The sequence below is a fragment of the Neopelma chrysocephalum genome, unplaced genomic scaffold, assembly GCF_003984885.1.
Source record: "Neopelma chrysocephalum unplaced genomic scaffold, ASM398488v2 Primary Assembly neopelma1_25, whole genome shotgun sequence".
Taxonomy (NCBI): Eukaryota; Metazoa; Chordata; class Aves; order Passeriformes; family Pipridae; genus Neopelma; species Neopelma chrysocephalum.
Window position 1 is genome coordinate 39677055 of NW_020897694.1, and position 62120 is coordinate 39739174.

General features: G+C 38.7%; 2 protein-coding genes across 2 annotated transcripts in view; both read right to left on the minus strand.

Annotated features, from left to right (window-relative positions):
* Nucleotides 1–24283, minus strand: part of UPF3A (UPF3A, regulator of nonsense mediated mRNA decay) — a 26181-nt gene extending 1898 nt beyond the window's left edge. Inside the window, exons 1-9 of the mRNA XM_027675024.1 lie at nucleotides 24015–24283; nucleotides 21703–21809; nucleotides 14312–14418; nucleotides 10975–11073; nucleotides 10769–10879; nucleotides 7345–7400; nucleotides 7095–7253; nucleotides 5054–5214; nucleotides 1307–1601 (exon numbers count right to left, since the gene is read on the minus strand). Coding sequence (XP_027530825.1) covers nucleotides 1307–1601; nucleotides 5054–5214; nucleotides 7095–7253; nucleotides 7345–7400; nucleotides 10769–10879; nucleotides 10975–11073; nucleotides 14312–14418; nucleotides 21703–21809; nucleotides 24015–24248 — 1329 coding nt within the window. The 5' untranslated portion in view covers nucleotides 24249–24283. The remainder of the gene's footprint in view (nucleotides 1–1306; nucleotides 1602–5053; nucleotides 5215–7094; nucleotides 7254–7344; nucleotides 7401–10768; nucleotides 10880–10974; nucleotides 11074–14311; nucleotides 14419–21702; nucleotides 21810–24014) is intronic.
* Nucleotides 24284–28043: 3760 nt separating this feature from the next.
* Nucleotides 28044–48270, minus strand: CDC16 (cell division cycle 16). Its single transcript, XM_027675023.1, has 18 exons — nucleotides 48134–48270; nucleotides 47176–47230; nucleotides 46164–46261; nucleotides 45600–45638; nucleotides 44649–44789; nucleotides 42662–42821; nucleotides 41916–42010; nucleotides 41175–41308; nucleotides 40057–40136; nucleotides 38415–38464; nucleotides 37681–37754; nucleotides 35643–35768; nucleotides 34741–34893; nucleotides 34079–34142; nucleotides 32334–32395; nucleotides 30143–30278; nucleotides 29464–29554; nucleotides 28044–28333 (listed from the first exon to the last, which is right to left on the minus strand). Exons 1-18 carry the CDS (start codon nucleotides 48179–48181, stop codon nucleotides 28068–28070), a joined length of 1872 nt encoding a protein of 623 aa, XP_027530824.1. The 5' UTR covers nucleotides 48182–48270; the 3' UTR covers nucleotides 28044–28067.
* Between the last annotated feature and the right edge of the window lie 13850 nt (nucleotides 48271–62120).

Consider the following 62120-nt stretch of genomic DNA (forward strand, 5'->3'; position numbering starts at 1 on the left):
AAGTGTGGACTAATCCAGAGACTCAGCGAGCTACCAGAAGTGTGATGCAAAGAAATAAAAAGCAGGCAGCTTCTTAACTCTTGCCAAAAGGCCCCCAAGACCCACCACTCAGTTCCAAGGTTGCAGATTAATTTGCTAGATTTCAAGAACACCATGGCAAGCATGAGGAAGACTGTTTTTCCCATCTCCCTGTTTCTGAATTAGCCATTTTTCTGATTGTTCTGCAGTTTGAGCCACTGATGTATGTGGAAAGTGGCTAATGTGGATATGGAGATAAAGTTCACCCATCCTGCCCAGCTGACCTTTGCATAAACAAAGAGCAGGGTGCACCAGGTTGTCTGTGTTTGCACCAGGTGACTTCCTCACACATACAGCGAGTCCACTTGGACTTGCTCTGTGCACACTCCATACAGACTCATTCTGCACATGACCAGTCTAATCTTGTCAGCCTTAGCCCACATCACACATCGGTCACCTGGTTTGAAAGAAGAGTTTCACATGCAGAATAAATTTCTACCTGAAACAGTGTTTCAGTCATCTTTTGTGGAAAATCCAGGATCACAAGGGAGAGCGAATGAGGGTGACAAGGAGAGCCACACCCTGAAAAGACTCTGGCACATCCATGAAATCGCACAGCCTGAGAAAAACGATGCCCATATGTCTGGGAGACAATAAGGGACAGCTGTACTACAAACCCTGCTACAGGTTCTGCTGGCACTGTTTTTGCATCTACTCTTTCCCTGACAGCAGCTATGAGGATAAATTTATCCAAATGAAATGACAGCCTTTTCCTACTGGCAGGTATGCAATACTGAAGAATTCACTCATTTACACCCTCTAAATACAATGGTCTCTGAATTAGCTATTTAAGTCCTTATAGTTGCTCTACCAAGCAATGCCTGGCAAATCCATAATATAATTACTTTATGAGCTGGGTAATGGAAGTACATTTTTAAAAGACTAATATGCCACAGTTTTTAAATTTCATTACAGATCAGAAGTGCAACAATTTTTAATACATTTATAAAATGCAAGGCTCCAAGAATAGTGTTCTAAAAATGACAGGGTTGAAAGGAAGACAGAAAGTCGTCTATATATTGTGAATATGAACGAGCACAGACCTGTAACCTTAACTTATTGTGTTGTCCTCTGACAACAACCCAGAAAGAAGTCTGGGTTTTACTGAAAATGAGATAAAGGATTTCTTCCTGAAAAAGCATTATCATGCTGAGTTTGCACAAGTTAAAACCTGTGATCTTGAAGCATATTTAACTAATGAAAGATTATCCTAAATGAATAAAAGAACCTTATTTCTTATGCGCTCCTTTTTGGATGCCATGTCATCACACTTGTCCTCTTTACCCAGTTTGTCTACTGCCTCCACAGTGAAGCTGTAGTTGTAGTTCCCTTTCTTTCCTCTGTCTTGGTTGTATCCTTTCCCCCATTTCAGATCTTCTTCATTCCTTCTCATAAACTTGTCAAACTCATAGTGAGTTCTATGCTTTCTGCCATCATCCAATCGATACCTTTGTCTTTCAGGTTCTTTTTCTCGAAATCTTCTTTCCAAATCTCTCTGCTCTTTGTCACTATCATTTTGTGACCTAAGAGTATGTATAAAAAGAAAGAAAATCCAAGCAATTAAGAGTAAAAAGGAGCTGCTGAAGGAGACAAACAAAGCCTTCCTTTGACTTTAACAGTAAGGAGACAAGTTATATGGCAAGGTTGCTTTCTTCTCAATAGAGAGGGGTTATATGCAATTTTGCTGAATGTCTCAACCATGGATGTCCAGCCCTTGACCATGCATTCAGTTCAGAATAGCAGACAAAGCTTTGCAAGCAAAATCAGACTTTTGTGCAACTGTTGTGGAAGGCCCATTCTTCACTTTCTATCCCTCTTTAAAATCCTATCAATAGTTCCATGCTGCATTATTAGCTCTTGTGGCCTGGTCTTAAGGTGAGTCATGCATATAAGTAATCCCCTGAACAGGAACATTCAAGGCCGGAAGGAATTGTTCAGGTATCATGTATCAATTTGTAAAGTTTTATGACTCTTAACAAAAATTATTCACTGACATTGCAACTTGCAGAAGAAATTTGTGAAAATGAATACTTATGTTCTAGGCTTTTGTTTATTGTGTCTCCAAGTAATCTAGCCTGCCTTTGCATATTTTATTTAGGCAAAAGACCATTACATTACCACAACATAATACTCGATTTCTGCTATGCTGCAATGGGTTTATATTATAAAGACTATCTGTAACATTCATCCTGTCTGATAAAATTCCCAGCTTTCTTATTCACTTCATTGTTCCAGTTCAGCAAGCAGGTGCTTCTCTCATACAGCCAAACTGTAAATAATTAAGAAAGATTACAGAATAGGTTGAACTTTAAAAGGAATAAATACAGGCAGTTCTTTTTATATATTACATATGTATAAATACTTAAAATAAACTGAAAGAACTGAAAAAGTAAGTTACTTGAGGATGGAGATTTTCTGATGGTGTAGTGATCAAATAGTGATATGCTTCTTATTTAGAATTATTTAATATCAATAAAAATGTATATTTCTTTTTTTTTAAGTAACAGAACTGTGAAAATTGTTAGCATCTGCCATGAACTTAGGCATTGGTGGGACTGCTAAGACAGGGGCCCCATCTCAGGAAGTGCTGGAGGTCACAACAAAACCTGAATGAGAGATAAGTTATTCAGTATTTCACCAGACTGAGTTCGTGTCAGCATAACACAGTCACCAAGTGGAAGCAATGTCCCAGCTGTCACAGACACCTGAATCAATCAGAATTACAGAAATACTGTATCTGTAGCCTAGATACATATATATATAATACTATGTTAGTTTTCAAGGGGTATGTGGTTGTGAGTTGCTTTGTTTCATGTTTAGTATGCTATTCTAGACAGTAACTCTTAGTCCTAGCAAGGGTCAGGGCATGACCTTCCAAAAAGTCAAAAAGACCCCCTCGATTTGTTGCTGTAGCATTGCTTGGTACTTGTCTCTTCCCTTGCCTGTTACTATGGGTGAGGAAGGAATGGATGCACTTGGAGGTAGGCAAGTGATAGGGACACAAACTCCAGTTCAAGAGTGGTTAAAGTAGCTTCCTAAAATTCAGTCATAGTGAACAGGCAAGCAAGAGTGGAAATGGTGGGATAAGCAAATACAAAGTATAGGTAGAAGAGAAAGTTGCATAGCCAGAGAAAGCAGAAATTAATGGAAGTAAAGGGAATGGAAGCATACTTCTTTTTGGTATAGTTTCAAATCTGTATGTGATCATGTACACTTATGCAAATACTGAGATTTCGTTTTGTGGTAGAAAGCTATTGCTACTGAGCCTTAAACATTGTTTCAAACATACAATTCAGGCTCCTGCAGGTAGAGTTGGAAGTTACAGTTTATTGCTGATTTCTGAGTCAGTGACAAAGTAGTTTCAACTTTAAACCTTGATCCAGCTGAAATAGTTCATAGCTTGCTACCTACTCACTAATAATCACAATGAAATGAGCACTTGGAAACACAAGGTAACACTGTACCTGTGCAGCCAAAGGGATTCTGTTTAATGCCTGGAAAATCTACATTAATGCCTTATTAAACTCATAGGATCAATCGTAAACAATGTTATATGGCACCACCAAAAAGCTTACTGCATAAAAAGCCAGGGCAGTGGTGGAGTCACTATCCTCAGAGGTATTTAAAAGACCTGTGGATGTGGCCTTTAGGGACATGGTTTAGTGGTGGACTTGGCAGTTCCAGGTTAACAGTTGGACTCAATGATCTTAAGGGTCTTTTCCAACCTAAACAATTCTATGATTAGTAAACAACCAACTTGCCCTTGCAATTGTTTCTGTTGAGCCTGTTCTGTTTCCTTTGTTGAAGAACATCAACAAAGGATTTGCTGAATATTTTCAACTTCCGTTAAAGAATAGGACATGGAAATTTTCAGGAACTTCCAGGACATACTCAACATATGGAAACACTGAGCCTATGCTTGAAGTCCTTAGTCAGAAACAAAAAAAAGGATGAATAATGCATGTAGGATATTATTTGTGACCCATTTATTCAATTAGTAAATTCAGTTATTTTATTTTCCAGTGTTCAAAGTTTCTTTATTGTTCTATTTGTCATTAGGAGAACATTTGCAGCTCCTACATACATCTCATAAAACCTGAGAACCTATGTGGACAAAAGTAATATTTAAACTACTTAGAATAAGCAGGTGACCTGCAAGGCTCCCAGAGCATAATCCCAAACTTCCTGTCAGATTTTATATGTAATACCTTAGGTAACTTATTAAAATGCTAAAGCTTGTCCTTCTGTACTGCAAAGCACTTTTGAGAGCTTAGCTGGAAAACTCAACTGAGTTTTATTCTGAGGTTTTTTAATCTTTGTTATGTATCTTACATATCTTATGGGTGAATCCTGCCTGTGATGAGACACACGTACCAAGGGACAAGAGAGAGAACCAACTGCTGAAAACACTTGTAAGATGATACATTCCCAGGCTACACCAGTAACAGAGCTGAGCTATGCCCCTTGTTCCTACCAGCACAAATGTAATACAAAAGGCAGAGGAGACAGAGACAGCCTTCTGCATGTACCTATCATAAGGCTGTCATTGACACCACAACTATTCTGCCATTCGCTCATTTATCAAACACAGTTCTGTGTTTATTGCAGCAAACCCAAGTGTGAAGGAAGAGCGTGGCACCTTAGCCAGCTTAGTCTTTGACATCAGTAATGGAAGGAGGGCCTTACCTGAGATTTTGATGGGGAACAGGTAAAATAACAATGAAACACCGAACAACTTTTCATGCAGAAATCCTTCCAATCTGGGATTTTATAGCATTTCACAAATATCAAATTGCATCCACTAATACTGCCATCAGGTCAGGAAATTGTTATGAAACACCTTTTACTGAAAGGACAGTAAGAGATTTGTTCACAGACAGAATAAAATTGGTTCTCCGGGGATAGAATATCTTTAAGCCTTGAGATCAAAGCATTTATGATCTAAATTCAATTATAAAATACAAATATTACTTACTTTTCCTTAAGTTCTTTTAGTGAACTCTCCAAAGTCTTGGATTTTATACTCCCAGATCCAGGTGATTTATCCCATTTGTTTTCCTCAATGTCAGCTTCTTCACCTTTTTCTTGGTGCTTTTCACTGGCCAGCTCATCTCCTTTTTCAGGTTTCTTGAGAAGCTGAGAGATATTTGTTTATATTATGATGTAAAATTATTCTCCTCTGTTGTAATAGACATTTTAATAAGTATTAAATATATCAGTAACCTGCTAAGATTGGAGATATTTAAATGCAAGGAATGTATTCTACAAAGTATAAAATGTAAAGTTATTTTGAAAGGGCAGTTTACTTTTGCTAAGGAGTGACAGTCATTGACAGGCATTCAACTGCACACATAAATATGCTGAGAATACTGAAGAGAGCACTTACCTACTGTTCTCTCCTGAGTTTTATATAAAGACATTATTATGGTGTAAGGTTTCTTAGAAATCACGTAACAGAGCTCAGTGTCATTGCCGACAAAATAAGAAGCAGAACCTCTACAATACTACAAAGAGTAGGATTAATACTTCACTCCTTGAAATATTCCATATAAAATGTATGTCACATGAATTACTTGGGATAGACTGGCACGTAGAAGTAGGTGCTTAGTACACCCTGACACAATTACAGACCGAGTAAAAAATTAGGATACTAGCAGAAAAGATCTCACTACATTTTCACCTTGAAGATTAGGATTTTCAAGAAGTCTTTTCCTTTCAAAATAACCCATACAGGGCTTGAGCAGTGTCTAGCTTTACAGGAACAATCTTTACAGAAGGACCAACTGTCTCAAACTATTACCCTAATATATCAGGACTAAGCAGAACATCTCCTTAGTCTTTTCAAGCCACCAGATTTTCTGAAACAAGCACTGGTTATTCTTCTCTAATATTTAAAACTTCTATAATGTTTGTCTCAGGAAATATTTTCCTTTTCTTTCAGAGACAGAACTAGCTTTCGAGATCATATGACATATCACCCCTGATATGTCATAAATACAGGGTTTTTTTGGACAACCAATTTTGGGTAATATATTTTAAGGATTAAGTCCCTTTTCTTCTGAACTTCTAGTGTGTTTTTCTTTATGCCCAAATATGAAAAATATGTAATTCATCTTCAGAATTTACTGGTTTTATACTTTCAGGTGAAGGAAATTGTTTGCCATGAAGAAAAGAGGAAACAAGTCCACAGTTTTGTGGTTTCTCAGCACCACAAGATCTGGAGTCAGTCTGTGCATCCTTGCGTTACGCTACAGACTCTTATACAATTTCCTTTTCAAAATTGTCTATAAGGCTCTTCCAATACTACAAAATTTAGTTCAGATGAATACCTTTTATCTATGTCATCTTATACAAATAAAGTTTTATCAGTTCCAACTTCATAGCACAAGATACATCCTCCTAAGTGATGTTGCGAAAATCCATTCATATTCTTGCAAGGCAGCGCAGCCTGAAGTTAGCATGACTTTGTTATAACTTGGTTAAAGCTTTAACACTATTAAATACTTTAACATTATTAAAATACATCAGTTCTTGGCATAAATACAAAGAACTCTCTGCACACGTGGCCAGATAGAGATTTACATGACAGAAAGTGTTTAAAGCCATATTTCACAGAAACACAGAATCACAGGATATTCTGAGCTGGAAGGGACCCACAAGGATCATCAAGTCCAACTCTCAAATGAATGGCCCGTTCAGGGATAAAACCTGCGATAATCTTCCAACATGTTAGCACAGAAGAACTCGGTTCTGTCAGGTAATGCTGGCACAGAACGCAGCAGTATAAAGGTATCTGAATTACCTGCTGTACCTGCACCAGCACATCACTGTACCTAGGGCCATTAGTCACACTTCCAAACAACACTACTTAGTCAAAGCCCTACATCACTTTCCCTTGCAGACAAAACTGGTTTGGTGTCTCCACACTGTGCTGTCATACGCTAAATAAACATTGACATACCAAAGAACTTCTGGATAACTTCAAAGGAAGAATGATCTTTTTTTCATTATGATACCTTGATCCTTATTTCTTTTTCAGAAATTTTCTTTTGCTTCTCCACTTCTTTCCTTTTACGTCTTTCTTCTTCTCTGCGCTTCCTTTTCTCTTCCTCCCGCAGACGTTTCTTCTCCAATTCTCTCCGCCTTCGTTCTTCTCTTTTCTCTTCTCGTATTCTCTGAAAAGTTCAAAATGATTAATTGTAAATTGTCCAACGGAAAAACACGTGAAACATAAATGTTGAACTTCAGGCAAAAGTCTGAACGTACCTGCTTTTCTAATTTTCTATTTTTAATATATTCCAAAAGGGGTGTTGTTCTTCTAGCTAAAACACAAAAAATTTGTGATATAGTGTTCAACTCCTAGAATATGTACTCATTTCTTTACTTTAGTACTAACCCCCTTTTTTCTAGCTTTATCTGAAAGGGAGCTAAATCACGGATAAACCTATTTGTTTAATGTATTTTTGAAAGCATTACCATCATTCTGCTTTAGAAACACCTTGTTGCTTTTTTGGTTGTTAGCGTTAGAAGCAACAGAAATACACTGCATGATTATTTAATGTTTAATTAAAGATCCTATCTTTATACCATATCTTTTCAGTTCAAGAGAATGGCTTTTCTCACTTAGAATGGTTATTTCACCAAAAAGGAAAGAAATGTGTTCAGAATCTTTTCCTACTTTTTACTTTTGTACATCGAAATCTAGCTATATTGTTGTTCACAAACAGCCCATATTACTGTAATCTCATATAGCATTTTTCAATCACAGATGTCAAAGTACATGATGAAGGAAGCATTTTCAGTCTCATATAACATTTCCATTTACCTGACTTTAGCATTCCCTCTCCTTGCAAAAACAGGAGGAATAAGAGAAAAGTAGTTTGTCCCAGGTTACATAACGAATATCAGCAGATTCAATAAAACTCTGGCTTCCCAAATAACAAATAAAACGTCTCAACTACTGGATCACACCGCCATTCTTATGTTAAAGAGCTGTCTCCACACTCTAAAATCAAGTCACCTGCCTGAACCAACCCCCAATTCTACAAAATCTTGGAGAACATCATCAAATTTTTCATCATATACAGCATTTATGACTGTCAGTATTGAATTCAGACTTGAATTCACGTACTTAGAGCTGTGAATAGTAACAACAAATTTTGGCAGTCTTAGGTGTCCCAGAATAGAAAATGTTTGCTACTTGAAATTGCTCTACAGTTACATATAGGATTCTCCCTCAAACCAGAAAAAAAATTGCACTACTGGAATGCATGACAGGATTTGGAAGAAAAAGGAAAAAGAAAAAAAAGAAAAAAAAGAAAGAAATTAAAATAAAGTTTTCAACAAATTTGAAACGGCATAACCAAAGTCTGGACGCAATTCATATCCCAAAAACATTTAAATCTTTTTGCCTTGAAAGTCGGAATATGCTGGAGGCAACCCATTCATTGATAAGGAAACTTTTTACGCGGTTATGAATAGACTGATAGGAAGGCTGATAGGATTCAGTATTTGTTTTTACCAAATATCAATGTTTCAAAGCAGCAACCAAAAAAGATTGTTGATTTGCCATTTTCCTCTCTCTATCCCTAGACTTTCCATGCTGCCCCACCCTCCTCACATGCCCATAATTTCTGACAAGTGTTAGGTCCCCAGAACCCTCCCTTCCAGTCCCTCAGATCCACAGCTTTGCCTCCTCTCTCCTGCCCCTGTCTGAGCAGTGTCTACCTGTGGGCACTTCTACATGCTGAAAGAGATCACAGATTTTAACTGGAAGGTCTGGGCAAAGGATAAGCTGCACTGAGAGCCCAGAACTTGACCCTAGTCATGACTAAGGCTGTGGTGGAAGAGGTTTATTGAGAAAGTATAACTTCAAGTTCAAGGGAGAGAGGCAGTGTGATGAGTATTATCAATACGGGAGGAAAAAAAAGAATGTTTATCAAACCTGAATCTTACCCATCTTATTTATGGTCCTTAATACAAATAAAAATATGAGCGGTTTTTTCTTAAAATGTTTAAGGAATTTTAAAAGAAAATAAATTGCTAAATGAAGTTTTGTGTCAGCAAAACTTTTTACATTTTATATTGCTCTCTTCAAACAAGCCAGAAAAAGGAGCTTATCTTTATCTCGTTACTGAGAAAATCTCTTTTATATCTCTCTGTCACACTGAAACTGATCAGCTAACCCATCTGACATAATGCATAAAATATGTTGCTTCACAGTAACTCTACATGGAGAAATGCTGAGCATGTGAGGCCCAATTTTGCCAACAAAGTCCTGGGCATGTCGTTCATTGACATCAGTATGAGTAGCACCTTTGCAACTGGACACACAACTAAGCCCTTACATAATTTTGCTATAAACATGTTACAGTTTTGAATGGCAGAAAAAATAAAGCAACTAATTTGATTCCCTGGGATTTAACAGAAACAAAACACTAAAATTCTTAATGTAAATCTGCCTTCAGCCAATATTGTTATTCTGAAATCTGCAAGTCTCAAGACTAGTAATTTTCACTGATAGAATATTTTAAAGTTAAAAAATCTTTCTTGAAATTGTAAACTTTTTGGAAATCATAAATTTCTAAGAAGATTTTGACTGCTTTTACTTTTCTGTCAAATACTAGGGAAGATTTGGGGTAAACAAATATTGTTGCATAACTTCCCTATCTAGAACAGCAATAAACAAGTTTTATTATCTAAATGTCCATACTACTAACATTTCCATTTCCTCTAAATTGTTTTAAGTTCCAAATGTCTCCAGTCAACTCTCAAACAGCAGTAACAAGTGACAGGACAAAAGGAAATGGCCTCAAGTTGCACCAGAGCAGGTTTATACGGGGTATTAGGAAAAACTTATTCACAAAAAGATTGTCAAGCACTCAAACAGGCTGCCCAGGGAAATAGTGGAGTCACTGTTCCTGGTGGTATTTAGAAGACGTGTAGATGTGGCACCTGAGGACATGGTTTAGGACTTGGCAGTGCTGGGTTAATGGCTGCACTTGATGTTCTCAAAGGTCTTTTCCAACCTAAATGATTCTATAATTCTAATCAAAAGAGGTGTCTACTTTTACACAAAAGAAATAACAGCAAAGGTCGTTTTTTTTCCCCTACTCAATTGTCACACCTAGGGAAAGACTAAGTGTTCTGCATGTTGTCACTTGAAGATACAGGACATCAATATTCCATGTCATCATGAAAGCTGCATACCAGCACTGAAGATTTCAATGTTGACCTTACTTAAAATTCCCCACAGGACTGTGAAAGTCATGCTGCATGCATACAAAAAACAAGGTGTTGCCTTACTTTCAGAGCTTTGCCAGAATCTTGACCGTGAGAACAAAAAGAGATCATTTCATGTTTCTTAATATAAGCAGCTAATATCAGGGATAAATTTTTAAGTATCCAGCTATTTTATATTTTAAAAATAAATCTTTTATCTATTAATACATTTGTAAGTATTCAGAATTATTAAGGAACTATTTCTGAAGCAACCGTACATGCAAAAGCTCAGGTGAAGCCAAGTGATTCCAGGCATAGAGACTTAAGAGAATAGACAAAAACCCCTACTACTTGGCTGGGTAACAAAAATTTAACTATGATAATCTAAATCTGTCAGACTGAACAACTCTATCAGGTAATATAAAGATATTTAATACTCTCAATAATAAGAAAAATCAAGAAAACAGACCAATAAGTTCTTTTGTTTTGGCCTCAATCTCTCCCAATAGAATCTCAGGATTGGCACAGATTTTCTCTTCATCAGCACAATAACTCTCTAAAAATTTCTTATATTCTGGATCTGTGAAGAAAAATTTTTGAATTATATTAACATTTTGCAATGCATAACAGAAATGAAATACATTTTCTACTGTGATGCCAAGAAAATATGTTTACCATCTTCAATGCTCCCGGCTTTGGCATCTTTCTTCTTCAGCTTCTTTTTTGAAATCTTCTGGAATGGAGCAAATTCAACCACTGCAGGATACTCCAAACCTTAAAAGAGATCAAACCTTAATTTTCTGATGGGGAGAAACATTCCCTAAATTCATGTAAGATTTTCAAAACTCTTCAAATATGTGTTGAGCAGTCTTACTTGAAATCAAAGGTGACTGTTGCTACAACTACTAAACTTCTAATGAAAAGTTACACACAGAGGTATTTTACATTGAAACCAAAATAAATTTATATTTTAATTATATATAAAACATTAAATATTTTTGGATATGCTAATAAGACTGTAAAAATTAAGATTATTGTTATACAATAAAATTCTTGTCATCACGGCTAGGCTTCACAAACGAAGATTTGGGAAGGGCTCTACCCACGTTTCTTGCAAGCGCGTTGGTGGCTAAAAAGACCAATACGAGAAAGGCAAGTCCGGTTGCAAAAGGCACAGCAGAAAGACTCCTTAGATGGTATATTCTGCAAGGCTCAATTCTTTCTGCGTTGTCTTTTCTCCTCAAGGGTGATCCTGCGTGCTTTCTCAAAAGCATCAGCAGCATTATAGATGGTGTGTCTCCAGGCCTCCCGATTGGAGGCCAGAGTAGACCAGTTATGGTGATCAATATGCCCGAGGCTGAGATGTTGTTTCAGGGAGTCCTTGTATCTTTTCTTCGGGAAAATTCTTGTATCATCATTTTTAATTCCCTTTTAATTGTTCACAGATATTGATTAGAAAAATTTACCTCAAAATCTCAGTCTGACAAGTAATTAAGTCCTACTGGGAAATTAATCTGAAACTGCTGAGTGGTTTCCTAAAGCTTCGTTGCCTAAAAGCTTAAAACATAAATAAATGCTGGGTAATATGCAATAAAACAATATATCATCTCCTTTCAGAACAGTAAAACTCATCATGTAGAATTGTGTGAAACTTCTTTTTTTCTGTTTATGATGGACTATGCAACTTTCTGCCTGTGTTTATTGGCAAGGATTCTTTGCTTTGAATTCTGCCTTAAGTACTAGATTCTTCTTTGGACCGGAGTCAGAACTGTGTGTAGTTTTTGAATTTCACCTGGTTTCCACTTGCAGCAGGTTCAAGATTACACTTAGCTCAAGTCCACTGAAAATTTGTCTTAAATCTGCCAGAACATTTGTTAACCATATTGAACCTGCTAATCCTTGTTTCATTTTTACCCTTATAAGTGCAATGCTGCCACAAGTCTCACCAGAGGGCACCTGTGATCAAACCTTGTGCTCTTTATTTACACAAACAATCCTGCCAAGCTGGCCAGCTGTGTCCAAGTCAGTTTTATTTATTTCCTGGAATATTCAGGACTGAATATTCTGGCTTCACTCCAGCATAACACTGAAAGACCTGCTGAATTTAGGCTAAGTAAAGTCTTAGCAGAATCATAAAAATAGCTTCTTTCTGGTTTTTCTTCTTAAAACACCCAGAATTTGAAATCCAGGAATCACACACTGCAAGGAATGTGTTGTTCTCCATCTCTACAAAAACAATCCAAATCTGATGGATGTCAGAAGCAGATAAAATATTTCAGGTAGGAAATGCTGAAGAGGAATTAATAAATTTGACAGAGTTTCTTTAGAGATCAATCTCTAGTAAGAGTGGGCAGGACTACTTTTTGCAGGACCTCTGCAACAAGTATACAGAATAAACAATGTCTATCTCATGGCTAGGCTTCGCGAACGAAGATTTGGGAAGGGCTCTACCCACGTTTCTTGCAAGCGCGTTGGTGGCTAAAAAGACCAATACGAGAAAGGCAAGTCCGGTTGCAAAAGACACAGCAGAAAGACTCCTTAGGTGGTATATTCTGCGAGGCTCGATTCTTTCTGCGTTGTCTTTTCTCTTCAAGGGTGATCCTGCGTGCTTTCTCAAAAGCATCAGCAGCGTTATAAATGGTTTGTCTCCAGGTTTCCCGATTGGAGGCCAGAGTAGACCAGTTATGGTGATCAATATGCCCAAGGCTGAGTTGTTGCTTCAGGGAGTCCTTGTATCTTTTCTTCGGGGCTCCTCTCTTGCGGCAGCCAGTGGCAAGTTCACCGTAAAGCAGGATCTTAGGGAGGCGGTGGTCCTTCATCCTAGAGACGTGCCCTGCCCAACGTAGCTGTGTTCTCAGTAGCATGGCCTCAATACTTGTGATTGCTGCCTGTTCAAGAACAGATGTATTGGTCACATAATCCAACCAGTGGATGTTTAGGATTGTACGGAGACAGCGTTGATGGAAGCGTTCTAGGAGACGCAGGTGGTGGCGGTAGATGACCCATGATTCGGAGCCATATAAAAGAGTAGACAGCACTATGGCTCTGTAAACACTGATCTTGGTACTTTTCTTCAAGTGTTTATTTCGCCAGACTCTTTTATGAAGCTTACCAAAAGCACTATATGCCTTCGCTAACCTGTTGTCTATCTCCCCGTCAATCTTACCATCCGAGGAGATGAGGCTGCCTAGGTAATTAAACTGTTGGACTGATTTGAGCTCTGATTGGCTGATGGTGATGTGGGGATGATGGGGGACTTCCTGAGGTGCAGGTTGATGGAGAACTTCAGTCTTCTTTAAGCTGAAATGTCTATCTAAGAGACCCATAAATCTCAGCCTATTTTATAGAACCTATGCAATTTTTTACAGAAGGTATAGCAAGGAACTACTAAAGTTCGGCTAACCCACTTCTTGTCAATGGCAGTTTCACACTGCTATAGGAGACCTGGGTTTATCCACACCATTACAGACTTTCTCTACTGCTGGGCAAACTTTTGCAGATTGAACATTTTAAAGCTGGCAATCAATTATGCTGTTCTTGTTTTTGGAACTCAAGTCAAGATGTCTGCAAAGGCCCTAAAAATTCAAGTTTGACATATCTTAAAAGTGGGCAACTGAAATGTTGAAGGTTTCCTCTTGCTTTTACAAAACAGGAGTAAGTGGCACAAGTTTACCTCACAGAAACATACCGAAGATGTAACAATTCATGCTCACAATGTGTTCAGTTCCTTTTGTGGTGAACTGTGAAGCTTGCACAAGCTAATTATCTTAATAGCATCTTGATGGTGTATTGCATAAGAATGCACATAAAGCATGCACACCATAGACAAGCAAGACTGCAGGGACAAATACATTTTGCACTTTATTATCAAGTGCTAAATTTTAACATATTTTAATGTAATTAACTGCATATTGAGGAAAAAAGCAAGCATAATTAGCAAAAAGGAAGTAAAATAATGTTCTAAAATGGTATATGTATATATATACACCTAATATCTTACAAATAGTCCAACCTTTATTGTCAATGAAGACATAGCCATCAAAGCGATCTCTAAAAAGAAGGATGTCCTCAGGATTTCTAAAGTTAATGTATGCTCTTGAGTAGAGATGAGGATAAAGGCTGCAACAAGAAACAAGTTTATTTCTGTTATTTATTATTCTGTTCAGGGCTAGGGAAAAGGTAAAACTAGAAGGATCTCATTGTAATTCTCCTCTTCTTTGAGAAACTGCTACCTTAAACAGTCTTTACATGTACATATCTAACTATATATGACAAAAAGTAACTGAACAACTGAGTTCTGTATGCAACTGTGAAATTTATTCTGAACTCAAAACCAAATATTTCGAGTTTGTTTTTTCTCCCTAAATTCCAGAGCATACACTTCCAATTGTGCAGAATTAAAACTTGAATATTTCATGATTTAAGAGACATGAGTAACAGCAGTGCTTTTGGGGAACTTCTCGGGCATGCTAAAAAAAGTCTTCTATCAGTGAAACAGGCAAAGGTAAGTGAAGGGGCAGTTTCCAAGCTGCAACTGTATTTAAAGACATTTCCACCTTTAAGAAAGAATAAATAGCCTAATAGTTGGCAAGATAATCCACTGAATTAAACGCAAATAAATAAACTCCACATGCTATCATCCCCATGTTATCAATATACACACAATATCCAGTTGTGAAGAACAGTTATTCTGAAAATCCAAAGAATTTCTAGCTAAGGAAATGGGTACTTACTTAAAATAATTTTGATTCTTCATGATATAATCAAGTAGCATAGATCCCACTCCAAGGGTAAATGTTTAACATGCCTGATTAAACACCTCAGGGCTGGCACACCATAACCACAATGAAATTGAGGTAATTTAAGGAATTAGCACTCATCAGCTAAGTTATTGTGAGCCATGGCCTGTACATGCTTTAAACCCCTGCAACTGTGATACAAAACAGTTTGGCTTAAACTTGCCTTAATGATGGCTACATGTTACATCAGGTTTTTGAACAAATCTTAACATAAGCCCATAACTTTAAATACCTCTGTTCATATACTGTTGTCACACACGGCCTGCCTTCAGACCAACTCACCACCAGCAGCAGGAGACATAAACATACACAATTGCAAGTGTATTTCAATCCCATAGCTATTTCAGAATCAGATTTCACAAGTGAGAAAGAGCAAAAACATGGGGTAGCTCACAGGATCCTTGCATGTCGCAGCTCAAAGCAACACTGTTGCCAAGTAATTTTTTATTTTTAAAATATGCATCCATACGGATTCCACTTCTGGTGTTAGAAGGAGACCATAAAGACCATAAAGACTATAAAGAGACAAATCATTGTCAATAACCAATGATTTTGTAACCACACCAAATTTGTGTTTGATCCTGCAGCCAGGAGAAATGTTTAAAAAAACTAGAGGGCTTTTTTCATTTAGATGTTTCGCAAAAACCAGCTACAGACTGTTTCTACAGCATGAAGAAGATAAACTCTCTATTTCTAAGGAAGAGTAATTTTATCAATTTATACATATTTTGACATTCTAGGATGGTGAACTGTAAGCAGGTAACTGCAAAAACGTCTGCTAGGGCACGGCCAGTGCTGAAAGATGCTACAGAGTGGCTGTGGAGCTACTGCTAAGATGCAAAGCAGATGTTAACAAGCCAGCTTCCTTCTCAGCAGCTTCAAAGAAAAAAAAAAGGATGAAATTTAACACTTTTGATAATTATTACATACAGTTAAAATATATTTTAAAAAGGCATAGGAGTGTAAGTAAAGGAGGGAACTTTATTGTGTCAATCTCTAGCTGCGCTGGAAGAAATGTCTCTGTGCTGCCTAATGGCTGCAACAGTGAAGAACTTTCTGATAACTGGCAGCTCCCAGGAAGAAGTAAACTTCCTTCTCTATCACATTAACAGGACTATGCTTATGTTGCATGTCCTTTGATGCTTAAATTAAACGAGGCCTGATATTAGAGATTGATACAACTGATACTTGAAGTGCTGAAGGTTCACCAGACAAAACCAGGAATTTTAAGGCAGCATTATTTTTCAGGCACTTCTCTGCCTCAGTGCACAGCAAACAGCTTCATCATATAGTTGGATTTTCTTTTTCCTGTAGTAACTTAGAACCTTACAGTTGGACACATAATCATAATGAAACAAAACTGAAAAAACACAAGAGTTATTCCTTTGTTTCCTTTAGTTGGTATATCAACACCATCTCTTTCATCTGCTTTGGCAACATTTTTCCAGCTTTTTCAGCCTAGTCAGAGTGAGTATCTTTCAAAACAGAGGAACATTTGATATGATTATTAAACATTTATTAGTAAGAGAATACCAGTCTGAAATGTATAAATGGGACTCTGGAAAGCCAAGATTTAGCATATATCTTGCAAATACGGGATCCAATGTTATTGCTATACATTAATATCTTCAAGAACTTCATACGCATCAGCAGAAACATACAAAAATATAAAAGCATGTGCACCACAGCACAGTAAAATACAACTCTCTCTCCATTATTGCTGCAGTGTATCAGGGTAGAAGGTTGCAGAAACAGACAATGCTTAGCAATTACAGGTTCCTTCTCTGATGGAGCCACCTCTACAAGTAAAGAATTGGTTCACATATGCATGCAAGTTAGCTATCAGAGTGCTCAGTATGTAAAAATCTCACCACTGAGTGTTTCAAGCCCTTGTCGTAGACTTCTTACCCAGTGAAGTGTGCAATGTGCCTAAAAAAGTGCATAAAATTAACATTCTAAGTGGGATGCTAACTAAACCTAGGAAATCGGAAATACTTAGCACTGGCCTGCTTATAGAATATACAGAATATGCTCTGGGTTTCAGACACCTGACTTCCAGCTGCCACTCCACACTCTGGATTCCCTCTTCACCTATCCACTGAGAACTCACCAGCATGACCATGCAGCAAAGAACGCACAGAACTTCTTCACAGGGCCACAGGCACTCTGAGGCTAATGACCTCTCCTAGGAAGAAACACTCCTGCTTTATTTTTGTTCTTTGTATTCAGCAGTTATTGGCTAAAATACTTTTTTTGCTCTTCAGGATTTTGCCTTCCAGCCGAGTTCTACAGAAGGGCCACTGAACACTCTGTGTCTCCTCCTTTCTTGAAGTGTCTACCAGCATAAATTTCATTCAGGATCTGAAATTTAGTTTTATAATCAGACAGCTGGTTCTATTTTGCCATATGTTTGCTGTCTATAATGTTGCTTTCCATCTGTACAATGTTCTGCACAGATGCACAGCACATGCTGGTATCTCTGGGACATCACTTAGAGCAATCTCTATGGAAACAGCCCAGATGAGCCTGACTGTACACACTTCTTAAGTCCAGCACACTTTTTCTTTGTTTTCTGCTCTGCGTTCAAGGCTATTCAATCTTTTAGGTTACATTTATTTCTATAATACTTAAGTCAATAATTTCTTTAAGCCGTTTGCTAGTAACTTTAACAACAAACACATTCTAATTGTTAACTTCTTCTACAAAATATCTTTTAACATAATTGTGTAAAAAGACTGGTACACAGGAAAGCAATTTTGAATAGTTATCTACAGTATAAAAAGCAACTACAAAACCAGCTATCACATCTTAGTAAAATACTTATCAATTTACAAATCATGGTGATTGTATATATAAAAACATATATACTTACACATGTATAAACATACAGACACCTACATCTAAATTTTGGAGTGTCAAGTAACTCCTCCATTCATTTATATAACAATTGATGAGGTAAGTCAAGCTTGTCTTGTCTTGTCAAGCTAAGATCCACTGGCATTTATCCTTATCACCTTCTGTGGTCACTCACATAGTGGATGCAACTGACATAATCTTAAATTAACTTAGTCTTTCCTTTTCACAGTTATTAATGAGCACAATTTGCCTGGCAGAGAAGCAGGAACACTACAGAATTGTGCCAATCAAAGCCTATCAATTATTCCATCCAGAACACAGTAGTGGTGCTTCCCTCGAAGCTCTAAAAGCATTGCCCCTTCAATACTGCAGTTCCTGGGTGCAAACCTCCACACTACACTGTTAATGCTTTATACCTAAAATAAACCTGAGCAAACTGATGTGAAGAACTTACAGAGGGAAAAGGAGTGTGCTTTGCAAGAAGCTTTATCACTCTCTGTGACACATGACATGGCACTATTTGACCAGTTTTTATGTAAGCCAAGCTCCTGTTCAGATCTCTTTACTTTCTATAACCTCATGCTATTAATGACTCCCAGCACTCAGTGCCAGTCCCAAGGGATGACCCAAGTCCTGCAGGGCCAGAGCTCAATCACTTGACTCAAGTTTTAAAAGACTCAGAAATATCTACCAGTGGACAAAAAGAAAGAATATCTGGGAAAAAAAGTTAATATTTGGAGTCTGAGCACAAGACAGTCTGTGAGGAAAGCAGAGTCTTTATTATCAACTATAAACAGTGTTTTGTTTGTATTTTGATGTCAATGTGTAAGAGAGAATAAATGTAATGCAGTGAATTGGATGAATCTGAAAAATGAACAAAACACAACACAAGTAATTTTCTGAAATGATTTTACTGAAATGGATGGAACTGAAAAAGCATTATACATTATTAATGACATTAATCACATGAAATTTTAATACGTTTTACAGCTTGCCTATAATAGGACGTGGTAAACTTAAACATTTATGATATAAAGATATTAGAGAGATATTAGAAAGATAAAGATTGCAATAACAGAGAAACTGGAGTTGATATGCCTATCTTGTCTGTTTTCTCCTCTAAGGTGAGATGACCTTAGAAATAAAAATGAAGAAACAGCTACAGTTAGACCTCTCTAGTTCTCTTTCCAACAGCAACTAAGAGAGGTTGCTTAGAGAAATTTTATTAAAAAGGGGAAAGTATACACTGGCACTTCACCCAATACATAATTTCAGTTACTTGCAGCCTAGGGACTTTGTAATACCAAACTTGTATCCTGTGTTTAATAGGTTTTCATAGATAAATATTTGTCTAAATAAGAATTTGTCTAACTGCTCCTGAAGCTTTTCCAACATCCATCATTTGTGGAATGAAGTTCTGACAAGTTCTACAGTTTGACAGAGTGTTGTGTGAAAAAAAGACTCTACAGAAATATGAATGAGCTCTTAGAAACTCCTATGACCTGGAGTTACACAGGATGTGGTTAAACCTAGATGTTACAGCTCTTAAGGCAAATTTGTCTGGTTCCACACCAAAATATCTGTCTGTCCCTTTCTCTTTTCAACAAACAGATCCTCTTCACTGAGTAACTTCTTCAAATCATTCTCATTAGGTGACATGAAATTTCTTTTCATCTTCCCATGGTTTTATTATTTGTCCTCTGAATTCTGTGGATTGGCTGGCCACTATGCACGTGGTATAGGATCTAGGAAAAAGCTATTCAGTGAAAGACAGAGAGAACATGCCCACCTTGTCCTGTAGCTCTTCCTGTTAGCTGGAATGACATGAAGACACATCCAGAGAGTTTGCTGAAATTGTGTGAACTGTCCATAATATGACAGATTACTGCAACACAATGCTTTATACTCAGAAAAGAGTTCTCTACTGGATAAGAGGAGACTGAGACTCGCTACATTAATCTTGTCTCTAACTTTTAATTTTGGGATGTTTATTGTGTATTCTAAACTGTGTGAGCATGTAAAGTGTTGAATCATAAACAGATGTACATGGCATGTGTCAGCATCAGAAAAAAGGGGACAAATGATGCACGGTGATCCTGGGCCAGGCAAGGGACAAATAATCAGCCAAGCCAACGCTCTGCAGAACAGCAGTGAAATGCCTATTAAGCTGTGTAGTTTGCTGAAAAGAACCTGTAGCCATACAAAACTCATAAAGGTAAAGCCATTCTGAAAAAATACCTCTTTTGTATGAAAACACATTTTTTAAGAAGCAAGATAAACAAAAAAGTGACTATGAAACAGTTCATGTTGAAAAATTCAGACTTATATGAAAACATTCTTTTTTCTAGTGAGTTTAAATTTGTGAAGGCAGAAGAGAATAACATGACAAATTACACAGCATAAGAAAAAAACTACAGTATCTTTCATTGGTAACGTAACATAGATGCAATTACATGAGTGGACAGCAAGATTTTTGAGTACTCCAAATTTCATCACATAAAAGTAAGAGAGAAAATGAAACTTTATATACACAACTGTTGTCAGTGCCTTCTCTTTTCTAAGGTGGCCAACTCCCTAAATTCTTATGCCAGCAATTTTTCTGGAAAATTAAAATTGTAATTTTTTTAACTGTTTCCTGGAATTTGTGCAGCTAAACACACTGAGAACTGACACTCTTCTTCAGAGAATTTTTGGTTTGCTTTTGATATTTTCCCTTATCAAATGAACAGCTGGGACAGAAGCCTTAAAGAGACCCATTTGGAAATATAGATGACAAAGTTCAGAAGAGAAATGTAAGGAACTACAAAGACTTTCAATCAGACTAAATACTCCTCTTTCCTAACTTCACATCCTTTGTGTTTTTAACAGAACAGCTGAAGCACTTACTATTTTGTTGCTGCACTAATGTGCAACTATTAGGTAGGCTGGGAACTGTCATAATTTTGCTAAATAAACATTTGTTTCTCCTTGATTGTGGAACTGACTCTGAAAGAACCCCTAACTTCAAAAGCTGGTCAGCAGTAAACATCCAGGATCCCTCTGCAGTCAATGGAAAGAATCTGGTGCGAGTGGAGGGTGATTCATCACACACCAAGATACAAGAAGATGGATCTTATACTTTAGTTTTTCAGAACACATGCAGATATAGCATAAATTGTGGTTTGCTTTTTTAGTGGTTTAAGTTCCTTCTCTTCTGGAAATTGATTTATTTGAAAGGGAATTGTATTTTACCACTGTGATACAGAATTAGTTATATAAATATATCAGCGATTCTGATTTATTTTAAATCAACCACTCTTTCTATTTTTTTATTTTTGCATGAGATAAAAATTAATAAAATTGGATTATGTGAGAAAATGAAGTAAATACAAAAATATGTAAGCATACAAAGAAGCTAAGCTCAAATGGTACTCATGAAAACATTCTGTGATTGTCTGCCCTAGACTGAATCTTCTTCATAGCCAATAAAATAGTCTGTTGAAGTTTATCAATGAAAGTTAAAAGAAACATCGGGGTTTCAATTACGCCCTTCCATTTTAACACGGAATTTTGCCCTTATGTTTTAAAATCATCAGTGTAAAAGAAACATCCAGGAATGGTCTCTCTGCACATGCAGTCACTTTTCATATATATTTTAGGTAACCCAACAAACATAATAAAAAGGGAAAAAACATGTGATTTGTAGTGGCCTGGATACCTTAATTAGGTTTTAAGCACCTGAAAACCTACAGAAACAGCTCATCCTCACCTGGGATCAGCAGTGCAAAACTCAAAATAATCATGGGCAGGTAGAGGATGTAGCTGTTCCTCAAGTTGTTCCTTGGTTAGACAAGGAGGAAGCCTTCGAATAACCACCTGCATATATAAAAGAAAATGGAGATTTATATCTGATCTACATACTGTAGAAATGGATGGAACAAGTTCCCTCAGTTTCTACGAGCGTTGTAAAACTGCAGGGTGACTGACATATTCTGATGAAGAGCCTGAGAACCACTGCAATTTAGCCAATAACAAAGGATTTAAAAAAACCAAAAACTAGATATTGATTACGCAAACTTTTGCAGTATCTCTTTTAATACAGCAGTATTTTAGTGCACTCCGTGTCCAGGTGCTCCTGGCAGGGGCTCCAAAGCAGCCTCTGAGGGGATGCTGGGACTGCCCCATGCTGGGCACAGCCAGTTTCAGCCTGCTCCAGTGGATTCAACCCAGGGAACAGCTGAGCCACTCAGCCAAGATGTGGTGACTCTGGGAAACGTATTTAAGAAAGGGCAGAAAAGGCTGCACAGCAGTGGGTGAGACAAAAGAGTAACGGGGGAAAAGTGTGAGAAAGAGCCCTGCAGACAGCAATGAATGGGGGAGGGGAGGAGGTGCTCCAGTCCCAAAGCAGAGATTCCCACACAGGAGATCATAGTGAGGCATGCTGTCCCCCCACAGTCCATGGAGGACCCCATGCCACAGCAGGTGGAGATGCCCTGAAGGGACCTGCAGCCCATGGAGAAAAGCCCACATTGGAGCAGGTTTATCCTGAAGGACTGCAGCCCACAAAGGAGACTCATGCTGCAGCAGGTCATGAACAACTGCAGCATGCAGAAGGGACTGTATCCCACTGTATCCCATGTCAAGGCCCCATGCTGGAGGGACAGAGCATGAGGAGAAAGGAGCAGCAGACAGGAGCTATTATGACCTGTCTGAAATCCCCATTCCCCATCCTCCTGCACTGCTTTGGTGCAGAGGAGGTAGTGCCTGGGAAGAAAGGGGGAGGGATGGTGTTTTAGTTTTAATCTTTGTTTCTCACCATTCTACTCTATTTTTTTTAAATTAGCAATAAAGTAAATTAATTTTCAGCAAGTTAGAATCACAGAATATCCTGGGTTGGAAGGGACCCACAAGGATCACCGAGTCCAACTCCTGGCCCTGCACGGGACAACCCCCAGAATCACACCATGTGCCCAAGGGCATTGTCCAAACACTTCTTAAACTTTGTCAGGCTTGGTGCTGTGACCACTTCCCTGGGGAGCCTGTTCCAGTGACCAACCACCCTCTGGGTGAAAAACCTTTTCCTAATATCCATCTAAATCTTCCCTGATGCAGTTTCAGGTCATTCCCTCGGGTCTTATCACTGGTCACCATAGAGAAGGGATCAGTGCTTGCCATCCCACCTCCCCTCATGAGGAAGCTGTAAGAAGCTGCTATGAGGTCCCCCCATGTCTGTTTTTGCTGTGATGGCACTTTGTAAACGATCTCCCTGCCTTTATCTCAACCCTGTGAGTTTCTTTCATCATCTTTTTCCCCTGAAGGTAGGAGGGAGGAGCGCAAGAGCAGCTGGCTGGGGGTCTGGCAGCCACCCAGAGGCCACCCATCACACTCAGGTAAACTGTCCAATAATAAGAACCAGGAAACTGCACAGAAACCTCTGGTAGAACGATGCCACCACACAAAGTAGTAAAATGGCCATCAACGGCTTCAGGCAATCTATTTTAATTTTTTTAATATTTTAATATCTGAATTTAACTTGACATCTTTAAGTCATAGTGATTTTCAATGCTTCAGTTTTCCATTTAAAAAAAAGGGAATAAATCGAATCTCACACTTCTCACAGAATCACAGAATTGTTAGGGTTGAAAGGGACCTCTGGACATCATCCAATCCAACCCCCCTGGCAAGGCAGGGTCACCTAGAATAGGTGACACAGGAACGGGTCAGGTAGGTTTGGAATGTCTCCGGAGAGGGAGACTCCACGATCTCCCTGGGCAGCCTGTTATACTCTGCAAGTATTATTTGAAAAGTGCTCGAATAAAGACAAGGAAGAGAGCAGGAGCTGCTTTGCCACAGCCATGGCCAGCCTTGACTTCTTTAGAATTAAAGGTGAAATGATCTCCAGCATTGACGCTAGGGATCTCACAATACTCCAGGGAATGAACACCCTTTTTAAACACCCCACTGTGCTGCGACCGGCTCGGTCTGTGGATCAGGGATGCTGCCTGTGCCCCGCTCCCCACCGCAGGCCCCGCTCCCATCTCCCCCCGGCGCCGCCGCCGCTCCCCCCGCGCGCCCTCTCACTTTGCTCAGCGCCGTTTTCTTCTCCTCCCTCAGTTTACCCGGCGCCGGGTGAAGCAGCGGCGGCGGCAGCGGGGACGGCGGGGAAGGCGGCGGGGGGTTCGGCGGAGCGTCTGTGTCGCGGCGCGGCGACTCCCGGCGCGGGGAGGTGTCCATGGGCCGCTGGTCACGGCCGCCGCCCCGCAGCGGCCCCAGCCCCGACAGCAACGCCGGCCCCGGCCCCCGCTCCGACCGCATGGAGCCGCGCCCGCAGCCCGAGCGAAACCTCGCGAGAACTGCCCGCAGCGCTGCCGGGATCTCGCGAGGCTCCCCCGCCTCAGCCCCTCAGCGGGGGCGCAGTTGTCGTCCCCCTTCCCATCCCCGGATTTCTCGGAACCCCACAGGGCTCCCACTGAGCCGATGGGCAGGGGAGGACGGAGAAGTGTGCCCGTTCATCTGCTCTCATGGTCCCTCCCTAACTCGCGGGTGCCTTGTCACAGCGGCCGCAGGCGGGACGGACACGGACACCCGGGAGTGTGTTACCCACAGCCTTAAGATGCAGGGAAGAGAGGTAGCCAGGTCCTGGGGACAAAAGAGTGGGAATGGGGAAAAGAGTCCATTACTCGTTACTTCCATCAGCCCAGGACTCGGGTGGTTCTGTCAAAATGAAGCAGCAGCGCCCGGACGCAGGAATGCACCGTCAGCTCCAGCCTCCGTGGCCGGGCAGCAGGTACGGGAGCTTTTCTGGACAATGCCTCCCTGTCTTTCTGACTGGCTTCATCAGGAACGGTGGTGGTACAAACGGAAGTACAAACGGAAAGAGGGGAAATTTAGGGTGGGTAATGGAAGGGTGGTGAGGCACTGGAACAGTTTGCCCAGAGAAGTTGTGGATGCCCCATCCCTGGAAGTGTTCAAGGGCAGGATGGATGAGGCTCTGAGTAACGCAGTCTAGTTGAAGGTGCCGCTGCCCATGGCAGAGGAGTTAGAACTAGGTGATCTTTAAGGTCCCTTCCAACCCAAACCATCCCATGATTCTATGATTATTCTAAGTACTGACCCATCAATCAAACGAAGGGTTACTCAGTCCTAGATTGCAATCAACAAATTTTGCAATGTCTAAATCCAAAGTTTCCTGCAATGCCTGTGTGAGTTAGAATATCTTGGACTATATCTCCTAGGCTTGGTGGCAGAAGTGTAGCAAAGTACTTCCAAAGTATGGATATACCATGCATTTATCAACACAGAGACTCATGTAGAGCTATGGAAACTAGACAAAAGCAGCAAAATGCCTGCAATTTAATCAGAATACACAGGGTCATTGCAAATCTTCAGATCCTGCTGCATTGTTGGTCCTCAAACAGCTGTCCACAGCACAAAGGAAATATATGATCTGATGTGGAATAATACAAGCAGGTGGCATTGGCTGAGGAAACTGAAATCACAGAATCTTCTGAGTTGGAAGAAACCCAAAAGGATCATCAAGTCCAACTCTTTCAGTGAATGGCCCATATGGGGACCGAACCCACAACCTTGGTATTATTAGCACCATGCTCTGACCAACTCAGCTAACGTTATTCCTCCTCAAATCTTTTAGGCAGCAGTACCTACGATGGAACTGTTGGAGCATTGGCAGCAGAAATATCTTGTGGGTTTTCATATCTATTCTGAAAACCTTTAAGGTAACAGCCAGGTCTCCCCACTCCAGGACAAGACTGATCCTTTCAAGAGAGAGATGAAGTTATGGGACAGAGTAAGGATGTCTCTTTTGGGGGCATACTGATAAGTCACCCAACCTGACAGTCCTGGATCCTTGTACCAAGCAGCCAAAGCCAAGAGGCAATGACTTGAAGCAAGAATCAAGAATCTGAGGTCAAGTCACGCCAAAATTAATAACCAAAGGCCTCATGAGGCCAAGGACAATACTCAGTTTAACTAGAGCCAGGGTGAATGTCATAATAACCCAGAAGGGCACCAAGCACTATCTAAGAAGCAGAGTCCAGGCAAGAGCAGGACTGGAGCAGGACAGGTGCTGTGAGGTGCAGAAGACTAGAGCAAGCAGGAGCTGCCAGTACAATAGCAGGGATTTGGACAGAACAAGAGCAGATCAAAACATTGAACAGAAGAGAAATGAGGAGAGAGAAACTTTCCCTAAAGTTCTGTCTGAGACACACATCAGAAAACACAAGCTCTAACCTAACTGTAGCTGCCTAAAGGACTGGGAGCCAAGCCAAGCCAAGCCATATCAAGAATTTCTCTAACATCCAGAAATGTTGCTCATGATGTAGGGCACTTTGCATACATTTCTTTCTAGGTAACTTTTAATACAAATAAATGAAGGCTAGCAAAAGCCAGCCCCAAAACCTCTAGCAGATACATGTCAAGGCACAGTGTCATGATATGCTGCCTTTACAGCAATGCCCATTCTCGCTATTCCATCTGTTTCTTCCCATTCCTACCATTCTGCCCCACTGATGACAAGTAACACACCAGTGGCTTGCTCTCTTTGAACCTGAGAATTGATCAGATCTAGAAAATGTTTTAAAATGCCGGTCCAGTTCCCTGATTTCATTCACATCATCACCAAACAAACATTTCTACTACCACAGCTGAGGAAGCAGCACAGGGGTAAGTAGATTCCTACAGGCAAGGAGGAATACTATAAACCTGTATTGCCATCACAGCCAACATACCATCAGATCGTAACTGGACAGTGCAGGAAGAAATATCAACTTTTATCAATCTTTAAAGCTATTTGTCAATGAAAATAGTAGTAACATAGAAAAAAGGAAACAATGCAAGATTTATATCCATGTCTGACAGTAAGGCCTGATTTGCTAGAAGACTGTTTTTCCAACTTCCATGTAGAAATTGCCACAATGTCTTAGTAGAAAACTAGATTCACATATGCTGGATTAAAAATAATAATGTTCTAGAGAAAAAGGAGTTTGGCTCTTTGAGAATCTATTGGGAATATCCTTCTGGCTGCTCTGTGTGCAACAACAAGCCTTTGATGTAACTTTATAAGTGATATGGCCCTGGTTACAATCATTCAGGTTACATAAGCACAGATGTAAAAATAACCATCAAAAGATTCTTTAAAGGATGAGACCTGCCTAATAGAGTAGCTGTTGAGACACACTCATTATAAAGGCTTCAAGAGTGTCCAGGAAAAACCCCCAGTTTACCTCAAAGAAGTCAACTGAGCCACACACAAACTACCAGGTTCCAAAAGAAAATAAATTTCTCTGTATGAACTTTTTTGCCAGCCACAATGAAGGAGAAAGACCTGATGGTGGCCAGGAGATGCATATGCTTCCTAAATGATTAATTTTCCCAACACTCTCCTTGGATACTTTTCCACTTAAGACTCATGGCTCATCCCATATTTTTCAGGAGAACGTGTGTGAAGTACTTTAGAACTAGGAAGTAAAACATTTTTGTTCACCTTACTTTCTCGCATCTAAGAATACAGGATTGGTATAGAATGCAGACTCGATGCAGACCCTAATCCCTATGTTTCAACGTATGGAAGGGAAACTTGGGCACCTCCAATTCCCTCCGTGAAGCCATAGCAGAATTTCCACTGTCCCTGGGACAGAACCAGACTTCTCTACACTCCTGTGTTGGTGCTCATATGAAAGCAATGGGATCGCCTAGACCCAACCAGATTTCAACAGTGAGAGTGTGTGCAATTGCTGTTAAAACAGAGACTCCTCCACGAGCTTTTCTGCACTCAATACCCTTGAATTTTAAAGTGCAGTAGTGTCTAAAACCTGAACTCATGTTCAGTAATGCACGGACATGTGCAAAATAGCCAATACCCTGTATACTACAGTACTATGTATATGGCCTGCATCGATGCAATGAAGTCTTCTGGATCCAGATGGGGATTCATGAGAGTGCTATCAGGAAAGGAATATTTATAAAGTAGAAACTATAAAACTCCCAGTGTTAAGTACATAGTCATTTGAATTCATATAAAAAATAGCAAATTCTTGAAAGTTTAACACCAAAACAAAAATGCTAAAACAAACATACTACACTTAGACAAAATGAACTCTCTACCAGTATTTATGGTCACGTACTATGGTCTGACATTGACGTTTCTAACATCATATCACTTTCATTCATTTCAATCTCAAATGTTTCTTCCAGTGGGCGACTGGTATCTGTACTTTTCCTTTGATTTGATGTCTCTAATGTTACTATGCCACTTTCATCCAGAGTTTGTCTTTCTATGTCGAATTCTCTGAAATCCCAAGGAGGTGAAATTATGTTCTTTAATGTCTTCACTGTGTGTACATCAAAGTCATAACATCTTAATTTGTCTTTGATCTCTGTTCCTAGGAAAACAGACAAACCATTAGTTTATTCCAAATGAACACTCCCAAAAACATCTCTCAAAGAAACTGTTATCCAGAAACTACTATAATCCTTTGCTTTCAGACCATCAGGGAACTGTTGCTGTTTAATGACTGAAGATGAATAGAGTTGTTCTGAAAAAATCCAGCAGCCTCCTTTTTGAAAAAAGCATAATAGAAGAAGCACAACTCAGATTCAAAAGTCTGTTATGAGACGTAATTGCCAATTCCCTTCCCAATTCTCCAAGGGGCTTTTTTTCTTGTTTAAGTTACACACAGCTTGGTTTGTATTAATGCATATCACATGGCTGCATGGTTCTTCCAGATGTATTAAATGACTACATATGGAGAAAGACAATATTGAGAAGAAACATCTGCTTCAATTGTGCAAAAAATCTGCTGGAAAAGCAGTAGAGCACATAGATGGCTTTTAAGGCTTCAGCCTTCTTAACATGCTTGACAGAACATCAACTGTGTTGACTACAGATAAAACACTAAGTTCAATGAAGCAGACATCTGTCACTATAAAAGTTGTGGGGGAGGGGGCAGAAAACTTTCACAGAAAATTTAAAACTATGGCAATATAACGTATTACAATTATGAAGCCCTTTATCTGGTTACCATATGTAAAGCTGTATTTTTGGAGTCAGAAGAATTTATCCTGTCTCCACAGAGCCAAGTTTTAACATGGTGAAAATGCCTTGCTCTACAGCAGCATTAGCACTAGTGCTCTGATTTCCTAACTCTATACCTCTATTTTATTTTTTTCCTTATTCCCTTTGGTGTCTAAGCTGCCACAAATCAACATTTTCTATAAAAGAAATCATCAAAACCTTCAATGATAAATTGTTTCCTTTCTTTATGCTGGTAAGAATTTACTGTCATGATGCTCACAAAAAACAGTGGTCATCTGCACATCTGCAATTTCTGTTAAATTCTGCATCATTTAGCCATTAAAAAAACAGCAAAAAAATCCAAACAAAAAAATCCAAACAAAGGCATACTCTGCTTTGTAAGTTGATGAGGTAGTGGTAGACAGTCTTTCTTGACATAGGAATAACACTCCTCTCAAAGGACTCGATGATTAAGAGTCACGTAGGTTAAAGACTTACCAATGTAGGCTTCAGAATCACCAATGTACATTTCTATGCAGTGTCCAAGCATTGTGACTGAAAATGTGTCATCCCTCCTGAGACCAAGGGCCTATTAAAAAAACAGTGAAAAGTATTTAGTAGCAAATAAAACAGTAGCAAATTTACATCTTAAATCTGCAATAGTTCAGTTTGTTATTTTGTTGTTCCACAGTGCTATCTGAGCATAGTCTTCACTCTAAAAGCAAAACATTGCACAACTCAAATAACACCATCACATGAACTGTCTGAAGCAGCAAGCAAGCAAAGCACTGAAGCAAAACCAGAAAAGGATATAAATACAGACAGAGAAGCATTCAAAAATCATGAGATATAACATATGTTGCTGTTTACTTACTGTAAAATTTCTCCTTTAAGGCATGGGTTGGAAGTATTTGAAATTACTTCAGCTGCATGACAAGCTTATGTACATGAAATGTAAACTGCAATAATGACAGTCAAAGTTTGCCAAAGTGGCCATTTTTTAACCTAATCAGTAGAAAACTTCAGAAGCTATTTTTTAAAAAAATTAAGATTATAAAATAAACAGTAATTTGGAGGCTGGGAAAAATGCTAGTTCTCTGTTCCAAACCTAAACCAGAATGAAAGAGGTAAATTAGAGAATCTGTGACCAGCACTTTAATTGAAGGCAGTTACGTACCGTATGAAAATAGTCGATTGCGCTTTCAAAGTTGCCCATTAAGCTGTGTATGTAGCCAATGGCAGAGTAAGTAGAAGCATTCTGAGGAATTAATACTAGAGCCTGGCGATGGTATTCCAGTGCTTCTTCATACTTCCTGTTAGGGTTAAATACAGAAGATTGATTAGTAAGTGGAACACAATTGTGCCAGAACTTAAAAATTATTGCTTTATACTCTGAACATAACAGAATGTACAAAAGACTCATAGATATTGACAATTTTCTTCCTCAGTGTAATTGAGAAATCATTGTTCTCCTTACGTAGCAAAACAGCTGCCTACAGGAGGCCCCATTTGGAGATGATCTTAGCCATTTGATATGGTAAATTGCTTTACATGCTTAATGCTGCTCATTGTAACATTGGCTTGCTTTCTGTAGCTTTCATTTGCCCCCCAGGGGGAGCGATGGAGCAATACGAGACTAAATCATGCAACATTCAAACTGAGAAAAGCTCTCTGGGCAGAAATTTCAGAAGCCTGTGCTGCATAGACTGGTACTCTTGTCAATACTTGGCTATACTCTCTATCAAAAAAGGAGGTTTACACATACCCATAATTTCTTTCAAATACCAGTCACCTTTTCTTTGAAAATTATCTATTAATTAGACTGATTTTTACATTTGTTATTTTATAAAACAAGGATTAAATGTACACTATGACATCACTCTGAGAAATTAAATTGTCACATTTGACATCCCAGTTCCACATTGTTAAAAAGAAAGACAGCAGTTGCCTACTCACAACAAATTTTAATGACTATAGTGATAATGAAATTATGTAAACAGCAACACATGAAGTTGTTAGAGGGCATCAAGTAACAATCGAGGCAGAAAAATTATGCAACTGTTTGCTTGCTGCACAACCCTTTCATGATTGCAATTTTATTTTCACTCATAGTATTCACATGTCCAATTGACTACCACTATATTTTAATATGCTGCTTTCAAATTACAACCCCTTAATATTAGTGAGTAGTCATATCTCCAGTAAGTTGTTTCATAATAGCCATATCATGTATTAAAAGCTCTACTAAATTAGTTATTACATAATTTTTAAGTTTTCAAAGCATATGTAGAGGTGCCTAAATTCTCAACTTGATTTTCTTGAAAGATGGTTTACAATGATGCAAAAATATATTAGGTTTGATTTCTGAACCTGAACAAATACTACAATGCAAGTTGTACAAAGAGTGATGTAAGCAGTTACTAACTTACTGTAGAAATTAAAAAAAAAAAGACAAAAGTAATCATAAACAAAACAAGTATTTGAAAAAACCCTGCAATTATACTCATGAACAGATTCCAGAAGCAGTGCCTTTTGTTTGATCTTGGCACAAGGAGTAACTATTATACGTTCTTATTTTATAATGAAAATGAAGACTAATTGGCAATTCGAGCACAAAGCAATTACTACCAAAGCCAAAGCAGAAGTACAACTTTCATCTACCATAATCACATTCTCATTAGCAGCTTTGAAAAAAAATTACAGTATACACCAACTGGGCGATTAAAACCGTGACACTAAAAAAAGAGCAACAAATATGGCATTGATCGAATAAAAGAAAACACTGGTTAAAGTCAGATTAAGGTAATTAATGAGAAAACATGTCTCTGTGTTAAAACTGTTAAAGTTTGCACAGGTACTTTGCACTTTTGCTGTTCATGGAATGGAAATATAAAATGAAATAGTTTTGTTCTAAAAAAACATAAAGTAATATTTCCTTGCTGTGTTAATGTGACTAAATATTTCACTTCAATAAGGAAAAGTAAGTACTAAACCAAGCAATTAATTGGCACAAAACCACCTTTATGTTAATTAAATCAGTGGACATATTCTAATATATGAGGACTGAGACAGCAGACAGCTAAAATTCACACCCATACAAAGATCTAAAAGCCTATGATCAAATCTCTATCTAATAAGAATCAATAATTAAGGATAGGCTTTTATATTAAGGACTTTAACTTGTGTGTGGTAAACAGGATATAAGGGGCGATTAATGTATTTACATTCATAAGCTGATTTAGAGTATCATCTTCTTATAGGGTATTTCTACACTGTTCTCATGTGGTAGATAATCTTGATATAAATGAGAGAGAAAGCACATTTTTGCAGCATTACAGAAAAATGCAGCTCCAGTAGTCTCTGCTTACTTGAGTTTTCTGCAGACATGTCCTAAGTTGTTCAATAAAGGCTCCCACTTATCAACTGTCACCTGCAAAATAATGCAGCAATTCAAATAACTGCAGCTCCTCAGACTATAACTAAATTTGTCTACTTTAAAAAACCCCCAAACATACAAATGAATAAGGCATTTTATTTATGACCAAGAAAAATATCAGGAACATTTTAAATTCTTTACAAAACACACATTTAAACCCCAAACCTTTATTCAATAACTCATTTTTCTATTTTATCCATTCCCCAAAGCCAATTAAAACTTGGGTGCAAACCAAATAGAACTTGTTTTCTACTTAACTAAAAAGACTCTTAGCTAGGAGCACCAAAGACCCGCTCAAATTAGGTATTTGTAAAACAATCATGAATACTGAAGGTCTTTTTGCTGTCTTCTCCATGGTCTCACTTCATCTGCTCTACATAAATTAGCTCATTTATGAGGAACACAGAAGACAATCTGAGCCAACAAAATCCTTAAAATGCTTTTCACTGAAATTAAAAATAAATTGAGCTTTTGCATTATGAATTTGTGATTTATAATAATATAATACTATCTTCTGAATCTCTACTTATTTTAGGTGTTTCCCACACTAATTCTAAATATTCATTTGTGTGTTTACAGATTGCTGGTATTTAGTACTTCTCATAAACATGAAAAATGCCACATAGAAAAGAATTTATGCATACACATAAATTTGAGTCTGGTCTACAAACCTTATGGCATTTCCATGAACAACATTACAGCTTTAACTAAAACAAAACAAGCCCATTCATATATTGGTGAGCATATAAATTAGTAGCTGCGCAGTTTGTTTTAGTAAATATGTGCCTTGTCCACATGAAGATTTTTAGTTCTTCAGCACTTTCCACTTTATAGTTTACTGTGCTCTAGAAGCAATTTCCTTATATTGATAGGAGACGATTTGTTAACACAGTAGCATGAGGTGATGTCCTCATTAACTAAATTTAAGCTAAAAATTCAGAAAACCTATCTTAAAATTCACAAGAAGTCTGTCACAAGGTGGTACTGTTTTCATTAAGGCATCTTGAGTTTCTCTAGACAAGATGATATCATACAAATAACCATTACTGCCAATAGGTACACATTTATTTGTACTCCAGCGTGAGGAATCAGGGTTGTAATGGTCAACTTTTGATTCACAAAAGCACCTGAACTACATTTCCCAACAAACCTTCTGCTAGTGATTATTTTGGTTAGTTTCAGGAAAGTTAGTTAAGCATCCCTGAACGCATTCCTAGTCAGTGTCTCTATCTGGGAGAAAGAAAACAAATCTAAACCTACAGGATTATGACCCCACAAAAGTGGAAGTCATTCAAGAAATAGCTCATACTTAAGGTAGCAGAAAGCATCGTCATATGTGTACCCAGCTCCACCCTCAGTCAAGAGCAATTGTTCTTCTAAGACCCAGGTCTGAGAATAAGACCTGGATTTCACTCCCCAGTCAGTGCTTATTTTTCTTTTAATTTCATACAGAAAAATACTTTTTGTCTTTTCCTGTAGCACTGAAGATGATATATGACAATTCTCCTCTAAAAACCCAACACACACAATTACAAGGAGATGGTCCAAGTTTTAAAGTCAAATTTATATTGTATTGCTTTTAACTCAAAATAAGAACAACATAAATTGTCACAAGACATTATAGAATTTGCTAGAGTTTTACAGATTTATAATCCTGTATGTTAGTAGGAAAAATACCTCATTTCCAATAGCTTTGATTTTTTCCAGTGCATCAAGGAACCACTTTTCTGCAGTCTTCCAGCTAAGAATTGAGGGGGTAGGGAGAAAGAAAAGTAAATTAGTGAAGAGTTTTCATTAGCAGTATGAGAAAACTATATTACAAGGAAGAGTTCTCTGACATTATTTCATTGTATGAATGGAATTAGATGTAAAACACAGTCATTTACACTTGGCTATATTTTGCATTGTGGTCCTAAGAAGTAACAAGACAAAGTTTAAAAACTCAGAATCAAACCAAGTATATTGACTAAACACTTCATAGAACTGTTAGGTTTTTTTCCAGAATATATTTGGAACTTCCTGAGCTGACAAAATGTTTTGCTGTACAAAATTTTATAGCATGTGTGCAGACAGATGCCTTCAGGCATGCAACTACATAATGACTGGCACATGGAAGGTAATATTCATCTTTGCATGCTCCTCAAGCATTAAATTCTGTCTTTGTTCAATCTTAAACAAGAAGAACAATGTAGAAAGCAAAGGTTTAGGGTAAACACCATCTAGACTAGAACCAAAAGACACTATAGCTCAAAGTAAGTACTTAAGTAGATATACTGACACATTACACTTCAGAATAATTCATGTTTAGGATAGTATTTAATCATATTTTGCAAGCTTACTCTCCATTTTGAAATGCTACCACTCCGACTTCATGCATAACAAAAGGATCTTCAGGTGCAATGCTTAAAGCTTGGCTGAAAAACCGTTCAGCTAACTTGGAGTTGTTGGTCAAACCGTATTCCAGTCCAATGTAGAGCATCGGCAAATGACACCTAAAAAACCCATAAAACAAATTGCGTGTTTGTTTTTGTGTCATTACCAGGAATGGAGTTGCAAACTATAAAGAAATGCCAATTGTGTTTGCATATGTTTATGTACAACCAAGTAAAAGCTGATTTAAATGGACTATTAACCTAAAGGGAAGTTTGAAAGATTTTACATCCCTGTAAGTTATTGACAAGAATTTAAACTCTAATACATGACTATAACCTGCTCTGGAATTACATGTATTTTCTCAGTGCTTAAGTTAGTTCTGAGGGTTTTTTCTCTAGTTTCCTTCGTACGTTTAATTTACAAATAGAATATGGAAGAAGCAATAATTAAAGAGATTACATCTACCAATAACCACACTCAAATACAACAGTTTTATATGCAATATTACATTAGTCCATGACTCATTTTACAACCTTCTCCCACAGCATGAAAGAGCTGTTTAAGATATTACTATACAGCAGTGGATGACCTGGTGTAACAACCATGATTCACAAATTTCATAGAACTGTCAGGTAGAACATAGATTACTTAAATATAAATCTTGACTTTAGAACTTACAAAATCACAACAGCAATCACAAATAATGCAGCTAAATGCAGATAATTAAATTATTTTTTTGTTGTTGTTGTTCTCTAACAGATAACTATTGCAAATGTATTGCTTCCACATATTGTTTCAAGGGATATAAGTCAATATTGTACACTATCTATGGATATGGATATTCCCGAATATGACATTTTTTACATACCCTTTCATGAGCTGTGCAGCTGTGAAATAGGCAGCCATTGCTTGGTCGTGCTCACTCTCAACTGCAAATGAATGCCCATATGCTATCCATGCAGGTCCATAGGTTCGCTCAAGTGTAGTAGCTTTGCTAAAACACAAGCAAACACACCTGAAATTAAATTTCACCTGCTTCAGATGACTGCTTAGATAGCAATGCTGTGTCACAAAGTTAGGTATCTGTTAAGAAATCACCTGTAATGACCAAGGGTAAACAAAGTTAATTTTAAAAGTTCAAACTCTTTAGCACTTAGAAGTTCACATACTGTCATGAATTCATTATTGTATTATTTCTACTACTGTTCATGGACAGCAGAATTATTTGATATTATTGAACATAAACAGTTATATAGTAGGCAAATTGAATAAAATACAAAAAACATTAGTAGTGACTCATAATGTATTGCAAAATCCTAGCTATAAATTTGAAAATAAGTATATTCTAAAAAAATCTAAGTTTCACAAGCAGGATATGAAAATACCAAATGAACACTTAGGTTGAATTGCGTGTTGAAATTTTGCTATATAATTGTTCTAGCCTTGAAGACGACAAGTATTTGTCACACCACAGGCCATGCATCAGGGAAGTACGTCACTCAAGTCTCAAGCTGAAAACTGCAACCTGAGCATCAGGACTGCACTCTAGAGTCTTTACAGAAAGATGGACTTGACAGGAACATTAGGAAGCTGTATAGATTATTTTCTGAGTCTGAAGGCAAGGGCATTCGTAACTAAACAGCTCATGACAAATGTGCCCCGTCTTTTCTTAAAAGCTTCTGACATGGAGATCCTACATGCTCCACAAGTAATCTATTCTATTGCTTACCTATCCTTAAACGCTTCATTTTTTTTCCTAACATTTAATCTAAATTTTGTTTGCCACAGTTAAACTCACTATTTCTCATCACAGCTCCTAGAGAATGGTGTGTTCTCTGTCTCCTGGGACAAAATTTCACATACTCAGACACTTGCATTTTGCCACCCATGACATACTTGGGTATTCAAGTGTGTCTTTGAGTTTCTTTTCTGAAAACCACTGCATAGCCCACACTTGTCCCAGCCTTGTTAGCTGTACACTATCATTCTTCTCCCAGAAATTTAAGCCTCTTGTTACAATTTCACTTTTACCAGACCTCTTGTTCTTATTGCCAGAACTACTCTGAATTCTGATGTTTTGTTTGTGGTTTTTTTTTTGTTTGGTTTTCTCTTCAACACATCTATAGACCCTTTCTTTCTGGCTAAGGATGCTTATAGATTTAAAGATGGTTTTTATTTCACCACCAAAACCACCTATGTCACTCAGGAAAGCTTCTTGAAGAACTTCACATTGATACTTGTCAGGAATTTAAACAGTTTACTCATAATAATCAGGCATTTAAAAAGTCTAAATAACTAACTCATCTTTACCTTTATTGTCTATAAAGGTCTCAAGAAGAAAAATGAAAGTCTTACAGGTTGATTTATGCCTTCTCAGTTTAAGCTTACAGCACCAAAACAAATGCCCTACTTCACAGCAAATTCCTGCTCTCCAGTGCTGATATTCACTACATATACAGGAGACCTACAGGAAAGAGCATTGACCAAACTTAAAAAGTCCACAGTTGCTTGTGCACAGAAAAAAGTAGACAGCCAAGTGTCAGAATTTTCTATCTAATTCTTTCCTTTCAGATATGAAACCTGAGCCCGGGAGAATGCCTGAATGTCCTCAAACTAAGGACTGAGGCCTGATTACCTAGCTGTAGTTAGCTTGGCAGCATGAGTGAATGCAGGGACTACACTGCCCATAACAGCCAGGTGACTGCCAAAAGAGATGCCGCATCAGTCTCCATCATTTTTAAAGTATCTAGATGGATGAAATCTAAATTGCCATATCAAAAAAATGGTGGCAACAAAAGGAATATTTCACTAGTAACCAGTTTAATGAGGGTTCTGTTTACGAGCTTGCAAACAATCACAAACATTAAATATTTATTTAGCAAATGAGCAACAGGAAAAAAAATTACCTGAGATATCTTCTAGCATGTTCATTTTTGTGGCCAACCATGAGATAGTAGCATCCTACTGCAAACCATGACACCTACACATTAAAATCAAAACAGAATATTATTAGATATATCACAGTCATTTTAGTGAAACATCAAAAGAGAGGAACGGATAATAGAGAAGTCAGGAACATTTGCACTGAAATCACAGTCAACTCTTCAAATTATTTGATGATACATGCTGGCATGTAACTCTTTAACTGGGGCTTGTTCAGCTCTCAAAGAGAAAGCTAAGTGGAAAGCTGTCTTCAATTATCTAATGATAAGGAATACAGAAGACAGAGCCAGACTCTCACATGGGTGCAGTGACAGGATGGGAAGCAATGAGTAGAAGTTGCAACATGAGAAATTCAGATTGAGTCAAAGAAAACTAATTTTCACTGTGAAGGTGATCAAACCCTGAAAAAGGTTTCTCAGAGACGCGTAGATTTTTATTACTGCAGCATATGTTTTAAATTTTTATTCAAAGTTAGTAACTCACACTGAATACCTTTTACAGATACTTTGTTTTAAAAAAAGAACCTTGGTATAAGAAAATTACAATGCATAGAAAATAAAAAGAAGTGAACCATTTTTACAACCTTCATCCAGAAACAGATTTTGAATTCTGTTGCTCAAACTGACTATTACATTACACCTTGTACACGCTTTCACCTAAAAAAACTACTAGGCAATGAAGGCTTAGAACAACTTACAGGATTATTTGGGTACAAGTCCACCAGTTTGTGAGAAAGATAGAAAAGCTCTACACATAGTGGAAAGAAACAAGAAAAGAAAATTAAAACATGGTAAAACATTAAGATGTTTCAAGTCTTTCAGCTTTCCATACAAAATATCCAGAACATTCAACATTATTAATTCACAAGTAAACAAAAATATTTTCTGTTCAGTGGTAATGCTTCAAACTGCCTCAAAAGAGATTTGGTTTTGCAATTAACTAAAAAAAACCCAACCAAAACAACCCATAAGTATTCACGGCACACAAATAAGCAGCTATGCTTCCCACCCCTTAAGAATTCTGCAACAACTTAGGTCATTAACATACATTAAAATAAATGCCTGTAGTATTACACTTGAATGTACCTTGTCAAGGTAAAACACTATTGAACTTTCTACATCTAAAAGGTATAACATACTGGCTAGATCCATTTCAAAGTAGAGTCCTGTGCATTAATATGCTGAAAATAGGACAAAAGCAAATAAATTATTATATTACTTAGAATAATTCTAAGTGATTACTTTTCTAATAAAAATAATAATTCTACTTATTGGAATAACTTAATACAGATTTTCTGACAATAGCTGCAGTAATCAGATACAGGGTAACAATTCTATTGCCTATATGGTTTCAAAAGAAATAGCATTATGGTACGTAAAATTTCTATTTCTTCAGAGCACAGTGCTCTTAAACTGATGAGACTGTCCTAGAGCACTTTGCATCAATTCTCAGCTCCAGAAAAATCAAATATTAAAACAGGCTTAAAAAATACCAACTTATTTACAAAATGCTTCTTGAGGCAGACTTAGAAGAACAAGCAGATCACTAGCCTGACTTTCAGATGTAGTTAACTGTAAAATAACTGAGAAGTACATTCACTAATCACCAAGAAATGCTAGTACTCCTAATGACCTATTTGCATACATATAATGCACCATCCTCTGAGAGCCTGCACTGGTATGAGCTCTATTTATTGTATTTTCCATTTGGTTTTAAAGACATTCAAGCTTTGATTTGGATGTTTATATGCAGCCTGAAATAAGAAAAAGCCATCCCAGCTGCAAATAAGCTATTATGGTAATTCCAACAAAGGTGTTGCATGATTATTAACTTGTTTGAACTAAACAGGCCTTCACAACAGCGAGGCAAGGAGAGTCTAGAATTTTTTCTAACACAGGATAAGCATGTCCACCTAAGCATACACAACTGCTGAAGAATTCTTTCTGGTTTAAATTAATATAATTTATTTTTCAGCAGAAAAAGTACACCCAGATACTCTACAAAGATCACCTCAAAACAGAAATCAAAACACAGGAATGGGGGAGTGTAGCTCACTGTCCTCCTGGCTACATAGTCCAGTGGTTAAGAGACACTGACACTCATGATCATGAATGAATAAAGACTCTTTGCACAACTACTTCCCCCCGAATCCCGCTGTCAGCTCTGAAATTCCCTTCTTTTCCAGTTACCACTGTTTTCTTGAAACTGCAAGTAGGAAGAAAAATATATGTAATGTTTCAAATGGTACATAAGGGGGTTACTTGGCATCTTTAATTCTTTATTAAAATTGAGGCTTTACAGTATTCTGTTGACTCATATTAAAATGTTGGATTTCTTACCATTTGCTTTATTAAGCTCCACAAGTGTCCCTATATGTACAGGTAAACAATTTGCATGGAAGGGATCTTTTTCCATAACTCTAAAAGAAAAAATTAAAACAAAATCTGCAATGCACATTTCAAAAAATTTAATGTGTTATATGCAAGCTGCCTTTATAGTACGTAATGTTCCAGTTAATTACCACTTTAGGCAAAGAAAACTATTTGTGACTAGGAGGTAACTATTAATGGCATAATAAAGACTCTCTTCAGACCAGAAAAATAACAATTAATTTAGCTTAACAAAAGAGGAAAACAGAAAATTCTGTCAAGCTGAATATACAATTAGAAAATCAGAATACAATGCACTTTTATTTGCAGGTCACTTCAAATTTAACTACCAGACAGCAAGCAACAACATTTCTCTTCATCTTTTCCATATATATTGACAGCAACTTTCAAGCAATAGTCCTCAACTTCCTGAGCTTAGCACTAGGCAGTATGCCTTAGGAATCAGATTTTGCTCGGTTGTAGAATTTTGTTTCCTGTGGCATTCAGAAACGCAACCACATGTTCAGATTTACAGTAGCTGAGAAGCAAACGAGGGTGGTGTTCTGACCCTTCTGACAACTGAGCAGCAGTGTATGCCCAGGCTATATAACAACTGATACACTCGGCCCATCAAAATTAGAAATAACATGCTAACTTTTAAAATTAATAATATATTATTATTAATGACATCATAACTCTTAATCAGCCGGAGAAATCATACTTCCTAACTAACCAACTGATTAAAACCTGCTCATTACAAAGACCAAACAAGAAGTAGGTAGAGAGCAAACAAAACTGAAGGTGCCAGAGAAAGGAAGAGGATGGATGAAGGGAAGTGCAGCACAGTGCTGATTAAATGGAGTTTTGCTTTGGATACTTCTGGTACATATTATAAAAATAATGTGTCTTGCCAGACACAAGCTACACATTTTAAATACCTGAAACATATATAACATATATTCTGAAATACATATCAAACTGTTATGTATGTCAATCCATTGAACAACAATATTGGCTATAAGTCCAAGCAAAATTATTACACTTCAGATATGAGGAAAAAAACCCTAAAAGTTGCTTTGTATACTTACACTGAAGTAAGTTTGTAACACATTTTGAAATCACAGTTATAATAATGTCTTTCAGCTAAGGATACCACCACATCTAGGTTTTCTTGAAGACCATCTACTGATTCAGGAATCAGTGTTTCACTGGGCTTATTATACTGAAAGAGAAAAGAAACATCACGTGAAACAAAAACCAATCTAAAAATCACATGATCTAAATATTAATATTTTTAGTGCTAAAAGAATATTTAAGAAGCATTAAAGTTCTTAAAATTTAAATTTTTAAACTGAAAGTCCATAAAACAGGTATTTGGTAAAATGCTTCTTTACAATGTACTTGAAAGCTCATTTAGAACATGAAAGATGTTTGCCAGGGTCAATATCTTAAGTGTAGGCTGTAGAAGTTAATAATGAGCAATACATAGTTGGTTTTCAGTACTCTCACATTATCTTTGGAAAAAAGAAAGTCTGGAATGATGTTGCTATATCGAGTATACTGACATTTTGTCTACATTATTAATGCTCTTTTTCTTCGCATAGAAGTTTCTCGAGAAATAAAGTCTAAAAAACATAAATCAGAATTTCAAGTTGTCACCACACCTGAAAACAAGTGATATCTACTGTATTAAAAATTTTAAAATAGCCAAAAATTACAAAGCCTTCATTTATTTCAATGTTCACAATAAATGGGATACAAGAAAATTTACACCCAAAGTCAAGACTTTCAATCAATTCTCCATCTTTTTAGTAAGTTTGGGGATTTACCTTTTTCAATTTATTCTCAAATAAAAAGTGAAGCAATTCCTGCTCTTCTTCTGTACATTGTCTACTAAGAGGTAGAGATTCAAGAAGTTCTTTTTCTAGAGGAATTAAAAACAATTGAAGTGGTCATATTACAGAATAAACAGCAAGATACAACATTTTAAGAACTTAAGAGATGCAAAGAATTTTATGCTGCTCATCCCAACTACAAGGAAGATAACAGCACTGATACACTGAAACAGATAATACTACTAATGATGGAAATTAAGGATTGGATTCTCAGTTTTTCCTTCTACACTGTTAAATAAAATTTAATGAAGATAACACACCACTGTTTTCATGTACTCTACATGTCAAATTTTATCACTCAGAATGCTCTGTTAACCAATGCCTGCTATAACTAAGCAAACACCAGTAGGGTTTCATGGATTCAAAGCTATGAAGTTGAGAATACAGGTAAAAACATTGTTTAGGCTGGACAAAGGGCATGAGAGCTTCCAGAGCTCACAAACAGGAATGCTGGGCTACTTTGTTTCTTTCAGCTCTTAGCACTGCAAGACTGAAAAAGAAAAGTTCAAATGCAAATTTGCACAGATCGTAATTTTCACTCATTTCATACATTTTCTATTATTTGAATTATTATTTTGAAGTCTGCTATTTGTCTTATGGCTTTAATTTTTATCTAGGAAAACATATATTGGGAAAGCAGGTAAATTTTACTTGTACTTGAGAAATACTTCTATCCAAACCTTCTTGTGCTGTCAGCATATGGTGTGACGTTAAAAGATCAAATGCTTCAAAGCAGTAAACATCAAGCTTCAAGGCCTCTTTGTAGCTGTAAGTTGCCAGGGCTCTATTATCCAAAGCATCATAGATCTTCCCTCGCAAAAGGCATATAGAGCTCTTGATCTGGTGGAAAAGCAGGACTGGAAGTCAGAGACTGAATCAATGTTTACCATTTGGTTTTGAGCACAAATCAAATGGGCTACCTGGAAAGTAAAAAGCATTTCATGCATGATAGAACCTGGTTTTCTAGTGCTGTTTTTAAATAAAAAAATGTTTCTGCTATCTCAAAAAATTTCAAAAGAATGCTCTGTCAGGTTATCTAACAAACACATGCTTGAAATAAGCAATAGAAGGATAGAGTTTATCTTTTCTACTTCTGGCATCCAGCTCTCTGATACTGAGTTGTAAGCTAATTATACTCACAGAGAAACTATCACTTCTAAAAGCAATTCTTTGTTGACCATTAAACCACATATTTCATGCAAGACATGAAAAAGGTCAAATCTGTGGACTCAACTCTTCTTAGCAGAAACATATATCCCTCCTTTCAATCCAAAACAAAAATGTTCCAGAAATTAAAGCAGTGAAAGATTATTATTAGCACAGTTGTGCTAAAATGTCTAGTAACTAACATGTTCTTTCAAAATTCCCTAGATCTGTATTCAGTACAGTCAGAAGGCCACAGAAGTGCCAGCAAAAGAGAAGGTTAGCACATTATCCATCTCTATCACCAGACTAAACAGACAGACTCTCTGAGTTCCCGCATCAGAAACAGAGCAGCTGCATCAACAACAAATAAACCTCAGGAGACTTTTAAAGTAGTAACACTGTAACCAGCTCAGAGATCAGTCACTCAGTCTGTAGCGTCTGTGCAAACTAGGGAGAAGTTTGAGCTAATATTTCTTGTGGCAGTACCCATTTCAGTAGTTCTCTCCTTTGGCAAACCAAACCCATTCTCTTCCTAGTGAACTGCATTATCACAAGCATTTCTGAAGGTAAAGACTGACAAAGTCGAGTTTTTTGGCTGGATTACTTTTCAGTCAAAAGAGTTTCCCAATTTACTTTAATAATCAGCCAATGAAACACCAGGGCCAGAGTATCGTGAAACAGGGAGCAAGAATAAACAGCCAAAGCTGAGACTTCTTCCTTTGCTTGTAGTGGTAGTTTAAATACTCCCAACAAATAGATGCACCACAGTCATGTAGTCTAAGCTACTTCTCCTTAGAAACCGTTATATCAGCATTCAAAATCAGTCCACATCAACAATTTAACTCACTTCGCTACTTCAGTCTTACAGGGAAAACATCACCTATCAATCATCTTCACTGTAGTGTCAGCTAATAAATTTCAATTTGTAACTCTGAAACTGAAGACTCTTCACAGACCATTCAGCCAACATGTGGTACCAATCCATTTTAACTGCCTGCCTATGCAGGATTTTCTCACTGAGCTTCAAAAACTTCACCTTTACATCCCATAGTTTTCAGAAGTGTGATCAAAAATGTTCCACTGAGAATAACACTTGAGTGATTATGAAGTATTTCATTAAAAATAACCAGAGGAGAAGAAAACTTGCTTTGTTATCTCAGAACCTGCAGCCCAGTTGAAAGAAAGGTTAGCTCACATTATCAAGATTGAAATTGCAGCACAGAGATAAAAGACTGTAAAAACCAATGCTAGATCATGAAGTTCCTGCAAAGTGTCTGCAAATAATTTATGGGAAGTTGTCAAAGAGCACTCTTTATTTTTGCAAACCAAGTTACTTCCATACAGGAAGTTAACACATGACCTGTGACTGAAAAGAGAATAATTCAGCATTTTTAAAAATTATGTTATCTGAAAAAGGAAGCTTAAAACGCACTTTCAGATTCAACAGCTGTAAAGTCACTTTCTAACTTCACACATTTTTTTCTCAGTTATAAAAATATTTGTTTAAATACTGTCACTTACAGAGGATTGTGACATCTCCCAGTCTGTGGTAGAATCTTTCAATCCGCTTTCATCCTTCAAGTACTTTTCAAAAAGTCGTTTGTTGATTGGCTCCTCCATATCAAGAATATCCAGGGCCTGTTGATGCTCTTTTGCAGCATACTAACCAAACATGTACATGTAAAAAACAAGGTTGGGTTTTGAATAATCTGTACATAAAGCAACAATAAACACAGCATCATGTTTCAAAGGCACAGATTGTAACAACCAGTTTTAATTTTATCAGCACGTTTTTCATGCATGCATATACTTAATTGGCCATATGTCATTTTATAATTGCAGTCAACTGTTTTACTGGTCACTTATAATATGCAAAAAAAAATATAAAATGAGCACCTCCAGAAAAATCTATTATTCAGCATTATGCAGTCAGAGAAATGGATATGCTCCTAAAAACAATTAACACAAGCTTTAATAAACTACCATCATCTTATTCTATAAGCTGTACATTATTCTATGTCTACATTTAATCTACCAATTGATTCAGCTGTCTCTGTGAAAGCACCGCATTTCACTATTTATGTATCCCATTTTATACAGATGCATAAAGCTATTAACTATAGTTATACGACCATAAATCACATCTCTTGTGGTCAGATTACAACCAACCAATCAAAAATGAAAACATGAAGACATGAGACAAAAAAGGTTCATGTTCTTCCCCCTCAAAATATTAGAGGAGTATTTCCTGGAAAAAAAGTCAGTTGGATTTCTTCAGAGTAGTACCAGAATGGATACCACAGTAATCAAATACACCGCAAGTTAAAGAATGAAATCAACTGTCACAAAATTTAAACCTGCTATTCCAGTGAATATAAACGTCTACATTGCCTTTCAGGTACCTAATCTTCCCAAGATGTGTCTTTTATTTAATTTGGTTTGTTTCGAATAGTGGTTAAAATGTGTACTCACATGACATCTAGCTGCAAGGTAGCGACACGCTTCATATAACTGAAAGAGAAGTTTCATACATAACAGTTACAAAGAGAAAGCATGTTTGCTTACACTGCTAGACTCCGTTTTGCTCTCTCTTTTTTCACTTCTATGGCCTCTTCACCCCTTTTGCCACCAAAAGTCTTTCCTGACCAACATGACTAAGTCTGTAACATTTTCTCTACTACTAAACTCTCAAAGGACATTTAATTCACTGTTGCCTTCCCCACTCATTATCAGAGTGGAAGGACAATTGAAACAATTACATCTGAAGTTGCACTCCACCTTCCCATACCTACTGCAGTTACATCCTTGGACCCCTTCTCTTTTCTGGGACCCTATCTGGGGAAACACTTTCAATCTGACCAATATAAAGGGGGCCATATAACCTACATCATGCAGGGCCATATAAACTATATCATGCAGGTTTTTTAAATTACTTTTCCCATAAATGTTATCCTCTGATCGAAGAAGTCCCTGTGGTTAGCAGCAGAGGTTTAAAAGAGGGCTAACATTAGTAATTCTTTGACTAAAATGACTTACCTTATCCAACTTACGTGATCGAAGGGCATGTGCTGCCCTGTGATACTGAGCTGTTAGGTAAAGACATTGGGCCAACCAGTAAATATCTTGTGGTTCCTCTAAAATAAAAGAACAAATTATAAACCATTAAATTACAATATATCTTTAAACACTTTCATAAAGAATATTCAATTTTGCTTCACTAGAGAAGTAGTTTTTCCCTATTCCAGCATTCTAATGAGTTATAAAGTTTTATTTTTATATATAAATATGTATAAACAACTCATCTACTATTGAGAGACTAAAATGAAAAAATAATCAGATTTTAACTTTGAAGACATCAGATAGTGCACTGGACAGTGAATACAAAGAATGTCATTCTAGAGGTTTGACATGAGAAGGAGACAGTGATACAATGATACAGATCTAAAAAAAGCAGCAGTTACAAGTTACCCTGCCCTTGGACACAGGGCAGAAAAAAAACCAATCCAAAATTGTCTTTCTCAAAAAAAAAGATCAGTGGGTACCTATGAACAATGAAAGCACTAGCCTTCTGCAGCTTGATGTTACGATTAAGGACAGCTTAGTACCCTCCTACTTTATTGGCAACCAAAGGCTTTGTGGGATCAAGCCCCCAGAATCATTTTAAGTGTAACTGGCCCATGGCCACAGACAGACATTGGCAACCAGCATCATCTCCCTCTGTAAACCTGCAGTCTACTTGTCACCTAGGACAATCATGAGTCCTGCAGGAAACCAGCATGGTCTCTTGTATCTTTTGCTTTTTTCCTTTTTGATTCTTAAGGTAGGCAAACCTTAAGGTTTCACCAAACATTAATTTTAGCACAAAGTTCAAAAGGGAAGGAAGATGAGCTCTGCTCTATTTGGAAAAATACCATTCCAAAGATCACAAAAAAGGACTTACACCAAACTCAGAACTACAAGATTTATCCAATTATTTATTACAAAACCTTCAAAACAGAACACTATCAGAAAGAAGTTAATAAAAACAAAGATTAAAGTAACCACTTACCATGAGAGAGTGAAGCTACTTTGTCGGCCCAAAACAGGGCACTTTGATACTGCTGCTGTAAAAGCATGACAAAAATAATTAGTATTCTTTTGGTGTTAGTTTCCCTGGATTATTTTGACCATTCCTGGTTGCTCAAAGCCCCATGCAACCTGGCCTTGAACACTTTCAGGGATGGGGCATCCACAACTTTTCTCAGCAACCTGTCCCAGTGCCTCACCTCCCTCACAGTAAAGAATTTTTTCCCAATATATCATATAAACGTACGCTCTTTTATTTTGAATCCATTCCCCCTTGCAATGATCATATAACCATTAAGTTTGGAAAAGACCTCCGAGATCAAGTCCAACCGCTGACTGAACTCCACTGTGACAATTAAACAACGTGGCCAAGTGCCACGTCCGCTCAGTTTTTGAACACTCCCAGGTTTGGTGACTCCATCACTTTCCCTGGGGAGCCTGTTCCGATGCTTAACCACGGTTTCAGTGAAGCGATTTTTTTTTTTCTAATATCCAAACTGAGCCTCCCCTGGTGCAACCTCGGGCCGTCTCCTACCCCAGGTAAGCCCGGCACAGCTTGCACAACCCGGCGGGGCGAGATCCTGAAAATATGCCTTCGTTTCATAGCTACTCTACAGCCGGCTGTCCTCTTCCCCCTCCTCCTACTCCACGCGAGGAAGGCACCAGGAAAACCCACCAGGAGGCCCCGGCTCCCACTGGAGACCGCACAGGCGGCGCTTCCGGCCCGCCGCACCCCTCTCCCACTGCCACTCCCTCCCCTTCCAGGGAAAATGGGGCATAATTACAAAATTAGCACCCTCTCCGCCGCCGCAGAGCCCGGCACCGCTGCTCGCCCCGCCCCAGTCTCTCTCCCCGCGGGAGCCGCGCCGAGAGCGCCTTTTCCTCGGGGAAAGCCCGCGGGCCCGCCGCCCCTTGCCCCGCTGCCCCCGCCGGGCGCTTACCTGGTCGATGTAGTGCCGCACGCGCTTCCTGAGCCGCTCCAGGTTCATCCTCACTCCTGTGCTGTCCCTGGATCGGGATCCCGGAGCCGCAGAGGGACCACGGGCCGCCCGCCGGTGCAGCGCCCAAACCCGCCCCTCGCCTGCCTTCCCTCCCTCCCGCCCGGAAACAGCGCCCCGAGCGCGGCGTTCCGGAGGAGGGGACATCCCCCCCCGCGCGGGCCGCTGGCCTCACACCCCGGTCAATAAATTAATTCTGAGACTTTTCTCTGCAGTTCATCCCCCGACAAATTTATTCTGAGGGGCCTCTTCGCAGTTTCGAAGTGAAGAACTGTCTCTGCCAGGTTCCCAGCAGGCTTGAGGTGAAAATATTCCCTCAGGACTTAGCAGCGATGGTGGATGGTGTGCCAGGAGGTTTCCTATGAGTCCTGCATCACCCAGTCATTTTTGGTACCACACAGATTAGGAAATCATTTTCCACTGCTGAAACGTGTCAGCTCTCACTACTGAAAGCCAAGTAACATAAACCATTAAGTTGCCTGATTTGAAGTAATTCGGGTGCCAGGCAATACACCTTGGAGCAGGTGTGCCTGGGACAAGGAGAGCAATCACCTGGGTTTGCTTGGATGAAGAAGGAAGAGCTGTGTCACGGTTACAGTGTGGAGAAGGCCACAAAGGTGGCAGGTGGTCAGAAGCAGACTCTGTTTGAGAGAAATGGATCCATGTGCCCTCTCTTGATCTATCTGCAGTAGCTGCACTTTGGTGGTAAACCTCTTTGATTTTAGTGATTTCCTCCAGTTATTAGTTAGGTCAGCTTTTTGCCTCACACTATATCACTCTTTAGGGGCTGATTCTTCTCTGAGCTGTTGAGTGTGTGTGCTGCAGATGGCAGATACTTGTTTTATGCCTGCAGTAGCACATAGATTTATTTTTCTTTTTTTCCCTTGACTGCATTTGTTTGTCTGCTCCTTTTTCATGTTTTGGTAACCAAAGCATTTTACTTGGAGGAAAGCAAAATCCTTGTTCATCTTTCCATTAGAACACATAATCAAGAGACTAATCCTTTTGATAGTGGTTTCTTTAGCACCAAGAGTCCTATCTAGGGGGCTTCATCATAATTTTCAACTTCCCTAAAGATGCTTTTCAGGTGTACAAATAGTTTCCATGGCAGGATGCAATCAAGCTTTTATACCTTCAACTTTCTGAAACTTGTGTATTATTATGACTGCTACCAATCCACTCATTGTATTTGTTGGTCTAAAAACTCTTTGAAATTAGTATGGTTAACAGCATATGTATTCATCAGCTTATGGATCTTTCTACATACAATTAAAGATGTTTGAGCGAGAACTTGATAACATTTAGAAACTGCTGAGTGATGGAACCCATTATTCGATCATAAGTGGTGCATTTCCCTCAGACTAGGTGTAATAGTAACTCACCAGAGCTCAATGGCTTCTATTCAGTGTGAGACAACAGAGCAGGAAACTGCAGTAACTCAAAGAAAACAGGATGAATCTAAAAATCACAGAATCATAGAATGGTTTGGGTTGGAAGATCATCTAGTTCTAACCCCCTGCCATGGACAGGGACACTTTCCACTAGACCAGGTTGCTCAGAGCCCCATCCAACCTGACCTTGAATATTTCCAGGGATGGAGCTTCCATAACTTCTCTGAGCAACCTGTTTCAGTGCCTCACCACTTTCATAATAAAATATTTCTTCCTTATATCTAGTCTAAATCTATGCTCTTTTAGTTTAAATATCTCAGAAGAGAAACCAAGTTTGAAATATTATGAAATCCAGACAAAAAATTAAACAAAATATGAAAATTAGGAGTTGGTGCTAACCACTGAGATAAAAGTATTGGCTGGGGAAATGAAAAAAGATGCACAGGAAGTGTGGGCGTTGGAAGAGAAGAAAACGCTCTTATTGGGGATGGGTGACGGTTAAGAACAGCCATAGTCACAGGGAGCTGCTCTGCAGCACAAAGAGGACTTGTGATCTGTAGGATCTTGGAGGGGCCCAGGAAACACTCTATGAAGGTGAGCAAACAGGTGCAGGTGCAGAAATGCACACAGAGAATGCTGTCACTTTGTTAGCATCTATCTAATTCTTCTGCTGTCAATGCAGAGTACATCATCTCATGTTGCTCCATAATGTCTGTGTGTTATGTGCTGCTTTCTCATGTTCTCCTGAAAATTCATCTCGTCTGAGTGAGCTGTTTCTGGGACTGGAGCTTGGAGAAATGTTTGCTTCAGCTATGCTGGCACACTACAGCAGTGCTGCTCCAGTGGCTCTGATGGGGTGGGCTCCAGTCCCATTTCTTCAATGGGAAGCTGATCAGTGCTCATGAATTGGGTGGTCACTCAAAGAGAAAATCCTTTATCTGGATAGACTCTCAAGTTTTGCTCCTTCACTGGGAGTCATGTGGGTGTGTGGTCAAATAGATAGGGCTGACACGTGGTGCTGTGAAAAGCGAGATCTTAGTGAACTGGTGATTGAGGCTTAAAAATTATTTAAGATGTGAACAGGAAGAAATTTGAATTTTAAGTAGTTTGAAATAATAACATAAGTTTCTCTTTCAGATTCAAAACTAGGAGCCAGCAAAACTACTCTAATGGTTAAGTGGTGTTGATATACTTGCTGCTTTGCTAACAGTCCTTTTAACAGTTGGGAAGCTATGGAGAGTTGGTTAAAACAAACTGATTTACAAAATTTGCACTCGAGTATCTTAAATCTTAAGAGGAAGGGGAGGGCTCCACAGTCATATTAAAACTTTCTCATTTTGTGGAACTTTCCATATTTTTATCTACTTTCATATATCTTTTTTCTTTTGTTCTAAAAATACCTATAGGTACCATATGTGCTACTGCTATCACATAGCTTCCTCCTGCTGCTTTTGAGTTACTGTTTACAAGTGAATTTGATGCTTGCACATGTATTTTATAGAATCACAGAATGGTTTGGTTTACAAGGGACTTTTAAGGTCATCTAGTTCTACCACCCCTGTCATGGGCAGGGACACCTTCCACTAGGCCAGGTAAACTTGATCAAGTTAAAATAAGTATGTTTACTTTCAATTTGTACATTAAAAAAGTTTTATTTGAAATTGAAAAAGCATCCTTGTTTCTGGCTTGAGAACTGTAACTGAAGTGAGGCCTCTGAAGCAGAGGTGTGTGCTGAGGTGGGAGAAGTTCCCTGAAACAGCCCAGGAACGGATGTCAATCTTTCTGGGAAGGTTTCAGAGACAGCCCCTAACTCAGCTGTTTTGTACAGATAAGTGGAAAAAGTGAATGACCTTTTACTGTCCTCATTTCAAAATTTCTCTTCTTGATCCCTGCAAGCCCAAGCCCACATAGACTCCTGTTTCTAACGCTGTATACAGGTACTGCAGACCTGCCATGGTGCAACCCTTGGCAATGCCCACTTTACAAAGGCCAAGTATCTGAATTGCTCCCATGGCGGGACTCCCTCTCTGCTGCCTGCAGCATGGCTAAACTGGGAAAAAGGTGTTATTTTGATTTTGGTCTCTTTGATTTTGGTCTAAAAAAAGTGAATCTGGAAATGGACTGAACTTGATCAACTGAGAAGATCTGTGGCATGCATGGAGGGGAAGAAGGATGGAAAGCAAAGCAACTGGCCTTTTTATTTTCTCTCCCAACAGTGTTCTTCTATTATCTTACAGAATTCTTGCCTTTTCATATAGATATTTATCATCTCTTCTACTTCTAGGTTTAACAGCATGACATTACTTTCTGTACCTGATTTTTTACTTGATTGCCCACCATGAACTGCATAAGCTGTCAAGAACACAATCTGCAATTAAACTGAGTGTCTTTATTTAATTTTTCGACTTCTTATTTTAGCTTGACTTACACAACTGTGCTGCAAATCAGTCCTACCTCTTCCACAACATTTCACCCATTAGTCACTGTCAAGCAAGTTTAACATTCTCCAATAACAAAGTCAGTTCCTGCAAGTTTTGTGGAAGTCAGTGTCAAGATTAGAGACACATGGACAGACAAGTGCCCCCTTCCCGTCAAGGAAGGCTACAACTTCAACTAAGAAGTTACCTGCTCCTTTTGGCCTGCTGGCAATCCAGTGAGGACATGTATGGCTCTGGATCACAATCAGAGATTGTATCAGGAGGCCGCAAGGACATGGGAGGACAGGGACTAAAGGTACTGTGAAAAAAGGGAAGCTGGGTCTTGGCAAATCATTTGTGGGGGTATGTGGGTCAGTCCATAAGAAACCTGCCTTTGTGGGGTCTGCTTCTTGTAGAACACTCTTTGTCCTGTGGTTATCTAGGTGATGCCAACCTATTGCTGTGATGTAAAAAATTTTGGTATTTTTGTTTGTTCTCTGCTGCAGATTTTTATGCATTGCAGTGGTGATGAGTGAGTCCTATTGATCATATCAAAATAACCAAGATCACACTTGGCTTTGTTTTTTCTAAGAGTTTAATTTTAGAAGAGTGGCCTTTTTCATGCTAATTTCTCTCCTTCATACTTGCACTATACTCCATTATGGCTAGCAGAGGTGACTAGGATAAGCTTAAGGATGTTTATTCCTTCTTGCTCAGGAGTCAAAAAAGAGAAATCTGTTTTAAGGAAATGAAGAAAACACAATTTTATTTTTGCTTTTTCGTGCTGCTCATAATAAAATGTAAAGCCTTCAAGATAAATTTTAACACTGAGAAATTAATAAATATTTGCATTACCAAAGGTGACTTTTATTACAAAGCTGTGCTACTGACTACAGTTAGACTCCTCTATGTAAGTTTACAGAAATTGTAAGAGTATGTGTAGAAGTAAGACTTAGCCCTAAGAGTTATTTTTTGCTTCATTAAATTTTCTTTTAAATCTTATTTCCCTTAGATTTCTCTTGAGGAACACTAGAATTGATTACACTGGCCAGTATTCCTCCTCCCTTGTGGTGTCTATGTAGCCATAGGTGGTGAGCTAAGCTAGATGTACTGGGAAGCAGTTGAGATGCTCTTGGCTTGCTTTGCCATCAGTCTAAATTTTGTCATTTTCCAGTTTCCTGTTGTCAGTTTCTGTTGCCACTGGAGCAAAACTTATAATGCCGCTGACCAAGTATAGTATCTGCATTAGGGGGAGCTGACTGGCTTGCTGGACTCCAGTGGTTGTGTTAATTAGATTTCTACTGACTAGAATGAGACCTTTAACACCCCTCTCATAGTTACCCAAATGTATGCATTGTAATGGTGTCTACCCTGGGACCTCAATTAATTTCTCCACATTTAGGAGTGTAGTTGTGTTGAAGTATTATCTCAGTTGCTGTAGAGTATTTGTGATATCTGTATGGGACTAGTCTGCTGATGACTCCATTGCCTTCCTGGTCTTGGGTTGGGAGGCCAGAATAATTCACAGCAATACCTAAACTGACACTCAGTGCCCATGCTTAGAGAGATGAATCCTGTCCTGCGTCTCTGAATGTGTGCTGGTTATCTAGGTTGCCAAAATACTGCATAAAGTCCTCCTTGTAATGGGACTTAGCAGCCTTTTCAAAATATCCTCTTCCTCTACTTCTCCATTTCCCAGAACTGGAAGATGTGAAGGGGTACCTTCAGGTGTGAATGTTTTCATGCTCAGGGCTGCAGCAGGGCAATCTGGAACCAAAAACATTATTTTGCATGTTGTAGTAGTAGCTCTTACTCTTCAACATAGCACAGGTATGGGAGCAGAGAGAAGAGAGGAAGCAGAGCATGTGCATGTGAAACATAAGTAATGCAAAATATGGACTTTGGGACTTGGGGCACAGTTTTGATCAGTCTAACATTTTATTTGAAGTAAAAATATTGATGTTTATGTAAAATGTACATGCTGTATATTATAGGAATATGTGCCTGCTTGGTTAAGAGTTTGCTCTCTAGACTTTGGGACAGTGAAGTAGGGAGTACTGTGGAAACTTTGTTGACTATGAGACTTACCGTGTCTTCCATAGTCTGTAGCTTGAGCAGCTCTACAGCTTGTTACTCGTCTCCCTTAACTGTGAAGAACTGCTCACCACTGCAGTTCATCACCAGCATGGACAAGAGAATCCATGACATGTTTTCTGGTTAGCTAACGTGAAATCCAGTTTGCTGGCATTTCTTCTTAAGGAAATATGGACTTAGATTATTCTGTTACTAAGATGTAATGTTTGAAACAACCATATCTGGAAAACAACTTCTACTCTTCTCAGTTCACTGTACCAGACAGATGCCACTTTCTCATACTGAGATGTAATAGAGTGGCACTTGTATCCTTCAGTTCCATAAAGAAACTAAATCAATAACTGCATGAGAAACAGTGCATATGAAACAGAAAATAGCTAAAATATGTGCACTTCAGCTTTTTATTTCCTTGAAAAGCAGTTTAGTAGCATTTTTGGAATGAGGTTTTTGTTGTTTTTTTTCCATCCCCATGTTTATTGTTGTCTCTGTCATTACCCTTTAAAGATTGTCTTTTATCTCCTGTCATTGCTGCTGCAGTTGTCTTTGACATGCGTGTCGGAGAAGCACTTCACCATTTTATGGAAACTTTTTAGTAAAAAAAAAAGAAGAAGAACATGTTCCCATGACAAGTAGACAAAACCTCTAATTTTATCTAGACATTAGATAGATCACCATGACTATTCTTGCAGATGCTTTTGGTATTTTGCATAACCACATTTGCATTTTGACAGATTTGTGCTCATGGTGTTAATCCCCTCTTCATTTTGCATTCCTAGACACTTGTGTCATGTAGGAGTGAGACTTGAGTGCGCTTTGTCCTGTGACCGACTATTGAGCTGCAATTTGTTCAGGGGGATCCTATGCACTCCTATTTTAAGATAGCACTGGCTACTGCAGAAGTTCCTAACCCGAGGTTCCAGACTGTTTTTTGTTTCTTTGTTTTAGTGCCAGCTTGCAGATTTAATAATGCTCTGATGTGACAAATAATGATGCATGACTCTGCATCTTATACATAAATAAATACTGTGGCCACTGGTGCCCAGTGAGGCTAAGCCAAGCAGAGGCAATGGGCATGACCTGAAACACAGGATGGTCCATTGGAATGTCAGAAAACACTTTTCACTGTGGGGGTAACCGAGCACTGGAACAGGTTGCTCAGGGAGGTTCTGGAGTCTCTTTCCCTGGAGATATTCAAAAACCAGCTGGACTGGTCCTGGGCAAGAAGTTTGCAGTGGCCCTATTTAAGCAGGGAGTTGGACCAGATGACCTCCAAGGGTGCCTGCCAACCTCATCCACCTTGAGATTCTGTGGAATACTATGTTCAAACCCACTAATTCTTGCTGAGGCTTTTGACCCAGAAGAGGCTGCTCCTCTTGATTATCTATATCAAAGAAATTAGTTGTGAGAGCAGAACCTGATGGTCCTCAGCATATGGATGGGGAGGGAAGCCCAGTGAATCTGAATAACTCTTTACAATTGACTATGATATATGAAACAATATATGAAATTCCTTTTCATGAAGAGGAGAAGCCTAACAAAATGTAAACTAAATGTGCCAGTAAAGATTGCATAAGTGAAATAGATGGATGGAGGGATGCTGGTTTATGTTTAAAAACACAGAGTGTTAATGAAAGGATGTTTCATTGCAAATTAATTTCTTCAGCTCCAATTTGCACCTCCTTGCTTGCGCTAGAACATGGAAATAAAAGTCATGATACTTTTAGCAGATGTAAGTAGTCTATAAGAACAGAAATACCTTACTTCCATTGTGTTCCCTTACAAAAGAGGAGTTCCTCGGCACATCTTTAGCCAGATGAAGATTAACTATTGAAATTGCAAGACTTGGATCTAAAAGCTGCTCTCCTGCCCTCTAGTGTTCTGTAAAAATTTCGAACCATTAGCTGAAGGGTTCGCATGTGACTGGGTTTCTACTGTTTTTGGAAAAATGACTTACAAATTGATCCTTATTCTAAGTGGAAAATGATACTGAGAGATTAAGAGGTGTTCCCTCCCTCCCCTCCCCTCTCCTCCATTTCCCTTGTTAAACCATTTGTTAAATTCCATGGAATTTATTGAACTCTGTCAAATTATTTTACCTTAATAAAACCTATTGCGGCTTCTCTCTTTCAGCTAAGGTGCATTCCATTCACCCAGAACAGAGGTTGAGCATAGATACCGTCCTGCAGTATAAAGGCAGGTTCATTTTATTCACGTTTATTTGATTCCAGTTTATTTGATCTTATTAGCCAAACACTCAATAAAAAGAAAAGATGCTGTGGAACAACACTAGGTGTCACTGTTAAACGTGATTACAATGAGTCTTGGGGCAGTTTATTTGCAAACTGAACCCGTATTCCTCATATTGCTATGTTGACCATTCCAGGACTTGACCATGTTTTATTTCTCTGGCTATTTTATTTCATCTGGAAAGAAGATAAATGGATACAGGATTCAATTGGGGGATGGGGGTGGAGCAGAAATATCTTCTGCTTTGTGAGCAATCTTCATAAAGGCAGAATGTCTGTTTTGCACTCTTCAGTGCTCATTTGTCACAGCATGCAATGATCTTACAAGTAGTTTTAGTCTTTTTGTGATAAGCAAACTGAGATAAATGCCTTGTCTCAGTCTAGATTCATGGAACCAAACACCAACCACTCCACAGTACCTGAGGTGCCACAGAGTCACGTTGGTCAGGAGGGGCTGAGGATGCCTCTTGCAGAACCAGTACCTTTAGCTCCTGTTCTGCATGGCTAAGGACACAGAGCCCTATTCCTCAGGTATTTATTTTTTTATTAGAGATTAATGAGTGCTTCACACATATTTTAAGTTTGAAAATTTTTGAAAATAAGTTTGAAAATCCTCTTGTTCTTTAGATAATGAGAGGTGAGATTTGCATCAACCTCAGATCTTTGTCCTGAGTTGTATGGGAAATGAGAAAGCTCTGTATAGCCTTCATTCTGTTCATCTTGTTCAGTGTGTGAAGCTGCAGGCAATGACTTGTACTGTGAGGGCACACTCTTTGGGTTATATGTCTTTCTTCAACAATATCATATTATGTGATCAAGACGTACTGCAGGGAAAGGCTGCAACCCTAGGAAGTGTCTCTTCCAGCATGGTTCCTTTTTGCTTGTGTATTGGGAGGGAAGAAGGGAGGAAACTTTTTTTTGTATTTGTGTTAGTGGGAGGCATAGCCTTTGCTGCTTTACAGTGCAACCACTTCTCAGCTGCAGGACCACTGGTCAGGAATAGGTGAGTTGCTGTTGTCATTGTGGTAAATGTAGACAAAGGTCAGGTCAGTGAGTTTTACAGATGAGACTTGACAGGTCAGATTACTAAATGCAGGAGTCTGTGCTTGCTGCATGTGTCAGGCAAGTGGGTCCTAAGCAGTGTTTTCCTCCTGTCTATTCTGTTCCTCTTCAGCACTGAGGAGGATGAAAGAATGACATCTTGTGGAAATGCTGATATGGGAAGCTTCAGGTGGTCCTGGCATTTTGCAGCCTTGAGTGGTGAACTGCTGATTGTTTTTTCCTGATGTTAGATATCTTCAAACTGAAAATTAAATAAATGGGAGGGAAAAGGAGCTCTGCCCCAAAGTGTGTGCAATCTATGTTGTTGCTATGAGGAAAGCTGAAACTGTGGCAAAGTAATGATAGCGAGGCTTTGCTATGATGCCTCTATCTTGTTTGCTGGTCAAGGTTGTGAGGCCACACAATTATTATCATCTATCTGTCAGTTTGGATATATTACTTTTTAAAAGCTATGTCTAATCAATGCAACTATGTCAGGGAAGGTTTTAGGCATCAGTGGGCAGAACTGTATTTGTTTGGGCATTAGCGACTGGAAACAAAAAGCAATCACAGCTTCAACCTCTTCCGCAAATGTCTGCAGAGAAAAGTCCTGGTTTTGATGAGGTGCTTATAGGACCCTTAACTCATCTATGCTTAGAATTTTATATGTTAACACTGTGACTGTTTGTCACCTTTGGGAGAAATAAATATGACAAGGAGGAGGGAGAATACTCTGAGTTCCTACTGTAGATAGGAAAGATATAGAAGAGTTACCCAGGGACCTTCTAGCAGGAACGGAGGTATGTGTGATGAATTTGGTCTAGTCTGTAATCCCTTAGAAATTTAATTCACTGTGCTCACAGAAACTGAGGATATTTTTACACTGCTTTTAGCAAACAGAGAAGTAACGTTAAAGTAGCTGTAGTGGCTGGTTGCTTTTACCATAGGAATGTTTTAGGTTGTTTCATTAGAGTCTGCCAATGAGCTGGCAAAGAAAATGTCAGCATGCTTCACTACTGACATGGATAACAAAGAGCTTGTGTCACAGGCAGAATTTTTCCTGGGCTGAGAATAAGTACCATGCTCTTGTACAACATATCCTGTCAAAGCAGATCTCATGGTCATTGTGTTAATGCCCTTCTAAAATTGCTTAATTTAATTTCTGCCGGTGGTATTTCTTAATTTATCCTAGATCCCAATAGTTGCAAGGAGATATGCACGTGTGTGCACATACCTGCTTATCCCTCTCTACCAAAAAAATAAATAAAGTCAAGAGAGATCCTGAACTACATTCCTCAGACCACCCTACCTGTCCTTCAAAGGCCAGAGAGATAAATGGTGACCTGATCATCTGTATTGCACTTTTCTACAGTTAGATAAATTTCACAGAAAAGTTACAAATTTCATAGAATAATCTGCCTTCCTAATATACACCTCCCCCAAAAATGTGGCAGGAACTGGAATGTTGCTTGTCAACTTTAGGCTTAATATCTCATTTGTTCCCATTTGGTTCCTTAGTAGAGTCTGTGCTTGCCTCAGGCTATTAGCAACATGTTTGTTCGTGATGACATGTGATCAGTTATTTGGATGTTAGCTGTAAGTGGTGTTTCTGTTGGTTTGGATTGAGTCTTAAGAGGTCCTTTCTTTTTTTTTTCCTAACTACTGGCTTGATTGTTCTAGCTCTAGATTAAGGCACTCTTTTGATAGCACAGCAAACCGGCCTTGGTGTGTGTTACTGTTATATATGTTACAATTTTTTGCCAACTGACTCACCTGTGGCCTGCGTTATCCCATTGGTTCCTGCAAAGCCAACACCTTCTTGGTTGGATAGCATTCAACTGACCTCACAGCACGTACAAATCTTCATATCTACCTGGATCTTGATCAAAACCCTTTTGGAGATCTTCTAGATCCCAAATGTTATGGCTGGAGGGAGAGTCTGTGCACCTGAGAAGTGACTTTCAGAGAGGTCCAAGGTTCTGTCTCTCATCATCAACTTCCTCTAGTTTATCAGATTCCATTTTCCAGTTGATATAGGGGATTGAATTGGGCTTGCAAATGACCTGTAAGAGATTACCCCGGAGGAGGAAAGCTCCCAGCTTCCACAGAGCCAGTTTCTGCAGGCTGCTGTTTTCTTTCCTCTCCTCCTGCTTGGCAGTGGCTGATAGGAAAGGACTGAGGCTTAGAAAAGGCAATCTCACTGACCTTAGGGTCACCACAATCTGGCACAAAGGTCAGGGAGAAAGAACCTGCTCAGAGATGATCTGTTTTCTTGTGTTCATTGTCAGGAGGGAGACCCTTACCCATAGCACAGCATAAATTACTTGGACACCCAGAATGCAGACCCAACTAACATGCTTGCTTAAGTTTCTGCTCAACAGTGCATCGGGAACTTGTGAGAGTTATTGCACTTGTGATGTTGATTGTAGGTGGGCATGGGCCTTGTGCATGTTCAGGGTAGTCCAGGCTTAGTGTTCAAGGCCATATATTTGCTCTAAGCATGGTAACTCTGAGTGTCTAAAATATGACTGTTATCACAGATGAGTAGCATCTGGTGTGCCTGTGACAATGGCTTCATCGTGCATACAGAGCAGGGTTGCTCTGCACAAGAATCGCAGGTAGTGGTCACTGAACTTGTTCTAATTTATAATTCCCAAGGCAGCAGGGTGAGAAATGAAAGGAGTAGAGTTGGTAGCCCTGTCTAAACACAAAACCATATGCAAGGGGCAGCTTTCTCTATCTTCCTGTCCAGTCTCTCAAATCGAAACAGCTTGTGTTCTCTTCTGTCCTGTGTCTGGGCTTTCAGTCTTACTGGACTCAACTATGTTGAATTGTTTGACCTTGTGGAAACCGATGATTTGAAAACCACTTCCTAGAACTTCACACATTTACCACAGCCAAATTAACATGGTCACTCTCTGCAAGCAAGTCACAAGTAGCTGGGCTTTAAAGGAGCTATGCATTTAACTTCCATGGGGTACAAAATTCTTTATCTGGAGCTTAGAAAGAACATAATTCTGTGATGTGAAAACTGTCTTTTCCTCCTCAATATCATTATCAATTATCTGGATGAGGGGATCAAGTACATCCTCAGTTCACAGATGCCACCAAGTTGGGCAGGAGTGTTGATCTGCTGGAGGGCAAGAAGGCTCTGCAAAGGGATCTGGACAGGCTGGGTCAATGGGCTTAGGCCAATTGTATGAGGTCAACAAGGTGAAGTGCTGGGTCCTGCACTTCAGTCACAACAACCCCATTTAGCACTACAGGCTGTGGGAAGAGTGGCCAGAAAGCTGCCTGGCGGAAAAGGACCTGGGGGTGCTGGTCAACAGTCAGCTGAACATGAGCCAGCAGTGTGCCTAGGTGGCCAAGAAGGACAATGGCATCCTGGCCTGTATCAGGAGCAGCATGGCCAACAGGACCAGAGAAGTGATTCTGCCCCTATACTCAGCGCTGGTAAGGCCACACCTGGAATACTTTGTTCAGTTTTGGACCCCTTGCTCCAAGAAAGACATTGAGGTGCAGAAGCCTGTCCAGAGAAGGGCAACGGAGCTGAGGAAGGGTCAGGAGCACAAGTCTTATGAGGAGCAGCTGAAGGAGCTGGGGTTCTTTAGCCTGGAGATGAGGAGGCTGAGGGGGGACCTTATTGCTCTCTACAGCCACTTGAAAGAAAGCTGTGGTGAGGTGGGGATGGTTTCTTCTTCCAGGTGACAAGCAATAGAACAAAAGGAAATGGTCTCAAGTTGTGGGAACGTTTAGATTGAATATTAGGAAAAATTTTTCATGGAAAGTTTTGTCAAACATTGGAACAGGCTGCCCAGGGAAGTGGTGGAGTTACCATCCCCAAAGATATTGAAAAGATGTGTAGTTGTGGCATTTAGGGACACATTTTAGTGGTGGACTTGGCAGTGTTAGGTTTGTGGTTAGACTCTCTGAGGTCTTTTCCACCTTAAATGATTCTATGAGTCTGTGTGAGAGATTCCAAGACACATGTGGAAAGATCTGCAGAGATCCCAGTCACTTCTGTGAACAATATGACTATACTCAGTAATTTGCCAGTCTTTCTAAAGCCAATAAAATACCTTTCTCAGCTTGTGAAGTGGTTATTACTTTCTTCTGTGCAAAGAAGTTTATTTCTTCAGTTGCATAATTAAGTCAAATTGTATTTCAGGATAAACAAGATGTTTATTAGAAACTACTAGGAAATCTAAGTAAACTAAAAAAATCCAGGCATCTTGCTGAACTTATTAAAAGAGCAGTTTTAGTGAGATATACATATATCTATATGTATTGACTAGACCATGCATGGTTTAAGAGAAGAAGTTTAATCTTAAAAGTTTAACGCAAAATATGCTTGGTAGCGGTGATTTGGATGAATCCTTGTCCAGACCACTAAGGCTGAAGAATAAATTCTACAGCTAAAAAGGTGATACATGAAGAACTCAGAGATGTGGGCTCCCCACGAACTTTTGTTTAGATAAGTTAACGTGCAATACTTGTCCTCTCTAATTGTTAATTACTCCTGTGCCAATATGTTTTGCTCGAGTTAATTTTGTGCAGCTGCTGCAAGCCCGTGCCAGATGGCAACCTAGCTCTTCAAGCATGAAAAATAGAACTGAAAGAACCAGGAAGGTCTTGGATGTCCATGTAAGGCTCTGATCCTATAGGCAGTAGGAGTTCTTTATATGAAGGGCTTGTAAAGCTAAGTCCTTTGCATGCTTTAACTTAATACAATTAGCCTACC

Excerpts from the sequence above, each read along its gene's own strand:
- CDC16 (XM_027675023.1), bottom strand. The coding sequence starts at position 48,181 with ATGAACCTGGAGCGGCTCAGGAAGCGCGTGCGGCACTACATCGACCAG. Across the intron at positions 45,639-46,163 it reads GATCACGTAAGTTGGATAAG|TTATATGAAGCGTGTCGCTA; the intron begins GTAAGTCATTTT and ends CTTCTCTTTCAG. Across the intron at positions 28,334-29,463 it reads TGATTCTGAAGCCTACATTG|GAACAGAGATCAAAGACAAA; the intron begins GTAAGTCTTTAA and ends CTGTTTTCCTAG.